The sequence below is a fragment of the Vitis riparia genome, chromosome 8 (assembly GCF_004353265.1).
Source record: "Vitis riparia cultivar Riparia Gloire de Montpellier isolate 1030 chromosome 8, EGFV_Vit.rip_1.0, whole genome shotgun sequence".
NCBI lineage: Eukaryota > Viridiplantae > Streptophyta > Magnoliopsida > Vitales > Vitaceae > Vitis > Vitis riparia.
The window spans coordinates 3514711-3586799 of NC_048438.1; the positions used below are offsets into that span (position 1 = coordinate 3514711).

Here is a 72089-nt window from a genome sequence, read left to right on the forward strand (position 1 = left end):
CAGAATATTTACCTTTCGATAGGCAATTAATTGAAGAAGTTTGAAAAAGGATATTGCAGCACTTTGGTTTTTCCTTTTTATCAGATTCTGTGTACTTTCTTCTGGTGAGATTGTACAATTCTCTAGATTATGTGTGAAAATAATATCTCTTTCTTTTTTTCTTCCATCCTTCATATTCCTTTGATTATCTTTTATCTTGTTCCTAATCTTCATTTTTAATCTGCACTCCATCTAATCATTAACTTGATGCCCTCCTAATTTATATAAGACGTCCCTATTCATTATATTTTGTATATGACCCCAAACCTACTTATACCCTCTTCTTTGAAGTAAAGCAGCTTCATTCCTAATTTGAAGGGGCTGCCCTACATCAATTCCTCTGTCCTATGAACCAGACATATTCAGCTAAAGGGTTCTCTAAGGAATCAACTTGAAGATTGGGAACTGTACCTTAACTTGATCTGGTGTTGCTAAAAAGTGAGACAAATAAGCACATTCTTGCTTTTCCTTCCTTGAAACTTGTTCCTCTGCTAAACAATTCTGTGGCCTGCAACTTTAAGGTTCCTCAACAGGATCCCATCTTTTGCTTGCAATTGTTTCATTTCCTCCAAACCTAGAGGTTTTTCTTTATACTCAATTATTTCTTAAGTGGGGTCCTAATGGTGCCACCATCCAGCTTGAAACCAAATCTTTCTCCACACAAAATCCCATGAAATTTTCCTCTCATTTCTAGGTACCAACTTTGGTACAAAGACTGAGTATATGGAGCAGGCGGGAAGATTGACAAGAGAGATTCTCTTAAGAGTCTGATTTTTAAAGTGTTTTGAGAGATAACCCAAAATTCAAGATGATTCAGAACTCGCTACAACCAATTCTGGAATTGAAGTGACATTGAGTGGTGCAGCTAGGTGGAGGTCTAAGATGTTGAAAAATGAGGGATTTATCACTTGCAAATCTGATGCAACCTGAATACTAGATATCTCCCTGCCCTTTATCTTCAACTTTTTAATGATGCAAATGGGTTTGGTTTAGTGGGTCTTTCTCAGTTTAGGAAACTTTTGCCCCTTGAATTCACTTCATTATATAAGTTGTACCATGTTTCTAAAAGATTCTTTCTATGAGGAAGAGTGAGGAGCCTAAAATGTCCAGGGAAATTGGGCAAGCAGAGGGTCTCTCAAGTGGAAATGCCTTGGAAGAATATTCTTAAAGAAACCAGAACTTTCCACTTCTTTCATTGTAACCTATGGGCTGATTTATAAGGTCTCCTTTCTTTGCAGCCAGTGGCCTTTTTACCAAAGAAAAAAAAAACATGGTGTTTCCTTGCAGAGCACTGGCCCTAGCCACCTCTCAATTCAGCTATGTTAGATTTCCAGTGTCTGGTTTCCTTGCTTGGCTGCTTCTAACTATATCCATCAAACCACAATTCTCGAATCAGCCTATATTTTAGGCTTCCCTAGCTATACTCCTGATTCAAGGAGATGCTAACCATTTGGGTGTTGCATAACCATGAATCTTCAAGGAAAGTGTAGGAGATTAGGTGTATTCTTGGCTCAACGGGGACATCTTCAGGCTACCACCCTCTTGAAGAGGTGTGAAGAGTTCAGCATCAAAAGTATAATTTATGCGGTGAGTAGGTGGCATGATCCTCCTGGGGTGGATGTTGTAGGGACTTCTTGGAGAGTAGAGGTGATCATTGATACCCTTTTGATTGGGTGAGATGGTGTCAAGTGAAGGTGGGGAAGTGATGCCCCTAACTCGGCATGATGGGGAGTGACATCCCGTTGTAGTGTGTTGAGAGTGAATTCTCATTCATTCACTTTACTACTAGAGAGCTTTTTCATCAGATGCATCATGATAGGGGTTATGAGTTGACTTCTTCCATCCTCAAATTAGCAGAAGAATCTCTTAGCATATGCCATGGGGAAGCATTGAGGAGCTCCAACTTTTATCTGAGTGCGGGGCATCTGTATGAAGATGCCATGATGTCTTAGTGCTGAAGAAGATAGAGAGACCATGGTTGTGGGGTAATGAAATAACTAATAATTTGATCTTTGGGAAGACATTTATACGTTTTTAGTCTTGCATGCCAAAATGGACAGCTGGCAACATGTTGGTTCATTTGTTGTTGGTACTCAGGCATCATTAAACCTTAACCTAATATGCCAAAAATTAAGAACACAAGTAAGATTAATGTGTATTTGCATCAAACACGCACAAAGGATTTCTCCTCTAAAAAGATTGGAAAGAGGGAAAGTGTACAACTCTTGATTCCTGCTAGAATCACAACCCTGTGTAGGAGTTCTGGCAGTTAAGAGTGTTACCTGTGACTTATGTTGTGATAGGCCATAAGAAAGCCATAGATGCATATATTTTTATTTTGGTTCTTCTATCTGATCAGTGGTTAACCCTTTACAAACCTATAGTGAATATATTCTCCCGAGGAAGAACAATATCATTGTTTGTTTGTGGTGGTACAATTGTTATTATCGATTATTGTTATTGCCCTGAACTACAAAATAAGCTTTTTTTATGTTTTCATTTCGTCTGTTAATTCAACTCAATTGATTGGACTTTGTAGAAAATAAAAGAGACAGGAGGCAAGAAGAAGAGAAGGGGAGGAGATGAAGGTGAGGAAGAAATTGACAGATACTTAGCTTCAAAGAATGGGAAGTCATCCAAGAAGTTGAAGAAACGCTGACTATTTCACAGACGAAATATTTCACAGAAGTGTTCATAATTCTCCTGCAGATCATTTCCTTCAGCTTCATTCCTCGCCTTCATGTTCAGGTCTGCAGTGGATGAGTTTGAAGAATCAGGCTCAGACGCTTTCCCACAATCACTATAGATCAATGATTGCTGTCCACGACTTGAAGCATTTTTCGGAAACAATACACGCAGTATGCCCTCTTTGTTTTGGTTGACCATATCATCCACAAGAATTGCATCAGGAGAGAAGTGAAAATGATTATTTCCCCAACTCACTATCACAAGCACACTCTCGATCTGCTTTAGAGCTTCTGCAAGTACTTCAACAAAACTGCGTTTCTGTCTACCAAGAAAGGCATCATAGAACTGCTTTGGTAGATGTGAAATAATGCAGTTCCTACCGAGCAAATCAAACAGTAAATCAAAATGCTTTCCCGAGTTCACACAAATTAAACACATTATCACAACTAGTCTTAACACCAGCACTGGATAGTCCTTCAAATCTGTAATAGATTTTTCAAGCCATTCCACTGTTCCCTCCTCATCACAAAGTAGCTCATGAACGATGGAGACCATGAAACTGTAAGTGTCCCCCAATATCTCAGTCTTCTCAGATGCACACACATCCGTCAGTGAACTGGCACTCGGAGTGGTGTTCCACTGCTGGAAAATAAGCCATTCAACCACCAAAGCTTTAGTTGTGAAGACGTATCCCTGGCAATATGACACTCAAAACAATAGGTGTTCCACAAGATACAAGAAACAAACTGGTGACACAAAATCAATTTCTTTTCGCCAGTTGGCATTGTAAGTGTCTTCCAGTGCTTCACGGAGCTTCAAAATCAATGAAAGTTCTTCCTGAGCAGCAGCAGAACTCTTTGAAGACAATTCTGATCTCTTAGTAACACAAAGTCTCTTAATAAAGTCTTTCCATGGTGAATCCTTATTAAAGCTTTCCGCAAATTTGTCAGTTAGCTTACATGACCCAAGCATAATCATCACTGCCCTCCCAATTCGACCATATGTGAGGTTTCCCTTCAAGCTGATGTTTTTAAGAATAACTTCTCTAAGTAAATTCCCAGCAAGCTTATTTTCTCTGAGAGACACCATATCCTCAGTCAAGGGGATATATGTAGCCAAAGAAGCGCTCACTTGATTTTATGAGAAACATTTGGAGTGCCTTGGCATGAGGATGCCAGCAGTGCAGTGACCCTGTCTTCATATAAATAAGAGGAATGCTTTGGCAAAACACAGGAAAGGAATTCCTGGAACAGAACTGATACAAGTTTTCAAGATTTTCCAAAATCTTTATGCCTACAGAAAGTAATTCTGCACACCAATAACTCCTGGCAGCAGAGACAAACTGAGTAGCATCAATGAAGACCAATTTTCCATTTCTATGCAAAAATCTGTCATTGGTTTTTCTTACCCAATCTGCCTCAGGGTAGAGAGGAGTTCGCTTATTGGGCTGCTTCAGCACACCCAAGTAATTCAAACAGAACTCTTTATAATCCACATATTTCTTAATAGCTCCACCGAGATATTCTAATATATTCACAATCTCATCCTTCCAGAAGTTCCAAAACTTCCAAAAGTGAACCAAAGTTTCAATGGAGATATTCTTTCTTCTGAATGTGTTGTCAGATAGGTATATAAATCAAATTTCCCCCTATCCTCCAAGATACTTATTAAATGAAGGTGAGCATCAATGATTTTTCGAGCAGATAAGATTTCACCTCTAACACTTCCATTATTCTGGGAAGATCTAAAATACTCATTCAGCTCAAACAAGGTACTCTGTTCATGTGATAAGATGTCAACCTCTGCACAGATAAATCCATAAAATTGCTTTGAAACCCTCTCAGCATTTACTTTGGCTTTGTTTACAAGCTCCTTCTTTCGTATAAAATGCTTCAAAGGCCATCCTTCGCTTCCAGGTTGCCACAGAGAATTGACTAACACATACTGCAGAATAGCCTTTGACGAATCTTCCAAACATCCAGCCTCCACCAGCATTTCAACCTCTAATGATACATCTCCAATGCTCTTTGCAATATTTGCAGCCTCAACAAAGTTTTCCTTTTCTTTTTCAATCAAAAGAAGCTCATCGAGACAACATAAGTCCCTCAAGAAAGTGCGAATCGACTCAAAGGAATGGAAAGCTCTAACATACTTCATCATGCCTGTGAGATCTTTAAGCTCATGACAGTGACGGGCACATCCTTCTAACAAATTCTGTTCAATTCTGTGTATTTCACCACTTTCTTTAATAGCACCCTTACTGTTTTGTTTCCACTGCTGGATGACCTGCAAACCCATGTAGAAGAGTTTTCCTTTAATGCATACAGCCAAACACTCTGAGAAATAGTTTCCTTTAGCATAGGCCTCAGCTGCACTCTTGTAGCATCTTGCCAGAGAAAAACATTCCCCGGCTTTATCCAGCATAGGTTCCCCACATTTTTCCATATAAATTCTCCCTGCTCAAAAATTATGTTACAATATAGAATGTCAATTCCTCCCCCCCCCCCCCCCCCCCCCCCCCCCCCCCCCCCCCCCCCCCCCCAAAAAAAGGGATAAGAACTAAAAATTCAATTAAATTTGAATTCTGGATGGTATTACAATTGAGCAATAATCCAAGATGATCACTAGCATGGCCGGTGGAAAATCATGCAAGCAGAATAGTAAATACAACTTGATCATAAACTGGACTATTACTTTAAGATAACCTTGAAGTAAGTTCACAACAAGGAGGTTATGAAAAAAGAAAAAAGAACGCATTATCTCAGGACACAGGGTGCCAGGTAAAATCACCATTAACTCCATCTGTGCAATGCTAACGTACTAAAACATTAACTTATGAGACAACAAATCAGGCATGTGTCTTTTTATTACCAACAATAGGAAACATTCTGTTCTTCAGAGTTGCAAAGCTGCATGCCCTTGATAAGATCGATTGTCTACTGTTGTCTATCTTTAGGACTAGAACTTAGCAGTCTTCCCCACCAACCACATGGCTTGATCTATAGATTTTGGGATATTGCTAACTTTCGTAGACTGAAGGCGATGGAACAGATCAAACGGGAGACACCTTCAAGGCAATGGAATTGAGAAATATGGTAGGTGGGGAAGTAAAATTAATCCTTGTTCATACATGGGCTTCTCTGGTACAAAATGAGCCACTTCAAATAGGTTCATATTCAACATTCAGACTAGTAAAAAGCTGTGAACTGACCATTAATTTCAAAGTAAACTAAATAATTTATAGTTACAACTTAATGCTGCAGGATATGCCTGAATTTTCAGATAATAGTTCCTGATATAAAAAATATGTAGTCAATCTGATAAAACCTTGTTAAAAAAGAAAAAAGAAAAAAAAACAAATACCTGCTCTTTCGTAACTCCTCATTTCAAAAAAACACTTGGCAGCATATTCAGCCTTGCCAATGCCTTCAAACATATCAGCAGCCTCACTAAGGTAATTTTTGGCCATTTGAGGACTTGAACTGGATATACTATTAGCCAATGCTTGAAGACTAGCAGCCCTAGCAAACTTTTCATTGTACATGTCCCCTGCTTTTTCAAAGCAGAGCCTTGCCATTTCATAGTTATGTTCATAGAAGAGCTGCAAGGTGGTAAAGAACAGTAATTAGTCAGAATAAGATACTCCTCAAGGAATGCTTCAAGATCAACACAAATTCAACAACAGCAGCAGCAGAACTTGAAATAGCAGTATCAATAACAGCAAGGAGATGACAAATGGAAACTGGTTTTAGTTTTGCAGTAAATTCTTTTAGATTTCTCAGTTTACTAGCTTCAGGTGGTGCTCAAGAAAAAGAGGCAAATAATGTTGGCAATAACAATAAGAACAAAAATATTAAAAATCAAACCTTGAAACCCTGTGACCTCCACTCATCTCGTCTGCTTGCAACTTGCATTCCCTGAGCAAGTAAATCATGCAGACATCTGACCTGAATGAGGGACAACTTTTCCCAGTATTCCAACATTGGTTTGGAAACTTCATCTATAATATCACAGATCCATAACCTTTGCCGTGTACGAGTTATAGCCACAAGACATTGTGTTTTGCCTCATCAAAACTTGGAAAAGATATAAGGGATTTAGAATCAACCAAATTAATCTGATTCATCAACTGATATAAGACTCTCCAATGGTGTTTGAAAGGGCATGACCCAAAGAAGTTACACAACAAGACATCCTACAAAATGAAAACAATAACAAGTCAAAGAACTAGTCATAGGAGTAAAAATATAAAGTATATTAACATGTCATTCGAATGAATGCGAGGATGCCAGTTACTTCATGAAAGGTATGCTTCATGCAAAACAAACGCATATCCTTTAATTGTTGGAAAACATTATACGAAAAGCACAGTATGAAGTGTTACAATATAGTAGGGTCATGCAGGATTTAGAACAGCAACGGGAAATCATAGAAAAGCCTAAGCTGATGAAAGGATAGAAGTTGTTGGTATCATTGATCCTTCAAAAACAATCTCAACCCTTTTTTCTCAAAAGAAATCATAAAAATACATAAACAAAAAAATTTATGGATTATAAATAAAATATCATTTACCCGAAACTCTAGGCCCTTGCACTCCAATATTGTCAGAACAAGAGCTTTCTTTCCAACATATTTAGAAATTTCCTCCTTAGCAGAATCATTCCGCACTAATATAACCTGCTCCGCTCCAAAACCAGCATTCCCTTTGGCGTTTTCGCTATCTCCAAAAATAGTTGACAATGCATCTTTGAAATTCCCACATTCAATCAAAACTGGAGCTTCCCCATTTATAAGGCTTGTCTCAGGGTGCAATACATCAATAGTTAAAGGGAAGAAATGGTAAAGAAGGTCAATTATACTTTGTGCTAAGTTAAGCACACCAGCATGTGTGCGAAAGTTCTGGCTCAAATGAAAATTTTTCGATAATTTTCCTTTCTCTTTCTTTTCATCAGTTGCATCAGTTGCATCAGTTCTAGAGCCCAATACAAATTCCTTGAAGAACAAATGGCGTATATCCTGGAACCTAAAATGAACCCCCTTAGCAATAGTTTGTGCTGTATCACCCGAGAAAACAAATGCCTCATCAATATTTTTACTGACATACTTGAAAAGAGCAATCTGTCTCATGGTCAGGTCCTGCACCTCGTCAATGTACACAAAATCAATGTGATCACCTTCATATCTTTCACTTCTAAGTCGAAAATGAAGATCCATTACAAAGTCAGACAAATCATATTTACCCTTCTTGAACTTTTTCTTTTCATATTCTAGAAAAATATCGTAAACTCTGTCTCTTTGCTCCATGGTAAGAGTAGACACCCGAGCCTCAGATAGTAAAAGATAGTTCTCATGAGAGAGTCTACCATCATGGGCCTTTCCTGCTTCTAACCCACCTTTTATATGAGAAATTATCTCGGTAAAAACTGCAGAAGAGTCAAGATATTTTATTAGATGGGATTTGAAATAGGGCCAGTAAGATGATATGAATCTCTCATAATTAACCTCTCTTGATCTGATAAAGGTTTTCAAGGTAACGGTTCTTGAAGGTTTATGTGCATCAGGAAATCTTGAGAAGTACGAATTACCCACTGTTCCATCAAGCATCATCAAAAACTTATGAAAAGTGATAACAAGAGGGTATGACTTCGATGGGATATTAACAAAAGAATCTGGAATATCCTTGAATTGCACCGTGTCATCGATATAATCCAAATCTAGTGAACTGCTTTCTACCAAAAATTCCCCACCAGAAGCAAAGCTACAAGTCCAAGGAAATACAGTTAGAAACAAAAACAACCTTTTTGTACCTAGAATACAGATTTATTTTCAGATAAAAGATAACCGATTACATGTTAAAGCTACCAAACAAAAAATATAGAGATTACGGAAGATCTATTAGAGCAATCATCTAAATAAGGACTTCTAAACGACAACCAAGACTAGGTGCTTATATACAAATAACAAAGAGTAAAAAGGTTGATGTATTATAATTCTTCCATCACCTTTGGAAGTGAGATAATTGTCGCCTAATGGCATTACACAGTCTCGGACTAACTGTAACAAAAAGTTGGTGCAAGCATGCTCCCTTTGCATCTCCAGTGCATTCACCAATTTCATTTCTCTGGCTAGCATGCGTAGACGAATGGCCCTCAACTTCATATAATCCCTCTGAAGCAATATGAAACAATTGCTCTTTCTGGAATAGCTTCATGCTCAAAACTGTAGTTTTCCCGGTGCCAGACCTTCCAAGTATAAAACTGCTTCTATTGAAGAGAATGGTCTCCCGCTCTTGGTCAGTTAATTCAAAGGGAAGATCCAGTTCTCTACCATCATGGCCAGAAATAAAGTGTTGCACCATATTAAATGTCACGGAGTAAAATTTCATAATTAAAAAGCTCTCTCACTCACAATTGAGTTCTCAAAACCGCCTCTTCTGGCCAGACCACTAACATTTGAAATTCTACCAGTTGTATTATTGCTAAGACTCTTGTATTGAACAATATCATATGAAGTTGTCCAACTCATTGGAATTTCCAATTCCCCGTGCTTAAAAAACAAGGTTAAAATTCAATCAATTTTCAATTGGTGAAAAAAAAGTTTGTGTGTTCAATCTTTCTGAAGTTGGAAATTAATAGCAAACAAAAAAAAATATCTTACCCCTCCCAAGATTTCTTTTTGCAACGACTGAGATAATCATCAGTGTACATTTCAAATACGCTGTCAAGGTGTTTAACCAGCTTCGGAATATCCTTCAATGCTAATATATCCCAAACCTTAAGAATCTGGGTATAGTAGCCACATTCCTTCTCAAGATCATTTGAGCAAACAATGTATAGATATCCCACCTTGAATTTTTTCAAGATCATGGAAGAACTTTCACAAGGCAAATCTATATTCCTCCTTTTAGGTCGCCAGCCAGTTGACAGTATTAGTAATAAGGCAATGACCATATTCTGAGTATGAGATGACTTCAAGTTATAGAACGCTTTTCTAAAATTTTCACTGAAAATAACCTAGGTATGGATGGAGATAAGAAAACAAAGGATAAGCGATGGATACCCATCTTCCCAAATTCATCTTCGTCTCATTTTGGCCTAACCCTAGTATGTCTCTCTTCACGAACTGACCATCCAAACCCGATAGCCATCTTCCGAAAACCTTCAACGAAGCTAAAGTCAAGGCATGTCTTCATATTTCTTCATCAAAGGTGGAATTTTTTTAAGGTTTCTGGAAACCAAAGTGGAACTTCCTCTTGCTTTGGATTAATCAATCATAGGTGAGTTTTCTATTTAAGGATTCATTTGGTTGTTGAGAAAATATTGGGGTTGAAGGTCTTATATTTTGGGGTTTGTTGTATTTTGATTCATTTTCACATGAATGAAATAAAGGGAAAATTTGTTTTGGTTAAAGAAATTTTTAGATCGAGTGAATTTTGGAAACGAGAATGGTTGTTTTGCGTTGTTAATGACCCTGTGATTTAGAATATTTGGGATTTTTTTTTTGTTATATCTTAAATTTTAATGTTTACAAGAACAACTGTTTGTGGGGAATTGTTTAGGAAAAAAAATTGAGAACCACACACATCATTAATTTTTTTTTTTTATGTTCTTTTTTAGTTTTGAAAATGGAAGATATTTTTCAAAATGTGAATAAGAGCCTTAGCTTAATAGCTTGTGTGTAATAGAGGAATGAGACTATGTTTGAATAGTGAAAAAGATGTTTCTGGGTTATGTACTTTCAAGAATCATAAACAATTAACAATGTAACTATGTAGTTTGATGCAAAAATAGCTTGTTGTAGTACTTTATTGTTCTTACTAGACATGAGTGGTGGTAACTAGTAATCTATTTATCATTAGCTCATGGATGTTACATACTGTAGAGGATTTAAACCAAGGGAGTTGTGGATGAGTAGCAAAGTTTGAACTCTTTGATTTTTTTTTTTTTTTATCCCATTGAGAGAAAACCATTTTGGCATTGACATTTTAAATGCAAGTAAGTGGCATAGGCCTGATGGGTGAAAATAGATGGATTAAGTTTATCAATACTACAATCAAATTTTCTATATATATATATATATATATATATATATAAATCTCCTTTTGGTTTTTCACCAATCTTACTAGTTTTGAGACAAGACAATCTATTTTCCTCATATTTGTTTATGTAGCCATAGAAGCCTCAAGTTATATGGTTCAAAGAGCCATCAATAATGGTTTCCTTCAAGGCTTTATGATCAGCGAAATAATGTTGAAGGGTTATAATTTTTTCATTTATTCTTTACTAAGGGTTCTATTCTTTCCTTTGATATGAAATGGTAATGATTAATTGTTAGTTGTGGGGTGAACCTTTTTTTCTTTGTGATGGTTCTTTGAATGAATAGAAAATTTTATTTCTAAAGTAGAATGTCAAAACGTGGAATTACTAGTTTCAATTGTTGGTTAAATGGTAGGGCACTTGACATTTATATACTTAGGCTTACCTTTAGATGTTCCTTTTAGATTGATGTTAATTAGGGATTTAGTAGAAGAAAGGATCATCAGAAATTAACTTCTTAAAGAAGACAATATTTATCGAAGGATAGAGACCAACTTTGATTAAAAGTTACTCTTACTAACTTCTCAATTTATTATATATATATATATATTATCTTGAAGTAGACAATTCTTTGGTGAATAAGGTTTATCTTACAAAGTGTCTACCATTTGTTTAGGGAAACGAGTAGGAGTTTTGAAAGTTAGGAGTCTTTTAATACTAAACAAGTTGTTACTTGGAAAGTAGCTTCTGTGATTGCATGGTTGTAATTTCTAAATTAATTCTCATCCTGAAATTGGCATTGTGTACAAAAATTGTAATTTATCTGATGATGTGGTAAAACATTTAGGCTAATTCAAACATAAGGTAGTTGACTTGATGTCGATCAACTGTTAAAGAGGTTTAATGGTTACATGTTTTGTAGAGTTTTCTTATCTTGATCAAATTAGCATAGCAACGATTACCGACTAGCTTGATGCTTATAAAATATTACCCTATGCTTGTCTGAGCTGGCTTGATTCATTCATGAAAACCCTTCAAAAATCAAGATTTATCGTTGTGTACACATTTACTAACGTTTGGAGGTTTGCTAGGTTCTTTATGATATAAGTGGCTTATTGGAAAAGAACATAGATCATCTTCACTTTGATTTGATCCAACTCCTCTTATCATGCAGTTGCAAGCTTCCTTAGTTGTTTGCCTCCAATTTGCTCGACCACTCCCAGAAGCAAGCTAGTCCTTTATCCTTAGGTGCATTTGATTCGTAGAAGCAAAGTGTTGAGACAAAGTTTAAGGTAAAGATGTTTGTTTCCTAGAGTTGGATATATTGTGCATTTAGCTACGAACTATTTTTCAATTACAAGCCACCTAATATGAAATTTGGAACAATACTACAGTATGTGAAGTAATAATGTGTAAAACCTGCTCTCTTTTGACAATTTAATTGATTTAAAATTGTAAATAGTATTTGCATAAGTACCTGTTAATGTGGTTATTTGGATTCTTGCCTGCATATATGGTAGTTTGGCAATCATAATGTGTTTTTTTGTTGTTTGATGAAGGTCCTTTATGCATTTGTGATAAGATGAATATCAATTGTTCAACCCATAGTGTTTTATGTAATGCCAGGTTTTTAAGTAGTTTGTGTATGAATGTTATTTAATTTATAACAAATTACATGTTTAGAAAACTTGTCATAGAAAACATGTTGATCGGTCATGAAAATTTAAATATTCAAACTATTTTCTTGTTCCTATATATTTTCTCAGAAAATAAACATAGATATGAATATGTAAAAATAAATTTTAGGTCTAGAGAAAAGGTTAAGTATGCAGTTAGAATGAAATATATTTGGTTTTGCTTAAATGTAGTATTGTCAGGAGTAATCTTAATTAGTTGTCACTGTGAATTAGAAGCTTAATATTTTATGTAAAAAATATTTGAGGTTGGTATATGTGGTCATCTCACTCTTGAAGAGCTTTTCCCCTATCCAGTTATGGCATGAATCCAAGGACTTCAAAAACTAGTCCAACACTCCTCTACCCACTTTGATCCATTTATGATAACCTTTGCCTTTTTCCACTATATATACACTCCTCTACCCCTTGAGTCGTCCAGCTCTAAGCTCAAAACACTTGGACTCAGTAAGGACCAACCTTGAGTTTTGTACACCCCTTGGATCCATCTTATTTCTCTCTATATTCCTCATTACTTCTAGACATGCAACAGTAGCTAGCTACCTATGTTTAGTATTCATTGATACAAACACAAACACAAACACTTATTTATTTTGATGAATTTGATACAAACACAAACACATGCAACCACAAGCATATCTAGGTATGTCTTAGGTTAATGATGGTAGTAGATGTTTTGATATGGGTGGAAAAAGGAAAGAAATAAATAGGTTTGAAATGCAAAACAACCCTGTTGTGAGCTCTTCAAGAGTAGAGTGCACATCACAAAACACATTTTTCTTTTGGAAAAAAGGACACAGTTCTTATACATGTCCACATTGGCAGACATATTTAAACAAACTCATTGCCTCATTAAAAGAGAAAAGAAGACTTGCCATAATGTTTTTTAGAACTGAATTTCCAATGAGGTTGGTTGCACAAATGCCCTTACTTGTGTCTAAACTATGTTCAAGCTAATGAGTCTGTTGCATAAAATTTTCAAAGAATTTCTTATTTTCAGAAAATAGAAACCTAAGATGATCTCTTGATGAAGCCTTTCCTAGCCATCACCCAGTAAAGGAGAATTTGAACCTGTGATGCCACCATATGTGCAAAGTGGCAATGTAAAAAACTTGCATATGTTAAAGGTTGATTGTGGAGGAGAGCTGTAGAATATATGATATAGCTAAGGTCGGTTAAAGTAATAGCTAAAGTCGGTTAAAGTAGTACCTAAGGTCGATTAAGATAGTACCTAAGGTAGATTAAGGTGGAATCTAAGGACTATTAAGGTAATACTTAAGGTACAGTTCACAAAAAACCAAATGTGAACCAATTGAACACACAAAATAATCACATAATGACATGCTTTAAGGGTCACAAAGGAAGGTCTGAGGCTTCGCATAGGTAGAACCCAACTTTAACTAAGGTAGTACCTAAGGTCGGTTAAGATAGTACCTAAAGTAGATTAAGGTGGTACCTAAGGGCTATTAAGGTAGTACCTATGATACAATCCCCGAAATAACAATGTGACTTGCAACCAGATATGCTGTAAGTTCCATCTGGATTCAATATGACTTGTGGGTCCTATGGTTATTTGGGAATAATATGGTTCCCACAACCCAACACAAAAGTTCAATTCCACAATTGACTCCAAAATCGTTGATGTGCTCCATTTCAAATAGATGAACTAAAGAACAATAAATGAAAATTATTTACCTTCAGATTTCGATTTGGGGTTAGGGCAAAATGCCACTCAATGACAGGAAGAGATATCTTGTTCACGAATCCAATATTTTAGATTCCACATTTCCATTCCGGTACGCTTTACTGTAGTAAATTCACAATCACAGATGCTCCTCTTGAAGTCGTCTTTTAGCCGGACCTTTTTAGGATGGAATGCTCCATTTCATTGCACTTTTATGTGGACAAGAGAGAAACATGCAAGTTGGAGCTTTGGATTAATGTTTTTTTTTTCTCTTTCAAATAAGACAATTTTTAGGAATTTTTAGATGGGTCTCGGGATCGTGTGGGTGATGAAACCAAGAGAGAGAGAGAGAAATGTTCCCAAATCAAAGAGAAGAAAAGTTTCAGATTAGGGAAATTACAACTGGTTGTTGAGTCGGGTGATTTTTCATAGGTTTCAAATTCAATTTTTTCTATTTTATAAATTTTCAGTATCTCATGTGACATGGAGGGCTTCCTGCTAATATGGAGATAGGGTTGTAGCTAAATGGAGGCATGGAGGGGCAATCTAGGAACATAAAATGGAGTTAACAAAGAGTGCATGAGAAAGATAATATTTTCCCTTTGACGGTCAGATCTCATATTCTAGTTGATTGGAGTTTGATTGTCATATTACTTTCAAATAGCCACTAGCAAACACAACTTTCCCAAAATTCAAAATTTTGATAGTAATATTATCTCACCACACCTTATTTTTCCCCAAGATATCATTATTTAGTACCCATTTGAATGTACTTATTTTTTTTAATTAAAAAATGCTATAGAAAAATAGAAGATTTTTACAAAAAAATAAAATATAGATTTACTTCATATCTTTAAAAATTACTTTAAAATTTAAAATTTAATGAAGTAAAAGTTTTTTGATATCTCCATTTTTTAAATTATTTTTTTTTCTCTCCTATTGTTATTTTTATTTTTTATTTAAAGAAAAAGGATGAACAACATCAGGATGCTTTAAATTTTTTATCCTTATCAAGGAAGCAAGGGCAATTTTATAGCTTCCCGTTTTGCCAGAAAATAAAAATTAATACTTACTATTTAATGAATTAATTTGATAAGTTAAATTATTTTTAGGTTGTTAGCTTAAAACTTATTATTTGTCTTTTACTTCAAGTATTAAAGTTGTTTGATAAAATTAATTTAAAACTTATCGTAAATTATAAAATTGACATATTTATCCCTATTAATTTTAACTAATATTTATCTTATTGATTTTAATTCATATTTATTTTTAATGATTTTAAACAACAAATTTATTTATAAAAACATTCATATTTAAAGTATGGTAGATATATAAAATAACCATAAAATATTTAGTTAAAAAAAAAACAAGTCATGTACGTGGAATCATAATCTAAAACATACTCTTACTCATGAGGGAAAAAAATTGAAATTAAGAAAAAATTAACTATTTTGACCGAATATTTAAAATTAAAAATAACTTTAAATTATAATATTAAATTATTTTATCAAATATATTTAATATAATTAATGAATTAAATTAAGTTATTAAGTCATGTCAACTTAGTTTACCAAACAACCTTCGTCACAAAAATCACTTCATAAAAAATATTCTAATATCATAATCGCACATGGTTGTTAAAAACCCTCGATTACATGACCAAGCTCAAAGACAGGTAAAAAGCTCTTGACATCCTCCTTGTAGCCACACCGTGACACCTCCTTAAAAATCGCCCATATAAGATCAGAGTATGATGGGAACTCCACCACAGCAAAAAATGCTACTGGCAGGCGTGCTACTGCATATGCCGGAAATGCAGCATTTTCACTTCATCTATAAGGACAAAGAAATGCCCCCCCACGTACACAAACTCATCGTGATCAACATGCCTTCTATGGATATGAGGAGAGATGTCAAACCCAGCAAAAGCTTCCAGGGCAAGTCCGTACCAAAATCTTTATCTTGGTACCTAGAGGTGAGAATGGCGAGAAATATTGCGACTAAGGAGGCTAATTACTGAGGAGCCCAGGAACAACATTAACTGAGGAAATTGACCTGCTGGTTGTTTTTCCCATGAGGGTGCTGCAATGGAGCAGGAACGGGACGTGCTAGTTATCCACGCGCCACAACCCATTTTCTATCCTATCTGTGTGCCTCTCCTTAAGGGTGGACATCTTTTGGAGACGGGTTTTCCTTCTTGTGGCCGATGAAGAAATTACTGAGGGGCATCGAATTCATCATGCTACATTGAAGCCAAATACAAAGTCTAAGTTGGAAGTTTTTCAATAAAGAAAACTGAAGATATTTCAAGGCAAAGAGACCATACCAGCTTAGCACCTCCATTCATGCTCCTTTGCTGCAAATTAGCTGATGGTTGCCTATTGAAAGATCACTCCCTGAACCAGGGGGCAACAAAGAAGAGTACTGCAGCAAACCAGCTCTTAAACAGCGGCCAATCAATGCTTTTGTGTATATGAAATTTCATCAGTAGTTGCTCTCTTCTGCTCAGTGACCTCTGCAGTAACATTAGTTTCTCGCCATTCTCACCTTTAGGTACCAAAGGCAAAGCTTTTGGTAGAGACTTGCCTAGAAAGCTTTTGTTGGGTTTAACATCTCTTTTCATATCCATAGCAGCCATGCTGTTCACTTTATGTACGGGGGGTCACTTCTTTCTTCTTATAGATGAAGTGAAATATGCTGCAATCCCAGTATATGCAGTAGCATGCCTGCCTGTAACATTTTTTGCTATGGTGCAGTTCCCATTTTACTTTGATCTTATTTGGGAGATTTATAAGGTGTCACAGTGTAGCTACTAGCTAGTATGAGCAACTTATGACAAAAATATGTAACTTCTGGGTCCAAAAAAAATTTCTACATGTGCATCTCATGATGCACTCTTTGTTCGGATTTCAGAGTTAAGGCTGGCCATATTTGCAAGGTTAGATCTAGGCATAGTCAAGGCTGCAGCCTTGCCACAGAGCAAGTGCTCTCGGCAAGGCATTGTAAAGAGCTTACATGGAAGGGGGGAGAGTCCTTGCTTGCTGACTGACCCAGTTAACAAGGGCTTTATGAAGATGGATTCTCTGAGAAGAAAAATCTGTCCAGCACAACAATAGAAGTTGTCATCAAACTAACACAAGTAATACGTAATTAAGGCTATATTTAACAATTGACTTCTTCGATCTTAATTTAAAACAGATTAATAACATTTCAAGTTCTTGAACAGACTTTTGTTTTATAAAACATAAAAACCATTTTCGAAATCGTTTTTTCAGAATTGTTTTTAAGAACACTTTCAAAGCACAGCCTAAGAAATTTATAGTAAGAAAGCAAAGAATTGCATAAAGTTTTGCAGGGTTCCATGATAGTAGAAGTGCCATTCCCACTGATTTGCCACTTCTATATATTCTATATCATAGCATAAAAGAAAAAGCAGGCCAAGAATGCTCACCAAAGTGTTCGCCAGCCACGGCACAGTGAAGATAGTGTTTCAATTCCCTTCTGCAATAAATCAAACATTTCCATGGTTGATGCTGCTGAATGGACAGCAGCACTGAGTACCTTATTTATCTTTCACATCGAACTTTTCCTCAGCTTCTACATTGCAGTGCCACTCCTCTGAACTAGAGCTCTTGGCCTTGTGAGTTGATCCTGCCCTGATGAAGGGCAACCGATATATAGAGAAACAAACCCCCACTCTGTATATGACAACTTGCATGGACCCCCACAAATCTCTTCTTTTCCTCCCTCAGCATATTGAGATTGATACCTTGCTCCACATCTGAGAAAAGAAAAGAAAAGAAAAGAACCATTATATTTCCCCTTTACTTTCTTTTTCTTTTCCCTATCCCTTTTTCTTTTCGGAGATCAAGAAGCGTTAAAGAAGAAAAAAGAGAACTATGTCGATCGACAACTTGCTCGAGATTGGTAAAAGAATATATTGACCCCAAAGCCTTGCTTCCCACCTTGAAATATCAACTAGAGTATCAAAATAAACTATCAGTTTCTTGAGCGGCAATCTTTTACATCAGGATAAAAAGAGTTTGATTTATCGATTCCGTAGCATGGCCGGTTAGAAGCCTAACCTACGCCCAATTAAGGAGTATGCATATTAAATCCAAATCCTATAAGGTTAAGCTTTTTGAAAAATTGACTATTCAATATGGTATCAAAGCTTAGTTTGGTGGGAGGTCATGGACCTCTTCATAATTTGTATGTTTGTTTCCGTAATTGGTATCTAATTCGTCCAGGCATGGGGTCGCATCTATGTGAAGGAGGATGTTGTGAAGTACGATATGCATAATGAACTCAAATCATTTAAGCTTAAACTTATAGAAAAATTAATTGTGCAACATGCCCAACTCAATAGGTCTACATGCAACTTAGTTCGCAAGAGTTTTTCATTATATCAAATAAATTATAATAGAGTTTCTTAATAAATATAATGTTTATTTCAAAATTATAAAACATAAATTATATTATAGAATAAAATTTTAAAAGCTAAGTATGTATCAAAGCTATTAAAGATATCATTAGTTATTAATTTAATATAAATAATTATTCTAAACTTGAATTTCACTATTTAAAAATATTTTAATAATTAAATAAGAACTATAAAATTATCAATATAGTGTAATCATAAAAATGTTAGATATTTTTCATTCTTTTTATGTTTTTTATATTTTAAATAAAATAATAAATATTATAATTGAAAAAAGTAATAATATATAAATTTGGATTTTGACCCATTGTTTGTGCTTTCAACCCATATCATCTATGATATATATATATATATATATATATATAATAATTGGTTAAAAGAGATAAAATACTTCCCATATTTATGAATTTATCTTTACCTATGTTTTTTGTTTGAAAAATAACTCATTTTTAATACAAAAGAATAATGCATATTTTACACATGCTGCCTTGAGCCTTAGTTGTGCATGGGTTGTACAGATTGAATCCATGCAAGTTATAGTCCTATATTAAGATTGATTCCTGGTTTCAAATTTGATAAAAGAATCATTGTATATTCCCTCTACTTTATTCTTTTTCCTTCTCTTTTGGGACAATGGCTCTTATTTCTTTTTCCTTTTTCTCTTGGGAGAAGAGAGGCGTCAACAAGAAAAAAGAGAACCAAGTCGACAGCTTGGTCCAGATTGGTAAAGGAATAGATATTGACCCCAAAGGTCTCGGCTTGCCTGCCACCTTGAATTATCAACTAAGAGACCAAGATGCACTCTCCCTTTTTGGAGTGACAATGTTTTACATCGGAGGGAGAAAAGACAAGAAGAAAAAAGAGAGACAATTCCTTGAATCTTACTACTAGGAAGAAACTTTCTCTCCTCGGACTATATGCTTGTTTGAGATATATGGGTGCACCACATCTTAACATCATGACCAAAAGATTACCCGGGTGAAACCTGATCTTTATAGTATGAAATTTGAAGGTTATGTTTGGTTCCCGAAAAATATTAAGAAAACAAAAAATGGTAATGTTATATTTGGTTTCCGAGAAATTAAAAGAAAAAGTAGAAAAAAAAATGAAGAAAAAAAAATTTAAGTTAATAAATTATTTTTATATGTTTTTTTAAACTCAGTTCATTTATTTTCTTTTGTTGTATAAAGATTAAATAATATAAAAATATAAACTTCTAACTAATTTTAATTATATTTGATTTTCTTTCGTATTTTCTATAGTAAAACCAAATATAAGAAAACTATTTTTCTTAACATTTTTTCTTTTCTTAATATTTTTCAGAAACCAAACATAGCTAAAGGAAAATGATTTTATCATGTTTGATCGTCTTATAAAAAATACCAAAGAAAATCAAATATAATTAAAATTAATTAAAAATTTATCTACTTTTAAATTATTTAATCTTCATATAATAGAAGGAAATAAGTTAAATGAATTTAAACAAATGTATAAAAATAATTTATTAACTTTAAATCTATTTTTTATTTATTTATTTATTTTTTCTTCTTCTTTTCTTCTTTATTTTCTTTCCTTTGTATTTTTCCTTAAATTTTTTGAAACCAAACACAGGGATACAAATATTATGCTTCCTCTTAAGTGTTACTTATAAATTTATTAGATTGAACTTTTGAAAACATGTCATACAATTAAAATGTTAAAGCATGTTATGAAGTTATGACCAAGCCATTATCCAAAAAATTCAAGTAAATGGTTTCATTGAATTGTTTCTTTAATTTGAGGGAAAGAAAATAAAGAAAAAAAGTAGAAGGAAAGAAAAAGTGAAAGAAAATAAAACATAAAGTTAAAGTCAGATAAATTATTTTTATTTGCTATTTCAAACTCATTTTATTTGTTTTAACTCATTAATATAAAAATTAAATAATTTAAAAATACTTAAATTTCTAACTTATTTTAATTATATTTAATTTTCTTTGAAATTTTTTATAAGACAATTGAATATGAGTGTAGACCCCCTTGGAGGTGAGGATACCGGGCAGCACTTGAGGAGTGGGAGCCCTCTTCTCCCGAAAGGACTGGCAGCATGGACATGGCAGAGGCCATGCTGGAGTTGGAAGAGCCCATACCTGCTGAGAGATGAATAGGGAAGCAGGTAATAGCTTGCCCGGGAAGGTAGGAATAGAGCTGGAGAGAAAGGAAAGAACAGGAGAAAAACAGGCTGGGCTGAAAAAGGAAGAAAGGGCAGAGCAGAGGAGGAGGGGGGGGGGAGACTCATGCATTTTTCTGATTGGTTCCCGCTAGGAGAGAGCTCTTCCAGGTGCGAATATTGTGGACCTTCTGTTTACATTTTCTTGTGGCATTGTTCTTCATGCATTTTCCTTGATGTCTTAGCTTTTATTCACTGTTTGGATGCAACTTTTCTGCTACTCTCTCGTTTTTTTTTTATGATTTTCACTTAAGGATATTTATGCATATGAGAGCATCAGAATCATGCATATATTCTCTGTCCTTCCCTGTAAGTGGAGCTTGGAGCATGCATGGATATCTCTATCTCTCCCTACCCACACCCTAATGCATGTGTTCATCTAAACATACCGCCCAAAACCCATTCTTTCTCTGTATCCTCATGTCCTTTATCCACCCCTACCCACTCATTCCGTATATCTCATGCCATCAACTTCCTACCCATGCACACAAAAATTGCCCATCCACCCTTATCCTTCGTTTCCCTCCCATTTTCTCACCTCCCAAACGCCCTCACATGCATCCTTCACACCCGTCAAGCTTGCTTCTCTCTCGTTCTACTCCACCGTCCGCACCTCCACTTGCAACTCCGGCATCGCTTGCACCGGCCAAGGCTCCCGAGTAAGCGTCTTCAGCCAAGTTCCCAAAGCCAGCGTCTCCGGGTAAGTCTCCAGCGTCACCACCCGCGGCTAGCCCCGTCAAATCTCCATCAGAATCAACGTCATCGTCACCTGCTCCGGCCACGCAGGAACTTGCACCGGCCGCCATGGCGGCAACACCTTCTGGACGCCGCCGAACCGCCGCCACAGCTCCTCTCTTCTTCGTGCCGCCGGCGGTGGAAGCTCCCTATGAGGTTGATACGCAGGTGGAGAGGGAGAGCTAGGAAGAAGATGGATTTGGTTTGGGCTTGGGATAAGGCAAGGCCCAATTTTGGGTTGTTTGGTCTTTGGATTTGGGCTTGGGCTTAAGGAGGGCATGGGCTTAGGCTTGAGGACTTGGGTTCACTATTATTATTATTATTATTATTATTAAGTATTATCCTATTATTATTATTACTATTATTAACTATTATCCTATTATTACTATCACTATTATTAATTATTATTATTGCTATTATTATAATTATTATTATCATGGTCATCATTATTATTAATTCAATTTCTCGAACCTTATTATTGTTATTATTATTGTTATTATTATTGATTATCATTGTTACTATTATTATTATTGTTATTATCATTATTCTTATCATTAATATATTATTATTACTATTATTATTAATTCCACTTTCAAAATCTGATTCTCATTTTTATTATTAATCTAACCCTTTTAAAATCTTATTATTATTATTATTATTAATTCATCTTTCAAAATCTTATTATTATTATTATTATTATTATCGTTATTATTAGTTCAAACCCTCAAAACCTTATTGTTATTATTATTAATTTAAAAATCATATTATTATTATCATTATTAATCCAACTTTTAAAATCTTATTATTATTATTATTATTATTAATTCATCTTTCAAAATCTTATTATTATTATTATTATTATTATCGTTATTATTAGTTCAAACCCTCAAAACCTTATTGTTATTATTATTAATTTAACTTTTAAAATCTTATTATTATTGTCATTATCAATTCATCTTTCAAAATCTTATTATTATTATTATTATCATTATCATTATTATTAGTATTATTATTAAAAATCTATACTCTCTCTCAGTTCAATTTCCTAATATTATTATTATTATATTTATTATTGTTATTATTATTATTATTATTATTATTATTATTATCATTATCATTATTATTAGTATTATTATTAAAAATCTATACTTTCTCTCAGTTCAATTTCCTAATATTATTATTATTATATTTATTGTTGTTATTATTAAAAATCTATATCCTCCTAATTTAATTTCCTAAAGTTCATTATATTATTATTACTATTATTAAAAATCTATACTATAGCCGTTCAATTTCTTAAAGTTCATTTATTATTATTGCTATTATTATTATTATTATTATTATTACTAATATTATTGTTATTACTATTATTATTATTATTATCATTGTCATTATTATTATTTGTTCATTTTCTCGAATCTTATTATTATTATTATTATTATTATTATTATTATTATTATTATTATTATTATTATTATCGTTAATTCAACTTTCAAAATCCTATTATTATTATTATTACCATAGTCATTATTATTATTAATTCAATTTTCCAAATCTTATTATTGTTATTATTATTATTATTATTATTATCATTATTAGTATTTTTATTATTATTATTATTATCATTATTATTATTGTTATTATTGTTATTATTATTACTGTGATTGTCATTATTATCATTATTATTATTATTATCATTAAAAATCCATATTCTCGCTGTTTAATTTCCTAAAGTTCATTTCTTATTGTTATTAAAAATCTATATTCTCGCAGTTCAATTTCCCGAAGTTCATTCCTTGTTATTATTATTATTACAAATTCAATTTTCAAAATCCATACCCTTGTAGTTTAAATCCCTAAAGTTCATTTCTTATTTTCTCTGGCAAATTTCATTTTAATTATCGAAGCTCTAATCTTTTAAATTTAATTCCCAAAAATCCAATTTTCCAATAAGCTCCAAAAATCCAATTTTCACTCGAATAGTTTTAATTCCATTTCGATTCCTAAATAATCTTCTGTTCTTCTTGATTTTACATAGGCAATAGTGAATTCTTCTTAATCCCAAAACACAGAATTTGTGAGACTAGTTCATGAGTAATAAATTGGGCTTTGATGGGGGCCCTATGTTCGACCTCTTTCGATTTGTCAACTGTTGTGCTTAGTATATTTTGCTTGAGCTTCGTTTTGCACTCCGATATGCATGAGCTATATTTTGTATTCATCAATTGTGCACTAATTTTGTTTCTTGATAGCGCATTATGGTTCAAGGCCGAGGTACGCATCTACTCCCATTCTAGTCAATCTCTATCGCGTGTTTTGATTCTCACATTGTGCATGATTTAGGTGGGTATCCATTGACTTTCTCGTTGATTGCCACGTCAGTTTCATTTTATTAGTAGAGACCCAACTTTAGGGACTTAGAGGGGTGCTACGGTCTCTACCGTACCTTCCCGATAAGTAACCTGACCCCCGAACCCGATCCGGTTTTTCACAGACCACCTTTTCCGAAGCAAGGAGTCACACTTAGGGTTTTTCTTTCTTATTTTGTTTACCCTTTTAAAAATAAAACAAAAATAAGTGGCGACTCCAAGTCATTTTTAAACAACAAAATCATTTTTCAAATTAAAATCGAGCTCACCATCGAGAGGGAAACGCATGAGCCGAAATGCGGGGTCCACAATGAGAAAATTATTTTCTTTAATTTTTTTTTCTTAATACTTTTCAAAAATCAAACATAACCTAAATAAAATAAGATATATAAATGTTCAAACTTTTGTCAGAAAATTATGCCAAGTTACGAAATGGGAAATTCAATGCACATAAACTCAAGGCAACTACAACTTCTATGGGTTCTAGTGTTGGTGCACTTGGATAAAAAACAATGGAAAGATGCTAAATGATATTCAATGGATTGGTTTATTAATAAGCTATACATTTTATGATATTAAATTTGTGTATCAAGTTTTTATTTATGTATATCAAATTTTTATTTACACTGCTTTGAGACGGAGTTTCGATAGTTTGATCAAAATACTCTTATTTAAAATAAATATATAAATATATATATTTAATAATGTCCAATCTAATTCATTTCATAGGTGTGGAAGTCCATGTAGATTTAAAAAAAAAAAAAACTTTATTTTTAATAAAGGAAAAAAAAAAGAAAAAAAGGAAGATAAATCCACAACCCTCAGCTGCGTTTTTAAAAACAAAACGATAAGAACGCAACCCATGATTGCGTTTTAACAAAAGAAAAATGTTGTGAACACAAATTTTATTTTTTTCAAAATGTCTATAAAAATGAACACTGCAGTTTATAGCTGCGTTTTTTTAGACAGCCATGGATGGTGCTTTCTTTGAAGGAGTTTGACCACAATCTTTTTTTCCTAAAAAAAAGGAGTTTTATTTTATTTTATTTTATGTTAGTGTAAAATAAAAATAGTATTTTTCATCAACTTCCCTAATTATCTCCAAATATCTCATCCTTTTAATTAAAATAATATCTCCATAAATGCAACTCCCTTTGGCGGTGCTTTTTTTTTGGATATTTTTATGTATTTATTTTCTTTTTAATTTGATCTTTATATTTTATTTTACTTATTTTGTTTGATATTTAACTTATTCTTTTAAACTCATATTAATATTATTAACATAATGGTTAAAATAATAAAAAAACTTAGATAAAAAAAAGTGATATAAAATTTAAAAATATAAATTAATAATTTTTTTCTTAACAATAAAGAAATTTTAAAAGTATTATTTTGATTTTGAGCTTTACAAAATCTTTTTGTTTTTTTTTTTTTTGCTTTTTTTTTTGCATTTTTTATTTTATTAAAAATGTATTCCATGGCTACATTTTTTCCATGACTAAATTTTTCCCATGGACAGTTTGGGGTTCTAGTCTTCCACTTTTTCTTTAGAGATTCTAGAGTAAGAACCTTATCCTCTCCCTTTAGAGAGAAACCACTTCTTTCTTGTGCCAAGATTTCTGAAAAGAGCAACTAGGTAGAAGATTATTGGGTCTATGAGACCTGCAATGCCTATAAAGTTTCTTTATCGAATTGAATTTGATATGAGAACATCTAAATCATAGGTATAATATCTAAACTCTCTAAACTTATGTTTCTAATGGTATTTTATTGTCATGTTTTTCCCCCACATTAGATTTAGAGGGCTCTAAGATTAGTAGTGTGCACCTTGAGAGATCCTAGCCAGGAATGGACAGATCTAGAGATACCTTGTTAGAATAGAGCCCTTTAAATACATAACACGATATAACAAAATTTGGAGTTTATTATTTATTAATAAAGCTCTAATTTCATTTTAATTTATCCTTATTTCATACATTGTACTTTATGAGCATTTTGATTTGTATATTTTGTATTTTATGTAACTTGGGTGCATTAAGAGTTACATAAAAGATCTGAGTGATGAGTTCTTTACAAGTTGATTTTTTCACAGCTAATTTCTAGGCTTAGGTAACCCATCAGAGGTTATAGTGCACTACCTTTTAATTAGAAGGATAACTAGTCTTAACAATTGGGATGAGATTTACATATTGAGTTCATTAGTGTGTATGGTTACACATAGGACAAGACTTACAATTAGTCATGACATAAAACTATTAGGTAGTCATGACTTTACTTGTATTATCTCTCAACCTTAAAAGAATATTCTGATGTCATGTTGGACTATCAATTTTTTTAAAAATTTAAATTTATAAAATTTAAGTTCAATATACATATCATGCTCCTTAAAGCTGTATTTTCTAACCTTAGCTCAACTTTAACCCATGCATATTTTACACATGCTGCCTTGAGCCTTAGTTGTGCATGGGTTGTACAGGTTGAATCCATGCAAGTTATAGTCCTATATTAAGATTGATTCCTGGTTTCAAATTTGATAAAAGAATCATTGTATATTCCCTCTACTTTCTTCTTTTTCCTTCCTCTTTTGGGACAATGGCTCTTATTTCCTTTTCCTTTTTCTCTTGGGAGAAGAGAGGCGTCAACAAGAAAAAAGAGAAGCAAGTCGACAGCTTGGTCCAGATTGGTAAAGGAATAGAAATTGACCCCAAAGGTCTCGGGCTTGCCTGCCACCTTGAATTATCAACTATGAGACCAAGATGCACTCTCCCTTTTTGGAGTGACAATGTTTTACATCGGAGGGAGAAAAGAAAAGAAAAAAAAGAGACAATTCCTTGAATCTTACTACTAGGAAGAAACTTTCTCTCCTCGGACCATATGCTTGTTTGAGATATATGGGCGCACCACATCTTAACATCATGACCAAAAGATTACCCGGGTGAAACTTGATCTTTATAGTATGAAATTTGAAGGTTATGTTTGGTTCCCGAAAAGTATTAAGGAAAGAAAAAATGCTAAGACTATATTTGGTTTCCTAAAAAATGAAGAAAAAAAAAATTTAAGTTAATAAATTATTTACATATATATTTTTAAACCCATTTCATTTATTTTCTTTCCTTGTATAAAGATTAAATAATATAAAAAATAAAAACTTCTAACTAATTTTAATTATATTTGATTTTTCTTTCATGTTTTTTTATAGTGAAGCTAAATATGAAAAAACCATTTTTCCTTAACATTTTTTCTTTCCTTAATATTTTTTAGGAACCAAACACAGCTAAAGAAAATGATTTTATCATGTTATATCATCCTATAAAAAATACCAAAGAAAATAAAATATAATTAAAATTAATTCAAAATTTATCTACTTTTAAATTATTTAATATTTATATAATAGAGAGAAATAAGTTAAATGAGTTTAAACAAACGAATAAAAATAATTTATTAATTTTAAATCTATTTTTTATTTTTCTTCACTTTTTTTTTTTTATGTATTTATTGAAAACAAACAATATTTTTTATGTATTTATTTTCTTTTTAATTTTATCTTTATATTTTATTTTACTTATTTTGTTTGATATTTAACTTATTCTTTTAAACTCATATTAACATTATTAACATAATGGTTAAAATAATAATAATAAAAAACCTAGAGAAATAAAAAAAAGTGATATAAAATTTAAAAATATAAATTAATAATTTTTTTCCTAACAATAAAGAAATTTTAAAAGTATTATTTTGATTTTGAGCTTTACAAAATCTTTTTGTTTTGTTTTTTTGTTTTTTTGTTTTTTTTTTTTGCATTTTTTTATTTTATTAAAAATGTATTCCATGGCCACATTTTTCCCATGGACAATTTGGGGTTTTAGCCTTCCACTTTTTCTTTAGAGATTCTAGAGAGAGAACCTTATCCTCTCCCTTTAGAGAGAGACCACCTCTTTCTTGTGCCAAGACTTATGAAAAGAGAAACTAGGTAGAAGATTGTTGGGTCTATGAGACCTCCAATGCCTATAAAGTTTCTTTATCGAATTGAATTTGATATGAGAACATCTAGATCATAGGTATAATATCTAAACTCTCTAAACTTATGTTTCTAATGGCTTTTTTATTGTCATGTTTTTCCCCCCACATTAGATTTAGAGGGCTTTAAGATTAGTGGCGTGCACCCTGAGAGATCTTGGCCAGGAATGGAGAGATCCAGAGATACCTTGTTAGAATAAAGCCCTTTAAATGCATAACATGATATAACAAAATTTGGAGTTTATTATTTATTAATAAAGTTGTAATTTCATTTTAATCTATCTTTATTTTATACATTGTACTTTATGAGCATTTTGGTTTGTATATTTTGTATTGTATGTAACTTGGGTGCATTAGGAGTTGCATAAAAGATCCAAGTGATGGGTTCTTTACAAGTAGATGATTTTTTCACAACTAGTTTCTAGGCTTAGGTAACCCATCAAAGGTTATAGTGCACTACCTTTTAATTAGAAGGATGACTAGTCTTAACCATTGGGATGAGATTCACACAGTGAGTTCACTAGTATGTATGGTTACACATAGGACATGACTTACAATTAGTTCTGACATAAAACTATTAGGTAGTCATGACTTTACTAAATTGCTACATTGTATTATCTCTCAACCTTAAAAGAGTATTAAGTTTATGCCAAAGTTAGCAATGACTTTGACCTATGGGTAATATTTTAAAGTGATAATATATTCCCCATGGATTGGATCATTATTAATGGAAAATGGTAACAATAGGTATTATTAATAGAGACACCATTACAATGTATCTCTTTGGGTGATCTTAAGAAGTTGTGTTTATGTAAACTATAGTCATAGTAGTTCCTTAAGTGGAACTTGACATAAGCCCTTTATGAGATAAAATATGTTAGATAATCATATAATAAGAGATTGTGTAACTCAAGGATAATAGAGGTAGTTTAGAGAGGCTAACAGTTTCCACCATGTTAAACTATGGATGTTAGTTCATAGGAAAACTATATACAACGGATAGCAGGTCACAAACTCATGCACTTAGTGTCTCATTGTTATTTATATAAGGTATTAAAGTGCAATTGATTTTCTAAAGTGAGATGTTGAATCGACTTCAAAATGAGATTTTGAGGGAGTTAATACCATCCCATGGGTCTCAATGGTCCTCATTCAAGCTCGTAAGCCTTGTTAGCATGATTTATGAGGGTTAGATCGACTCTTCATTCACTTATGTGCATAAGGGTATTTTGGTAATTTCATAAAGTTGCACAAGGATTAGTAAAAAATACCTCTGGATTGGTCTAATTTATTAATTGGACAATGTTGTTGGGCTAATTAATCAATTATGATCCTTTTTAGGTTAGATTTAGTAACACAAATCCTTAATAGGCTTAAGTTACTTAAGCCTAATAGGAAACCTTATAAATATCCTCTTAGGAGTTAAGGTTTGAGACTTTTTGTCTTCTACCACCATCCATAGAGACCTACCCTCCAACCTTCCCAACATCCCATCGTTTGTGTGCTAAAATAAGGAAGAGTCATCAGACAGAAAATGATGAGTATATGTAATTTCCAATGACTATAGAATTGTTCTTCTTTAAATGGATTGATTTAGGAACATCCAAATTGTTTGTAAGTACCTTTAATCAATTATTTAGATCCTTATTATTTAAAAATATACTTTTTACTTATGTTGCTAGGATATAGACGCCCTAAGGAATTTTCATGTACCTAACCTGATTTTAGGATAAGGAATTGAGTGATCTAAGATTCCCTACAGTCCTAACAATCTACAAGGCATACTTCCTCACTCTCTAAGTCATCATGATCTACTAGTTGCTTACCAAGGTTGATGATGTTCATCTTTGTTAGGATAGAACCTTTAAAAGCATGACATGATATAATAGAGTAAGTTTTTATAATATGTTTATCTCTTCCTCCCATTGTGTCCTACAATTCAACTTGGATCTCTTCTATATCTACAACTCTCTTCACTTTTGCCTTACTTTTTTGCTCTAGAAGCTCTGTTATCTCGTGTTTCACTTTGAGAGGCACTCTAGGACACTTTTTGGTATTTGAATAAGGATCTATATGTGATAGGTGAAATTTAAAATGAGTGATCCTGCCAATCGTATCATTAGACCACAGTAGTTGCATGCTGTTCCATTTTTGTTCCCTCCCATAAGTGTACAATATTTCCAAGTAGGATCTCGGCCCACCAGATCACTTCCACCTACACTTACACTTCCACTAGTCATCCTCTAAACATGTATCTTAAATTGAATATGAAACTAATATTAAATTTATAATTATTAAAATTAAACATCTAAATTAATTTACTATCATTCATAAACTTTATAAGAAACATACCAATTGAAATTAAAATTAAAATTGAATCATGCATATATATGATATTGAATAGACAAACACTAAAATTTAATTTCCATATGAAACTAATTTACAATTATTAAAATTAAACATCTAAGTTAATTTACTATTATTCATAAACATTGTAAGAAATACCACTAATTAAAATTAAATTATGCATATATATAACATTGAATTATGCAATATGAAACCAATTTATAATTATTAAAATTAAGCATCTAAGTTAATTTATTATTGTTATTAAACTTTATAATTAACATTACTAATTAAAATTAAAATTCGAAATTGGAATTAAAATTTGTATGCATATATATGATATTATATAGACAAATCACCATAATTAATTTCAATATGACATTAATATTAAAATTAATAAAAATTAATTTCTTTAAAATTATCGAAAACATATTAATTAGCCTTGATTTGGAGTTAATTCAACACTTCAACACCAAATTCCCAAAATTAAAAATTTTGAGAGGGATCACCAAAAAAAAAAAAAAAAAAAAGTAATACAAGATCAAGAAGCTTTCAATTCCTTTACGTATGAAATGGAATGAAATTCGGACATTGACAGAATTTTTTTTAGTTAACCTAGCTGTTGGATGGTTAAATAATCATTGTAAATTAATTCTAGTCATTGAATTAAAATTTGGTTGAAATATGGCCATTGGATTTTGATATAGCCATTGGGAACATTTCCTACCCATTGGATCCAGTCAAGATTCATTTTCCACCATTGGATCACAAATCAAGAGAAAAATTTAACTTACAATAGTTCCTAGTTCAATATACATTTTCAGCAATTAAGTAGTAAATAAGTACATGTGATGAAATTTTTTTTAACTTATTTACATATTTAAAAATAAATAATTTTTTAATTTAGTTTAAATAAATTATTATTAAGTATTATTATTTTTAAAGTACTTTATTCATTTAAAAAAATCAATCATGCCTTTAGGAAGATGTTAATGTTCATATTTTATAATATTTATTAAAATAATATCATTCTTTTCTAATTGAAAAATATAATTTATGTTTTTATTATAATATCAATTATTTATTTATAATTTCAAGACTATCTTTTATTTTTAATAATACTTAAATTGAATTTAATTAATATTAATTGAAACTAAATTTAGAATTTCCTTCTTACAAAATGAAAATAGAAAATTTTATTTATGTAAACAAGTTATTCGTTTTTTATTTTCTAAAAATAATTTGTCAAACACCCTTATTTTGAAAAAATAATAATATTTTAAAAATAAAATTCAGAGAAATATGGTTAGATGGAACCTTGATATCCTTAGTATCCTCAAAAGGGTTTCCATATTTTTCTATACTTGGATGGTGGATGATTGGATCAAAATATATGGTTTCCATCCCATACTTACCCATAAGTAGGTTGAATGCTTTCTGTCCAAGGGGACTAATTTTTCATTTTCAGGTTTGTAATGTGTCAAAATATGGTTATTAGATTAATATCCTCTCCACATCAAATGATTTCAACCAAAGAGACAAATTTGGGATTAGGGAATTGCTAAAAAGCTTCAAGTGACTCAAAACAAGGGGATGATATAAAGCAGTAAAAGAGCATGAAAAAATTGCCAATCTATTGTCATCTACAAAATTCAGCAAGATTCAATTGCACAAAGAGCAGAGCCAGTCCAAGAAAATGGAGAAGAAGCCAGCAATGTTACATGATATAATTATCCAGAAAAAAATCAGGTTATGAGCAAGTAATTCAACTGTAATCACACCGTTTGCGCTAGGATTACAAGGGTTAAAGTTGTTTATCCCACCCACCTAATCTCATTCCAGGATCGTAGTTTGTAAACAACCGAAACTCATTTCCCAGTTTGTTTGAATGCTGAGGCCTGAAACAACATGGATGCATACCCAAGAGCTCAGCAGCCCTTTCCCTCTGCACCTCCCCTACAAATATTATAATCATTTCAAATCAATAGGGTTTGGCTAAAATTGTTCCTTGTTAATCTTTAAGCCGGAGGGATCACTGAATGGTCAGCCATTCTCATGTGTGCTAGGCTAATTATGTAAAGAACACTACTGCTAGGCTAAGGCATTATTGTTAATATGTATAAAGCAAACACATGAGAAGCCACAAAGTTCAGCAGGATAGGAGAATAAATTGGGGACTACCTGTGAGCAGAAGCAAGAAGGATTCTCCTGGTCGTGCTAGAAATGAAATTGTTTGAGCGACTTTCTCCAAGCACTCCTTACTCTGCCATCATAGACTTGGTTGAATAAGATTACATGAAATAAGTGACTCACAATATTGAGGAAGATGAAAAGCAGCAACTCCTAATTACTAATACATGGCACAGCAATCATGAGGCAGGCAAAAGTTCAAGAAATTTGAAAACTAAAACTCCATTCATAACATGAAGCTCACTGAAAAGGGAGAGCGTACTATATATGGTATCTTTTTCTAACAAGACCAGGTGGACAGCCTACATCTCACCCAGTGGTATCTTCATGGACAGCCTACACCTCACCCATTTTATTCTGAAAGAGCATAGAAAATGTCTATAAAATAGATCAGTGGACTATGAATTTCTCAGATAATGGAGCATCTTGGAGAGACCAGTAATAAAGGTAGCACACTCCACATGTGAATGTATCTACCAAACAAAAAGGATCCCCCCCATTGCAATTGTCCGGGTAGTCATGATCCAGTAAAAGTGAGAAAATTCTTCATATACAGGTGGTCCAAGTTGAAGTTCCTGAACACCAATCCAGAAATTTAGTTACTTAAGAAAGTGTGTCAGGTCAATCTGTTAAGTCCTGACAACATTGGCTGGCTCAAATCAATATAGATTTTACATTTAATACAGATGCACATACTAATCTCACTCAAGTCAACCTTTGAGATCATAAAACCCAAAATCAAATAACTGCAGAACATCCAACATGCAACATTATTTGGATGAGTGGAAAAAGGAAAAAAGAGTGAAAAAGAAAAGCTATTACAGCAAGTGCTTTCAACCATGTAACAATTCAGGGCTGCAACTAGGACAGGATGGGTCAAGTTAAAAGCTAGAACCAAATCCAACCTAATCTTAACTCCTGTTGCAGGTCTTCAACCCAAACTTGGTTAGGTTGGAATTGTTTGTGTTGCCCGGAGGCCTCAACCTGATATGGAGATCTTGATGCAAAGCTTGTCATTTTTCAAGTTGGGTCAAGTTAACCTGTCCAAGATGTAGCCTTAAAACAATTCCACAAGATTATCCATCAGTAATTGCATCCATATAGGCAAATAATCTTCATCATAATGGGGAATATGTCTTTGGAGGGAAAGGCCAAATATATAGCCATGAATCAAAGTAGAGATCACTATTTCTTTAACATATAAATTTTAAGGCTTACTGAATTCTCCTGATCTTTTCTCTTGGCGATGAAAATAGGTAACCTACATGGTACATGAACTAGTTCATTCCTATCTGATTGAATTGGACTTGATAGTTCCTGACTGTACTTGTAAATGGGTCAAAACTCAGGTTGAATGGCCCTTTATGCAACCTGAGGCCAACACATTACGAGCTCTAACACCATCTAACATGTTGCCTGTTGTTTTAATAGGCTCTCTACCAACTAAAAATTATTAAATAGATAACATCTATTAACAAATAATGCTTTAAGTTATGTAACGGTATATTACAAAAGAATTTAGCAATAGGCTGTAAATTAATAAATTTTCTAAAAATTTCCTATTATATCATTTGTTATCAAGATATAAACACATTCTAGCATATATCTACACAAAACTAATATAGATGAATGAAGGATTATTAGCCCCCCAAAAAACTCCAACATTTGGTAGTAAAGAGAGACAAAGTGAACTCTGGCAAGAATGAGCGAAGGCTCAACTTTCAGTAGGTCCAAAGGATGCCACTAACTTTATTTTGCTCAAAAAGATCTTGTTTTTTCCCAAGACACCCTAATTGTAAAGGAGCTTTTTGTAAATGAAACTCAAACAGAAGATTTTATTAAGTTAATAATCCAGTTAATAAATTGATCTTCATCATTGTTAGTTATTAAAGAGCTGACTGTATTAATAAGCAATACTCTTAAGAATTACCTTTCCAAATGCTCATGTGAATTCATAACTTACTGGGCCATATGCACATCAAGACAACCTTACAGTGTAGCCCTAAAACAGTCCCATTTTCAATTAATTGTCATGCTACAAAAATACAAATGATAGCACATCACATGGATGTGACCATGAAAATTAGCATTTCTTATGTTATTAAAATAAAACAAACTTTCCAAATCCCATCTTCAAAACCCTACAGATGTCGACCACAAAAAAAAAGAAAAAAAAAGAAGAAAAAAACAAGTCAAACTGAACTAGTTACAATAATTGCTTGACATAAGAAAAAAGCTAATATAATCACACTTTGATGCTCCTAGAGCATCAAGTGCCACACATGAGACACCTATTTAGCACAAACACTTCTATGGAGCAGAAGTATCTGTGTCAAGACACACATAAGATACTAAAGATAGAAAATAGGAATTGAAACTTTATTTTTCTTCTCAAATAGATTTATAGGGCTAAATAAATAGAAAATAGCAGAAAACAACCAGCTTGATTTTCTCCTAGAAACTAGGACTCAATCTCCTCCTAAAATCTAGGTAACAAACTTCAAAATTAAAATTAAAAAAAAAAAAAGAAAAGAAAAGAAAAGAAAATCTCCCTAACTTTCAGGACTTATCACGAAATACCCTGATTTATTGAACAAAAATGAATCAAATATGAAACCAAACTCTATCCTTACCCACACTCCCCCCAAGCTGAGATAAATATGTTTGACATTCCCAGCTTGCCCATGACCTTCTCAAAAACTGATTTGTGCAGTCCTTTTATGAAAACATCAGCCACCTGTTCACTCGTAGGTACATAAGTCATGCACAAGGTACCCTCTTCTTTCTTTTCCTTTATAAAGTGTCAATCCAGCTCAGTGTGTTTTATTTTGTCATGATGAACAGGATTCCGCAAGATATCTATAACTGCCTTATTATCACAGAACAATTTCACTGGTTGACTCATTATCACTTGTAACTCCACTAACATCTTCTTGATCCACAACCCTTCACATATTCCTTGGGCTATAGCTCCAAACTCCGCCGCACTACTTCTAGCTATCACACTTTGTTTTTTACTCCTCCATGTCACTAAGTTCCTGAAAACAAATGTATAGTAGCCTGTAGTTGACCTCCCATCTTTTGGGAATCCAGCCTAATCTGCATCCGTGGTAAATTTCCACTCCTTTGTTCTCACTTTTTCCAAAGAAGCGTCCTTTACCTGGTGTTCCTTTGAGGTATTTCAAATTCAAAATTCACTACACAACCTCCAAGTGAGATTCTGTAGGTGAATGCATATGTTGATTTACTCCACTAACTGTAAAGGTTGTATTTGGGCAAGTGTGTGATAGATAAATCAACCTATCAATCAATCTTCAAAACCTCCCCATTTCTGCCGATGCTTTGTCATCCAAAGAAGTCTTTCATTTTGATCAACAAGAGTTTCACTAAGTTTGCATCCAAGCATCCCTGTTTCTTTAAGTAGATCTAAGGTGTATTTATGTTGACAAATAGAAATTCCAAGTTTGCTTCTAGCAATTTCCATCCCCAAGAAATATCTCAAACTACCAAGATCCTTCACGAATTCATCAGCCAATGTCTCCTTCATTTTCTTCATTCTAGGGTCATTTTTTTATTTTTTATTTTTTGATAGACATCTTCATTCTAGGGTCATCATCACTATAAGAATTATGTCATCTACGTAAATAATCAGAATTGTCACCTTTACTTCTTGAGAGTGCCTATAGAACATAGTATGATTGGAATGTCCTTAAGAGAATCCCATCCTTTTTAAGTTTGGAACACGTGAAGGAACCCAAAATATCACTATGAATAAGTGACAAAGGACAAGAAGCTATATAGGGTTGGGCAAGATAAGGACTACGTTGATGTTTGGCAAGTTGACAAGTTTCACTGTAAAAGAGAAACATTTTTTTATAATTGAACAAAATGGGAAACAAAAATTTCACATAAGAAAAACTAGGATAGCCTAATCTATAGTGCCATAACATTATCTTGTTATCACAAGATAAAGAACCTAATAAACCACTTGCAACTTGACCTTGTCCATTAACAATGATTGAATCCTTAAGATAATAAATGTTGTCACATTCTCCAGCTTTCCCCATCATCTTTCCCGAAGATAGATTCTCTAAAACTCACAATAGGATGGAAAAAATTTAGCTATGCAATTGTGGTCTCTGGTTAATATGCTAATGGAAAGTAGATTACAGGAATGTTTTGGAACGTGTAAAACAGAATGGATTTTTAGAGAATTTGAGAGTGACACGGTTCCCTTCCCTGGGAATAAAGTGAACCATCTACAAATCTAATTTTTTGTCATATGGTATGACGCCACAGAGCCGACAATCCACATTTCTTTATTATTTGCAGCATTGAGAGCAGTAAGGAAGGTACCTTTTTAGGCTGTAGAACAATTACTACCTCCTTGATTTGGACCATATTGGGACAATGATGAATTGAGCAGTTTGTAGAGGTGCTCAATTTGCCCCAGAATTGAGTTCTTTATTTAGACCTACCAATAACACAAAAACTCTTTTCTTCTCAATCATTTTTTTATACTTCACACTACACGCTTTGCAGCCTAATTCTGACTCATAGAATAGATCTAATTCCTGCCAGATGGTTTGTATATAATTATAATATTGTGTTACATCCATAGTTCCCTGTTTCATCTCCGTGACCCTTGACTTCAACTCGAAAATTTGGGCAGCATTGCCTAGATGTGAGCAATTTCTCTTAGTTGTGTCCCATATTGCTTTTGTCATTGATAAGAACAAATAAGTCTGACTGATTTTTGTGTCCATCGAGTTGATTGGCCATGCCATGACAATTGAATTGTCCATGATCCACATGGAATAATTCGGATCATGTGCCTTTGTTTCACCTATCAAATAACCGAGCTTTCCTCTTCCACACACCACCAACTTGACTGACTTAGATCATTGGAGGTAGTTCTTTCCATTTAATTTGTGTGTCAGTGATCAGCATAGGAGGATTATCACCAGCTTGAAATGCAGTTAATGATTGAGACATTACCACTGACAAGGTTGAAGAGACACTCAAAGATTCTTCTCCTCTAGCTTCGCCCGACATTGCTCGTCATGCTCCACCAAGTATGGCAATTTTTGCCATAAAAGTAAATAGCTTTTAGAGTTTCCGCTCTGATACCATAAAGACGAAAAATAGGAATTGAAACTTTATTTTTCTCCTCAGATAGATTTACAGGGCTAAATAAATAGACTACAGCAGAAAACAACCAGCTTGATTTTCTCCTTGAAACTAGGGCCCAATCTCCTCTTAAAATCTAGGTAACAACTGACTTCAAAATTAAAATTAAAAAAAGAAAACAGAAAATTCAAATCTCCCTAACTTTCAGGACTTATCACGAGATACCTTGATTTATTAAACAAAAATAAATCAAATAAGAAACCAAACTCTATCCTTATCCACAAATACCAACACTTTTTTGGTACTTAGTCGAAGTGTCTAACATTCCTGAACTCTGTGCCCACCATATCCCATCCTTGGTCATGTTTAACAAGGAAAAACATGAATCATTTGTCTCACTTTAAGAAGACAATGCAAGAGGTGATAAAATAAAGAGTCACTACCAACTACAGAGAGGACTTAGGATGATCTTATATATGCATGTTATTAAACTATCACATCTAAAATCCTTGGGACTAATAGACCCACTTACCTTAGGAGCCAATGCAAAAGGAAGTACATATATCCTCATCAATACTTCTCTGATGATCTCAAACAAACAAAATGAGTTTGTTGGACACATGGACACCTTAGAATATAGTTTTTTTATTTTATCATAGAAATGAGTTCAATAAGGGCTAATAGATTGCTGTAATATTGGTGAGCTAATATCATGCCCATGCAAGCACTAAAAGCCCAAATGTCGAGTAAATCGTGTTTCCAATATAAATGACAGAATGATGGGTAGCGTAGAAATCAATTTGGAACATAAAGAAAAATTCTTATGATAAGTTCTTGTAACTAATGAATGTTTTTTCATAACAAGTAAAGATGTAAACAATAATAGGAAACTTAACAGTACTGATCCTTTTAAACCTTTTTTTAATTGTGTTACAAATAAAATAAAAAATTAGTTTATTAGCAGTCTCATAGGTTTCTCCATTACATAACAGGTATGATATTTTCTTTTTCTTTTTGGTACAGTAGATCACATGATGAATATGTATCTAATTCATATGCAAATACATGCATACCTATGATATAATGATGTAAGCTAACATTTACAGACACATATTCTTATTAGTACCATAAACATCATTAACATATCATCAGTCAGTAAATGCTAGAATGTACTAGTAATAAACCACATTCCTTGGAACTACTAGGCAGCATTTGTTTATATAATACTAATTATGTGTGGAATCATTGCTTATAAAATAATGGTCAAATGGAGGGTTAAGAGAAAAAACAACAAAAATATAAGCTTAAGAAGATCTTGCTTTCCCACATTACTTTTATGTAAGTGATGGACACTTGACAGGACTTGACAGAGGATAACCCTGTAAGGGAGGAAGGGCTGACTAAAAGCATCCACTAAGACAAATCAAGTTCTCACCAGGTAAGGAGGATCTGCCACTACAACTTGAAAAGCATGCTTCAATTCTGGAGGCAACTCTTCTGGTTGGTTATAATCATAGAATGTGAAATCACTTCCATATTGCTCAAAACGTTTGTCATACTCAAGAAGTTGCAGAGAAACATTAGGATCAATTTTCTGAAATTCAGATGGAGAAAATGGTTAAATTACAAGAAAGCATTAGGTGCCTGATGCAGATGTAATGACCAATAATTAAGACATAAATGGTGAGAAATGATATTCATGGGTGGAAGTGCCACCACATGTCAGTTTCTACATGCTGCAAATGCACTGTGTTGATATAGTATTCATATTTTCATAGATGGAAGGTATGATACACTATGTTCAATGCTAATACACAGGAGATTACGTCAGCATGCCAAGCTTGTTTTGAAAACTCAACTCAAAGCTGCAGGGAAATAAATCCAACAATCTTGTATCATAAGCTCTAATTATTTTCTGAGCAGCAAGGATAGTTTCCAATGAATTCATGAACCGTATTAAAAGAAAAAGATGTAAGCCCCTTTTTCTCTTTTGGTTCCAAGATAAAACATGGACACTATTGGGCTTTGTGGAGCCTAGTTTTGTTTGATCCGATTTGATGACCCGACCCGAATAATATTGCATGACTTTTTAATGGGAGATTTATTGAGGCCTGTTGGGCTCGTTTAGCCCATTGTGGAACCACCTTTTGTAATTAGGGTTTTTTAGTATGGTGGGGTTGCCGTGTTATGTATATAGAGAGAATATTGTAGCCGCTAGGTTGTACTCTGTATTCTTCCCTGATAATAGTGATATCATTGCAACTCTGTGGACGTAGGCAAATTACCGAACCACGTAAATACTGTCTTGTGCGTGTGATTGTTTTTCTTTGGCGTGTGTTTTCTCTAATTTTTTTGTTTCTCACGGGTTGGGAATTCGGTTTAATTCCCTACAACTGGTATCAGAGCCTAGGGTTAGGTTTGAGTGGGAGCAATGGTAGAGGAAGCAGGAAAGGCGTCTAGAATAGAAAAGTTTGATGGCACAGACTTTGCGTATTGGAGGATGCAAATTGAAGATTATCTCTATGGGAGGAAATTGCATTTGCCTCTTTTGGGGACAAAACCTGAGAGTATAAAGGTTGAGGAATGGGTGCTTCTTGACAGACAGGTTCTAGGAGTTATTAGGTTAACTTTATCTAGGTCTGTTGCACATAATGTTGTAAAGGAGAAGACCACAGCAGATTTGATGAAGGCTTTGTCCGGTATGTATGAAAAGCCGTCCGCAAACAATAAGGTGCATCTGATGAAGAAATTGTTCAATTTGAAGATGGCAGAGAATGCATCAGTAGCACAACATCTGAATGAATTTAATATAATCACAAATCAATTGTCGTCTGTAGAAATTGATTTTGATGATGAGATTCGTGCTCTGCTCGTCTTGGCTTCTTTGCCAAACAGTTGGGATGCAATGAGGATGGCAGTAAGCAATTCTACGGGAAAGGAAAAGCTCAAGTACAATGATATACGGGATTTAATTCTGGCTGAGGAGATTCGCCGAAGAGATGCAGGTGAAACCTCAGGATCTGGTTTTGCCCTAAACCTTGAAACAAGAGGCAAATGTAATGACAGAAATTCAAATCGGGGTAGATCAAATTCCATAAATTCTAATCGGAACAGAAGCAAATCTAGATCAGGCCAATAAGTACAATGCTGGAATTGTGGGAAAACAAGTCACTTTAAAAGGTAATGCAAAAGCCCTAAGAAGAAGAATGAAGATGATTCTGCTAATGCTGTAACAGAAGAGGTACAGGATGCATTACTTCTTGCAGTAGATAGTCCACTTGATGATTGAGTTTTTGATTCAGGAGCTTCGTTTCATACCACTCCACACCGAGAAATCATACAAAATTATGTTGCAGGTGATTTTGGTAAGGTGTATTTGGCTGATGGTTCAGCCTTGGATGTTGTGGGTCTGGGAGACGTTCGGATATCGTTGCCCAATTGGTTTGTTTGGTTACTGGAGAAGGTTCGACATATTCCTGACCTGAGGAGGAATCTGATTTCTGTTGGACAACTTGATGATGAAGGACATGCAATACTATTTGTTAGTGGTACTTGGAAGGTTACAAAGGGAGCTAGGGTATTGGCTCGTGGAAAGAAGATTGGTACTCTGTATATGATTTCATGTTCAAGAGATACAATTGCAGTTGCTGATGCAAGTACTGATACAAGCCTATGGCACCGTAGACTTGGTCATATGAGTGAGAAAGGGATGAAGATGTTGCTGTCAAAAGGAAAACTACCAGAATTGAAGTCCATTGATTTTGACATGTGTGAAAGTTGCATCTTAGGAAAGCAAAAAAAGGTGAGCTTCTTGAAAACTGGCAGGACACCGAAGGCTGAAAAATTGGAACTAGTACACACTGATTTGTGGGGGCCTTCTCCGGTTGCATCCCTAGGAGGTTCAAGGTACTACATCACTTTTATTGATGACTCAAGTAGAAAGGTATAAGTTTATTTTCTGAAAAATAAATCTAATGTATTTGAAACTTTTAAGAAGTGGAAGACCATGGTTGAGACAGAAACAGGTTTGAAAGTAAAATGTTTGAGGTCAGATAATGGAGGAGAGTACATAGATGGAGGGTTCAATGAGTATTGTGCTGCACAGGGAATTAGGATGGAGAAGACCATTCCTGGGATACCACAGCAGAATGGTGTGGCTGAGCGCATGAACAGAACTCTCAATAAGCATGCTAGAAGTATGAGGTTGCATGCTGGACTACCAAAAACTTTTTGGGCTGATGCTGTTAGCACTGCAGCTTACCTGATAAACCGAGGACCATCAGTTCCCATGGAGTTCAGACTTCCTAAGGAGGTTTGGAGCGGTAAAGAGGTGAAGTTTTCACATTTAAAAGTTTTTGGTTGTGTATCTTATGTTCATATTGATTCTGATGCTCGTAGTAAACTTGATGCAAAGTCAAAAATATGTTTTTTCATTGGTTATGGCGATGAGAAATTTGGCTATAGGTTTTGGGATGAACAAAACAGGAAAATCATCAGAAGTAGAAATGTGATATTTAATGAACAGGTTATGTACAAGGACAGGTCAATTGTAGTGTCAGATGTTACAGAGATAGATCAAAAGAAATCTGAGTTTGTCAACTTAGATGAATTGACTGAAAGTACTGTCCAAAAAGGGGGTAAAGAAGATAAGGAGAATGTAAATTCACAGGTAGATTTGAGTACACCTATAGTTGAAGTTCGCAGATCTTCCAAGAACATTAGACCTCCGCAGCGTTATTCACCTGTTTTAAATTATCTCCTGTTGACTGATGGTGGTGAGCCAGAGTGTTATGATGAAGCCTTGCAAGATGAAAATTCAAGCAAGTGGGAGTTAGCCATGAAGGCAGAAGAAGGGCATTGACTACACAGAGATATTTTCTCCAGTTGTGAAGATGTCAACAATTAGACTTGTACTTGGAATGGTGGCTGCAGAAAACTTACATCTTGAGCAGTTAGATGTGAAGACAGCATTCCTTCATGGTGACTTGGAGGAAGACCTTTACATGATTCAGCCAGAAGGGTTCATTGTTCAAGGACAAGAGAATCTAGTTTGCAAACTGAGAAAGAACTTGTATGACCTTAAACAAGCTCCTAGACAGTGGTATAAGAAGTTTGACAATTTTATGCATAGAATTGGGTTCAAGAGATGTGAAGCTGATCACTGTTGCTATGTTAAGTCCTTTGACAATTCTTACATCATATTACTGTTGTATGTGGATGATATGCTTATTGCAGGGTCTGACATTGAGAAGATTAATAATCTGAAGAAACAATTGTCCAAACAGTTTGCAATGAAGGATTTGGGAGCTGCAAAGCAAATCCTTGGTATGAGAATCATTAGAGACAAGGCTAATGGTACATTGAAACTTTCACAGTCAGAGTATGTGAAGAAAGTTCTCAGCAGGTTCAACATGAATGAAACTAAACCAGTGAGCACACCCTTGGGTAGTCATTTCAAACTAAACAAAGAACAGTCACCAAAGACAGAAGAAGAAAGGGACCATATGAGCAAGGTGCCCTATGTCTCAGCTATTGGTAGCTTGATGTATGCTATGGTGTGTACAAGGCCAGACATTGCACATGCAGTGGGAGCTGTAAGCAGATTCATGAGTAGGCCTGAAAAGCAGCATTGGGAGGCAATCAAGTGGATTTTAAGATATCTAAAGGGTTCATTAGATACATGTCTTTGCTTCACAGGTGCAAGTTTGAAACTGCAGGGTTATGTAGATGCTGATTTTGCTGGTGATATTGATAGTAGAAAGAGTACTACTGGGTTTGTTTTTACTCTAGGTGGTACAGCTATATCATGGACTTCAAATCTACAGAAGATTGTTACTTTGTCTACTACAAAAGCTGAGTATGTTGCAGCAACTGAAGCTGGAAAGGAGATGATTTGGCTACATGGTTTCTTAGATGAATTGGGTAAGAAGCAGGAGATGGGCATTCTACACAGTGACAGTCAGAGTGCAATTTTTCTTGCCAAAAATTCGGTTTTTCATTCAAAGTCGAAACATATACAAACAAAATACCACTTTATCCGTTATCTTGTTGAGGATAAACTGGTAATACTTGAGAAGATTTGTGGATCTAAGAACCCTGCAGACATGTTGACTAAGGGTGTCACTATTGAGAAGTTGAAGCTGTGCGCAGCTTCAATTGGTCTTCTAGCTTGAGGACAGGAGGATGAGTTGTAGGGATGAGGAATTGTTTCTTGGAGGATAGCGGTTTGATATTGGTGATTGGACTAGTCTCCAAGTGGGAGATTTGTTGGGCTTTGTGGAGCCTAGTTTTGTTTGATCCAGTTTGACGACCTGACCCGAATAATATTGCATGGTTTTTTAATGGGAGATTTATTGAGGCTTGTTGGGCCCGTTTAGCCCATTGTGGAACCACCTTTTGTAATTAAAGTTTTTTAGTATGGTGGGGTTGCCGTGTTATATATATAGAGAGAATATTGTAGCCGCTAGGTTGTACTCTATATTCTTCCCTGATAATAGTGATATCTCTGCAACTCCGTGGACGTAGGCAAATTGCCGAATCACGTAAATATTGTCTTGTGCGTGTGATTGTTTTTCTTTGGCGTGTGTTTTCTCTAATTTTTTTGTTTCTTACGAGTTGGGAATTCGGTTTAATTCCCTACAGACACGGTCCAACTTAGAGCTACAATTTGGCGGGTGGTTGGATTGGGTTCCAGGTCAACCTAATCCCTAAGCAAACTCCAATGATCCAACCACAGTGAGTAAAGTCAGTTTGGCTGGTTGAGAGTGGGAGTGGTTGGTAGGGTTTTGTAAGGGATTTCAAGTAAGACAGAGATGATGAAACTAGTGTCCAGATTTCCACCATTATTGGAGAATTAATGACATGAGTAGCAGTTGTGTTTTCAACATATTATTCATAGAAAAACAGAGCAAAAAAAAAATCTCTTTTTTGGCACAATAACACCAAAAAAAAAAAAAAAAAAAGGGAGAAGATGAGGACAACGACAGAAAGGAGGAAACCAGTAAGTGAAATCTCATAAATGACTTGCAGAGGAATTTATGATTACAGGGATTGATTTGCAGGCTAATTGTGTGTCTTGTGATGTATGGACTTGTCCATGCCTCGTGAGGTAAAACTGTTCTTGACCTAGTTTTTGGATTTTGATGGTGTGGCTGAGTTGATTTCTTTGTTTTGGAGATCTAGACCAACAACCAGAGCTTCAGCTCGTCTCTGTAGGAAGGAAAGAAAGCACCAGGGGGTGCAAATAGTACATGGATAGTATACAGAGCACCCACTACAAAAAGGGGGGGAAAAGAAAAAAAAAAAAAGAAAAAAAGTAACAACAAGAAGAGATGAGAACATGACCAGAACAGGAAAACCACATCCTAGCCTCTGAAAATGCTCATATTGGTACTAATTTCAATGACTAAAAAAATCTCAAAGCAAATTTCATAGGTTATGAGAACCACCATACCACCCACCTCCCCCCAAAGAGTCTTCTTCTCTACTCCAGCAAGGCATGAAGCCAAACAAACAAAAAGAGGATGCCTTCCATTCCTTTTCCTATTTCTACTGACGACCTACTACACCAGCTTTCAAGCACCTTTCACATTAATCACAGAAGCACCCAAGTAGTCACAAAAAGCACAAACAAGAAATCCCAAGCAATCCAGTAATATACAAAATATGACTAGAAGACTCAATTTTCCCATGCAACAACAATTTTTATACTCCGTCCTCTATACATCAAGTGGTCAATTATCACAATCTTCTTCAAGTCTACACTCCAAAAAAGAAGCCCATTTTCGAGGTCCATGGATTCCTAAATTTCAGATGCTGGAAATGCTGCAAGCCTGCATAAGTACCACAGGGAAACACCTCTAAATAACTGAAAACTGCTCCTCTTTAGAAGCTTTTCACCTCAACTCATCCCTACTAACCAAGTAGACTGAACACAAGAGATGACCTCCATAAAAGCCTCCTCCATGTGCAATCTGTTCAAAGATTGCCTAAGACTATACTTTAAGGGCTGGTAGAGGTGATCCACACACCTCTACAGTTTTAATTCCACACGATTGAAATTCAGCTTGACCAGAATAGCTTGTCAGGAAGGGAAAAAAAAATTGTGCTGCTCTGCAGAGTTAATTCCGCCTGCCTGGAGTTTACCCTAATAAAACCACTTTGCAGTGAGCAATCTCACAGCCCCACAATTTCATTCCACCCATGGTTTGAGCACTTTGCCCCTGAAGTATTTTGATTCACCCCTGCAGATTCTTCAAGGCACACATGTGATTCTCACTTCCAGTTGCCATCCTGATTCCAGCTCATTGTTGCACAAATAACTCCTGTGAATAGCAGATTATACCACATTCCCTCTCTAAAATTTCTATATATTGATCTGATATTCTCATAGCAAACCACTGCTTCTTTTATTCGTTTTCTGATATACTATAGGTCAAACTTTCTCTTCATGGCTGGAAGGCTGTTCATATCTTCTCACATTTGGGGGTGCACCCTTGGGGCGGTCAGTTGTTAACTCCTTGTTTTTCTTTTGAAAGGAAAATTAAGATACACAAGCAGCGCACGAATAAAGCATAAAAAAGAAAAGTCTTTAGCTGTAACAAACTAGCCAATCCCCATGCTATCAATAAGGTCCAGGAAAAGCCAAGAAGCTAAGCCCTCATCCCCCTTAAACCATAAGAAAAAGGTTTTCAGAGATATGTCTTTTACTCTCAAACAGGATATCTCCACACCATCAAACATTCTACTATTGCGCTCATTCCAAGTGATCCAAAATAGATACCAAGAGATCAACTTTCAAATAGACGTGTGCTTAGCTCCAATGAAGACACTAGGCCAACTAAGCAACTTGTCTTTAACTGATTTAGGAAAGACCTAAGAAACGCTGAATAAGGAGAACACCAAAGCCCAAAGGCTATAAGTCTAGTTACAATGGATCAGGATATGAGCTAGAGACTCAAAATCATCCTTGCAAAGATAGAACCAATTGATAATACTCTAGCCTCTCTTCATTACTGGTCCAAAGTCAAAATCTTCTTTCCAAACAGCTTCCCACACACACACACAAGCACAAAAAGGAAAGAAAGAAAAAACAAGAAAAAGAAACTAATCTTGGAGGCAATTTTGGGTTCTGGATCAACTTACAAATAAAAGTGTATAGGTCTTCCATAACCAATGACATCTAGTAGGAACTGTGAAGGAGTCCTTCTTAGTTCCTTTCCAAGTAACTTTGTCTTCCAGATCCCTAGACATAGAATGGGAGCTTAACAAATGCAGAAAGGAGTCAACCAAAGTCACCTCTCTGTTCAAAAGGTTCCTCCTAAACCTAGGATTCTAACAATCACCATCCTAGGAATCTAAAACCCACACCTCCTTATGAGATGCAAGATTAAATAACCGCAAGAAATGATCCTTTAGAAGCTCCCCATCACTCCATTAGTCTAACCAAAATTTAACGCCAAAACCATTACCCAGTAGCAAACTTCATCCTTGAGAAAAAAATCAGCTCTGCCCTTCCTTATTGCTTTCCAAAAACATGAAACATAGGTCTCTCTCCCTTCTTGAAAGCACCCAACCTTGCAACTCCTTTTATTTCCCCATAATTACCTTTCTCCAAAAACTATCTTGCTCAACAGAAAATCTGCACAGCCACTTGCTCAATAACACCTTTTTGAGAACACCAACTCCAAAAAGCCAAGCCCCCCACCAATATCTCACAAAAAATAGTAGTCTACCTTATCAATGAATCTTTTTTTCTTTTTCTAGAAGGCATCCTCCCACAAAAATATCCTTCTGAATCCTTTCCAATCTAGTCCTTACTTCCCTTGGGATGACAAAAAGGGCCAATAAAAAATATACTAGTAGACTTGACTATCAAATACACACACAATAGTAGACTGGAAAGAGTTCTCTTCAACATGGTTAGTCTCCTACCTATTAAAAGATACTGAAATTTCCAATTTTAAACCTTTCCTCAACCAAATCCCACACCAAGGCAGATTTCAAAGGATAACCCAAAGGAAGTCCCAAATACTCAGTGGAAGGCTGTCTGCTCTACAATCCCACTGAATAGCCAACTTATTAACATCATCCACCCTCCCCACTGTAATAAGCTTACTCTTTTCCAAGTTGATTTTCAACCCTAACATCACCTCAAAACACAAAAGGAACCTCGAATGCACATTCTTCCCATGAAATTAATCCTCTTATGAATATTGACCATCCTATGAAAGAATCTGGTATTTCTATCCCCATCTTTCAACCAAAGAGCTCGAGATTTCTGCCTCCACGAAGTTTCCTCCAACACAGCCAGCCTACTGCATCCTTGAAATGCTGCACTCCAGGCCCCTGATAAGCAGATGTGAAGCCATTTTCTCTTTCTTTCGTATCTGATTTTCCATCAATTTCAAAGCTTGAGCCTTTCTTGTGGTAATGTTGTCAAACACCCTTTTCCATCTCTTCAGCCGTTCACCTGCTGTATCTGGGCTTAGACTCAGAGGGCAGATATATTCTTCAGGACGGTGTAGAGTGCATCTCAACTGAAACCAATAAGTGTTGATTTTCTTTACAGATTCTGGGTTGTTACCTGCTGCTTTTCTGCTTTCTATTAATTTTCCATCACAATTCCCCAATAAAACTCGAGTTGAAATATCCTCCACCCCTAGCTAACAGGGTACTCCACCACTAGGAAAGGTTTGGAAATCTCACCTTCAATAGGCATATCCCAGACCATTCACCATATCAAAACATCGAAGGAAATAAATCCAGAGAATTCCTATCAGCCCCTCCTGATGCCCTCCTTAGCTCTTTACCATTAGGGTGTGCAAAACCATACTTTCCCTCCTCAACTCTCCTCTATGAAACTTACTTTTAGCTGAAAACAACCATAAACACTTCCCAAGCAGCTCTCCTTAGGTAAGTGCACACTCCCCCATTTTCCCAGGAGGATTTTTCTCTCTTTTCTCCTATCCTAAGACCACCACAAAGAAAATCAACTTGAATGATTTGCAACAGGCTGCAATCAGAACCTCTAAAAATATCAGCCTACAGTCACATAAATATGGGGAGGTGCGGTTCGTTTGTAGCTACCCAACTAGCAAGTCTTTGTCCCACCCCATGGGCTGAAGAAGACCACCTATCCACATGTCGCAAGGAGTTGAAGTTCAACCCTCCCCCTACAAGATTAATCTTCATACCAATTACCAATTGAGCTAGAGCTTGTTACTGGGAAAAAAAAAGAGTCTAGTCACTAATAGTCGGAGGCCTTACTCTGCAGATCAAAGAGGGACACAATTCCCCATTCATCTGAAGCAGTCTTTCAGTATAAAACAGAGTGATTCTGGGCTGACTACTACTACAACTACATGTGCAAAAGGATGGTGCACCAAAAGATAGGGACGAAACAAATGTCACTGGAAAGGTATAAGACCTAGCATCAACTCTTTCACCGACTCAATCTCTTGCATAATATGGATTCCAAGCATTCATGGTCTGGATTTGAACGAGTCGAATTACTTATCAGTTATCCCTCTTTACATTAGTGAACTATCTGTTCAGAGATTGTAAAAGATGTTCCTCAAGAATATATATTCTAAGTATTGCTTCAACACATATTCCTTGTAAGAAAACAGAAAGTGCAGTGTCAATTTTATTCCTATCAGAAGTTCATTAATCTTGTTGATAAACCCTCAGAGTTAGCATTATTTAATAGTCCTTGAAAATTCAATTCTTCTACAAATTTGTCTGTATTCTGTCATTTTTGCGCCTAGTTCGCTGGTTTTTCCATTTGCATTCCTACTGTCCCATTCCCAGATCTCTACTCTAAAGAAACTTCAAAAATTTTCTGGGAAACCAAACAACAGTACCTTGAGATAGGCGTAGAGGGTGGGACAAGCGACGCAAGCGACACGAACAAGAGAATCGGAGGAGTCGCAAAGAGTGAGAACCTCTTTAGACACTGTTTCGGCCGTTTGGGGATCGTACCAGAACTGGCTCAGCCTCCAATCCTCTGAAACCAAAGAAACTGCGTCGGCGTCGACATGGGTCTGAGTCTGCTCGCTCAGGAACTCTCTCAAAGCCGCCATGGCTTCACTGCTCAGCCTCGGAGTGTCATCGTCTGAGTCGCAGTTGCCGTTGTTCAACTCCATTTCCTCTGCCTTGAAGCTCAGTACAATGAAACAACGTTTAAATACCTCCACACCATTGCGTCATCAACTCTCCGTACACCCACCTCTTTTGGTTAAGGGAAAAAAAAAAGACAAAAAAGAAAGAAGAAATATTTGGTTAAAAAGATAAAATAATCCACCCATCGAAAATCTATCCCATTCCATGTTTTTTTTTCTGAAAAAGTAATCCATTTTTTACATAAATACTCTTTTCTATTTCAAGTATTTACTTTAAAAGAAATTATTATTTTTACAAGAATATAATGAGGGTATTTTTGTCCAAATGATGCCAAAAAATGGTGAGAGGTTAAATTTCAAAAATTAGGTTTTGAGAAGTCCTTTTAATCAAATAACCAAAAAAAAAATTATGTTTGGTTAAATTTTATTTTGTCTTTTCTTTTCTTCTCTTGAAAATTCCTTTCATTAAAATCAGTTTTTACTGTTTTATAAAATAAAATAGCATGTTTGTTATACTCATTTTAAATTTTATTTTTCAATAAAATAATTAAAAATAATGGTATGCAATTTTATAATGGTATTAACAATGTATGGAGGCTTAAAAATCAAATAGAGGTGGGGATTCCCGAGGTTCCACAAATACATACTCAAACCCTAATAAGGCCAAGTGGGTCTTGATCGGTTTTAAAGAAATGTATATATTTTTTCTAAGAATGTAAGTATTTTTCTTGAGGATGTACATAGGCTTAAAAATTGACCATGGGTCGGGGAAGGTCTCAAACTCATTCCCAAAGTGCAACAAATAAATAGTTAGACCCTAATAAGATCGATTGGGATCTAAGTCGCCTAAAAAAAAATTTACGTATTTTTTCTTAAAAAATATATAAATTTTTTGTAAGAATATACATGGGCTTAAAAACCAATCATAGAAGTTAGGGGAAGGCCTCAAATTCATTCATGATGTTCCACAAATAATTTCTTAGACCCTAATAATGTTGAGTGGAGAAAAGCCTCAAATCCATTCCTAAGGTTCCACGAATATATACTTAGACCCAATAAAGTCGAGGTCTAAGTATACATTTGTGAAAGTAAAAAACCCCCAACTTTGATTAAAATAAATAAATAAATAAGGCTCAAATGAAACAAAAGTAATTGCTTTCAATATAGAAAAAATATTTTTTTTTAAATATTATAAGATTTAATTAGAGTGTGATTCTGTTTATTAGATTAATAAATATTTTTATATTTCCTAATAAGAGTTCAAAATGTAATTTAAGTGAGAGTAGAAAGATAATTTTTAGTGTATGATTTGATGAAGAATAGGTAGAAAATTTTATATTTAAAACATGTAAACCAATGTATTCACAATTTTAATGTAATATCACTCACAATTTTAAACTTTTCCAAAATTTTAAGGTATTAAATTTTGTGTTTTAACCAAATAGACTCAATTTTTTATATGAAGATTGAATCCTTACTATTTAAGCTTTTTTTATTATTAGGGATTTACCTTGGTAAGCTTCAAATTTTTTACCAAAGTTAGAAAAAAAAATTCTTTTTTTTAACCTTTCTCTTACTCCAAACTTTGTGGCATCAATTATGTATGGAAAATTCTACAGTGCTGGGGGAAGTAACATGCCTCGTTTTTTTTAAAGTCGTCGGATGAAAGAGATTAAATCTCAGCCATCCAAAAGAAAAAGAAAAAATGAAAAAAAAAAAATGGGTACCTGTCCTCTCTCTCTCTCTCTCATCATATTTTCCCGTTTTCCCCCTCTCTTCTCCTCCATAGCCAACCTTCTTCTCCTCCATAGTCGGTTGTGTCCTCGTGCTCTCATCTCCACTCATCATCCTCCATAGTCGGCTAGTGTAGTTGTTGTTCCCCATCTTATTCTCTCACCAATTTCCCGTTCCCCTCCCCTCCCCCCTAATTTGGTATCTTCTCCACTCATCTTTGACAGTCGGGTCGGGTTTCTGTTTTCTTCCTCTTTTGTCGAGTTTCCTGATATTTTCCTCTTTTCTCCATACTCGGCTCTTCTTCAAGTACTTGTGTTTTCCGCTCATCTCCATCGGTTGTTATTTTCAAGTGTTTTCAGCTGTCTTCGTGTATTGTTGGATGTTTTGGTGTTGTTGGGTGTTTTCGGGTGAGATATTGTAGCCGTTTCGGGTGGCATCTTTTCGAGTTCTGTCTTTTCTTCATATCTCCTCTGTTTATGTCCATATTTAATTTTCATATTTGGGGTTTTTTTTCGGGTTTTGAAGTAAAGAATGTGATATTCCCGCTCCTCCCTCTTCTCTCCATAACCCTTGTATTTTCTTCATATTTTATATTTTGTTTAAGATGTGTAAGGGGTGTTTTTGGCGTCTAAATTTTGTGGTTTGAAGACTCGAATTGAAGATATGGCTGGAAGAAGAAGAAGAAGAAGACATGTAGTACTAAGAGAAAAAAAGCTAAAAAGGACACAATTTTTTGTTAATCAAAAGGCGGTTGTATCGTAATTATTTGTCGAGTTCTATATTAAGGAAAAAATGTGAGTATTGATAATGTGTTTTACAATGTTGTATCCATTATATTTCATGTTTTTTGTTAGATTTATGGATTGATCACATTAATGAAAAATAATGTGGTTAGATCCATAATTGGAGATTGAAAATAATTGATATGCTAATTTTGTGACCATTTAAAATGTACAGAGATTTAGGGAGGATTTTGTAGTGGTGGTGAAAGTATGTTTGATTTATTATATTTGAAATCATATTATAAAAATTGACTTAAATGATTTGATTTAATTTTTAGGAGCGAACGCAATGTTGTTCAAGTTGTTAGAAATCCAAAGAGGCCTATCGGAGCTTGGATACATTATTAGTGAGGAAAAATAGAAATATGTAAAAGAATATGTTTTTTAATGTATTTTTTGTGGTTGTTATAGTTAAATTTGTTTGAAATTGTTTTGTAGTAACGATCAATTAGCCATGATCAAAGAGAAGGATAAAGGAGTTAAGACAAATGACGATGTAAGGAGTAATATTGTTGTGTCTAATATAATTACATTTTAAAATTAGAATTTAAAGTATGTGACTAGTTAATGTAGTTGAGAAAAAAATTGGGCAAGAAGTGGAATGAACTTTCAAAAGTAGAAAAAAAAGATTTCATGGCAAAGTCCAAAGAAAGTTCAAAACAATATTCACTTCAAAAGGGTGTGGTTCCAAAGGTAATTTTTTTGTAATGAATATTTAATTTCATTACTTATGTATTTGTTGGAAATTATATTAATGTAAACATGTTTGATGTTTGTGTATCTTTTCAGTTATATCTTCAGACTCGATACTCACCTGAGCGAGTGATTGAGTTATTGAAGAATTAGAACCAAAGCAAAGAGCAGCCATAGAAGAAATAGGATTTGGTAGCCTCTTGCAACTTCAATGTAGGAAAATTGATCATGGGTTATGTCTTTGGTTGATAAATAGTTTCAACCCGAACACTTATATGTTAGAGTTGTATAACACTTGTATCAAATTATCCTACATTGATGTTGAATTTATTATGGGATTGAGGGCAAGAGGGTTGAAGATTGGCATGAACAAAGATGTTAGCCATAAGAATGATTTATGTAAAAAAAATATTGTGATAAAAAGGGGCGATTGCCATTAGTGATGTTAGAAAATCAAATTATGGAGGATAAAGAAGGTGAAAACGATTTCAAAGTTCATTTTGTATTATTTGTGTTGGGTGCATTATTATGCCCAACAATGAAGCTTTCTGTGAAACGTTCTTTCTTACATCTTGTGGAAGACATCGATTCAATAAAGAAGATGAATTGGGCTGAATTTGTGTTGTCTTATCTTGTGCACGGGATTGAAGAGTTTAAGATGAAACAACAAAGTGGGGTTTGCGGTTGCTTATTGTTTTTAATGGTAATGTCCTTGTAATTAATCTACATCATAGTGAATTTCGAATTTGTTATAATAAAATTTGTTAACTAACTATATATCTATGTCAAATATAATCGTAGTTATTCTACCATGAGCATATATCGTTTGAAGAGAAATTTCTACCATTATATACTCGACCTTGTCCTCAGATTACTGCTTGGGGAGATGCTGAAGTACTGGACATGAAACGAAGATTGAAAAAACTCGGTGGATATGCAAATGACAATGTAAGTTATAGTTTCAAAAGTCGTTTAATATTGGTTTAACTTTTTAGTGATTTTTAATCTGATATGTGTTATATTTTGATGAATATATTGTAGGTCAAAATATGGGTGATACAAAATGAGATAAGGGATTGCGTTGATAGAAATGCGATGACAATGGAGAGGGAGAATGAGGAGAATAAGAAATTTGAAATCAATCCAAAGAAAGATGTTATTAAACGAGTAAGTTTTACAATATTCATCGTGAGTATCAATATTAGTAGTGAACCCTTGTATTATGATGTTATTAATGAAGTTCCTATATATCACTAGGTTGACGGTGGGAGCTTAATGGAGATGGATAAAACCTTTCAACAATTAAAGACACATCTAATTGGTTTGTGTCATGGTGCAAAAGTTTTGACTGAATTTGAGGAGAAATATATTACATTGAAAGGTATCTTCCTTGGGTCAAGCGGAAAACCTTTGAGAATGCATGAGGAGGGAACGAAGAATGACATTCTCTCATGCGAGAGAAGTTTGGAAGATAAGAACAATAAGAAAGGAAATGAACATTATGTTCACACTTTGTCAATTGAGAAGTTATGCACTGAGGACTTGAATGGAAAGAATGAAGATGCATGTGCTACATCAATTGAAGTGCATATCATTCCGGACAAAAATATAGATATTTTACCACTTCCAATCAAAAGGAGTAGAAGAGATTATGGAAAGGTATGTATCATATAAAAGAAAAAATTATTTTCATTACAACTACTTAACCGTTACATAGTAAATAGATGTATATTAATGACATTTTCCATATTAGGAACCATTATGAGCACTATGTGGTTATCCCGATCATGTCATGAAAACACGTACATCAAGGGAGAGGAAACCAAGTAAATTCAAGGTCTCCCCGTTTGTACACAATTTAAGGAAGATGGGAAAACGTCAAGCATCAGAGGTATAATACAAATAGTTTAATATCATGTTCTTATTTTTGATACTCAACATATATAGCTAATAATTATGTCTTGCTTTCGATTTAGTAAATCCCCATGTCCATTTGTGAAGACGTGGTGGATGTTCAATCATTCAATGTACTTCAATCTCTTGTTGCTGATTATGTTTTCAATAAAGCATTGTAAAAAAGGATTGTAGTGTCTAGAACATTCATAGATGTGTTGTTACAATTTTAGCCTTCATATGCTTCCAATTTAGTTAAGAATGTTTTAACATATTATTATTTTAGTGAGCTTCTTGTTGACTTTGATCATGAACATGGAGTTCGTGGAGATTTTGAGTGCTTACGTCCTAGACAAAATTTGATGGATGTTGTAAGTACCTTCTTCATTTATATCAAATGTGTGCCAAATTAATTAAATAAATTTATTGAAGTTATTGTTTAACAACAGGTAATAAATCTAGAAGCCTCAAAGCTAAATTATTTTGAGAGGCAATTCATAGGCATTACAAGTATAAGATGCTATCTTCCCACGACATTTTTAGTAAGCTCATATTTCTCTTGTTGTTTACTTACGTATTAAGTACAATATACTAATGTTCATATCATGTTTTATTATTAGCAAATGATTTTGTGCGGGAGTCCTCATCCTTTTTTGATAGAAAAACATCCATCGTGAGTAAGTACATTAGCGAATTGGATGATTGCGAGAAGGTTAGTAATTATTTGTAATGTTTAATTACATATATGAAATTTAGAGTAGATATTGTTTTCACCTATAATATAGTAGATATTTTGTGCCCTAACTCATATATATATTGTTTTTCTAACTTTACAACTATTTATTCCAATGCATGACGATTGCCCCGGTCATTGGTATCTGTGCATCATTGACTTCAAAAACTCTCATATCCAAATTTTGGATTCATTGCCATCGAAGAGTCAGGACAAGTTCTGGTTTAAGAGTGTCAAAACAGTGGTATGCTTTTAGCTTTTTGTTTTCCTTTTAATTTGTTTTTTTTTCTCTTCCATATTTATTAACACTTTCATAATAAATTAGGTTGAATTTTGTCAAACGTTCTTCAAACTGTATGACATAGGGAAAGATGTCTTCCAATTCTCCATTGATTGAGCTCCTTCGATTCTGACCCAAGATAATGGGTTAGTATGAATATATAACTCACATTAATATTGTTTATCTCAGCTATAATTATACAATCATTCAATAAGTTGTTTTTTTTTTTTTCTTAGGTGGGACTGTGGAGTGCATGTCATTAAACATATGCTGACATTCAAAAATGGTGATTCGATGACGGGCTTCGACTTATGTAATTCTGTTAAACTACGTCAGGAAATAGCAAGTGATTTAGTTTTACATGAGGGAAATAGAGAAAAACAAACCATCGTGGCTATTGTTTGTACAAAAACGTCGACACGAGCAATGAAAAAATTATTATTATGATATTTGTTATTTTTTCTAATATTTATCATTTCCATCTCCACATATCGTCATGTTTATTGGGATGTTGTGACCTTGGATGACCATACATTGTTCATTATTAAGTCCGTTTTATTTGAATATGCTATACTCTTCTTTCAATATTATAGGCAAAATGAAATTGTAATATATAGGCATCATTCATGTTCGACATATTTGAATTTCTATGATCTTTTAGGTAATTAGATTTTTTTTGTCCCTATATAGTTTGGGTTGCTTTTCTAATATATATATATATATATATATATATATATATATATATATATATATATATATATATATATATATATATATATATATATATTCATTTATCTATGCTCAAAATTATATAGTTAGTACCTGTAAGAGTATAGGTTAGGCGACTAATATTTTTAGTCGGTGTGAGTTATAGGTACGACTTGTCAAGACAGTGGATACCGGTTGAGGAATGACGTTCAACCAGTTAGAACCGGTCGACCGGTTCAACTTAGTCCAGTGTCTACAAGCAATGGAATTATGGCAACCGGTTGAGAACAATCCTCAACCAGATAATGACCCTATGGATGCAGTGTCAACCGGTTGAGGATTTGTCTCAACTGGATGATGAATTTTAACAACCGGTTCAACAAAAGTTCGATGCAGTATCTACCGGTCGAGGAGTTTGAATGACCAGTTGAAGAATTTTCTCAACCGGTTGAGGATTTTTTTAACCAATGTCAACCGGCTGAGGAATGAAGGCTATCGGTAGAGGAATTTCCTCAACCGATTGAGGCCAAATCTTGATCGGTTGACTTGTTGAATGCTATCGTGCAATTTCTGAGTACGACTACCGTCCGATAAATGCCTATAAGTGGTACCAAAAAACTTTTCACTCAGTAAACATTGAGTGATGGAAACTACCATTCCAAATTACCATTCCAAGGTACCATTAAGTTCAATTAAAAGGTTTGAAAGTGATGGAAACTACCATTCCAAATTACCTAACTACGATTTACCCATTTTTAGTTATATCACAACATTTACCAATTTCATATGAATTACATCATATCGATTACTTTCCTATAGTTAACTCATAACCACCTAATTGTCAAACTTTAACCACATTTGAATTTAATTAAATCTGCACGCGCAATTATTTTTTTGGACATGATATAAATGAATCAGTTTTTTTCCCAATCATTTTATTACTTGTTATCAATTAAATTATAAATGTAAAGGATATTGCATTCTATCAATCAACTTGACTCTAGATTGGAATTTAGACTTTTCATTAAATACTTCAGTTAAAAGTACATATTAGCCAAAGTGATAACGTAAGCTAATATAAATATTGATTTAATACCTGTCATCCCTTACTCCGTTAATGAATAAAAAAAAAAGGTTGCATATCATTTTCATTTGGATATTTGTTTGGATCCCCACCTTGACATGGTGTTGTCATAGTTTGTTCATATTGCTGAAATCCTGCTATCTGCACATGCACATTCCATTGTTAAAATTAAGCTGTCCAATTCCATTCCAATTACTTCAACCGAATCATTAAATAATGCATAGTTCAAATTCATGTCAAAAGTTTTTTTTATTCCCGAGCTTACATTGCCAAGTTCAACATAATCTATATACAAGTCAGATCGATCATTCGACAAATGCTCCCCTCGCATTCCCTGTATTTTTTAATGATTAAGTGTTGTCAATTATTGTTGAATTAGATGTTATCAATGTTTGTGTTGTTATATAACAAGCTTATTATACATACAAGTAAGGTTGCAAACATGTTAACTGATAAATTTGTTGAAGGCATCATTTCCATTTGAATGTCACATTGGGAAGACAAATTACTTTCTTGCTATGTACTCATAATGCCATGAAAACAATTATGTTAGTTATTTATGTAAGTACAAGTACAAAACTTCATCTTAGCGGCAATTTCTTACTCAATCTGACATACCATATCATGTTGATGACCAGTTTGAGGGATTCTAGCTTCTAAACACTTTCGAATTGTGTGACCCACTCTTTTACAAAAATTACACCATCTTCCTTTTTGAAAATTCGTTGCAACTTTTCCTGGATTTCCTTTAGTCTTCACAATATCTAGATCACGAACTTGGTTAGGACTTGTGGCTCCATCTACTACTACTTTCTTCCATTTCAAATCACTGTTATAGAGTTCCTCTATTCTCACCATTAAATTTTCTATTTCATTTTTTGCTTCTAGAAATGAAGATGATGTATCTGACGCATAATAGGAGAGCTTGTTGCATATCGAACTCAATGAACCATATCGTACAAACCGATCCATGTCGTTATCCGTCTTATTCAACGGTGTTGATCTTGTATGCACTTTTGCTAACTTTGTCCACCTCTTCAAAATACATGAAAGATGAATCTCTTCCAAATGCTCCACCTTCATAACAACAACCATGTGGCAACAAGGGATGCCAATTGACTCAAACATCATGCATGAGCATTTTAATGTTACAATATTCGGCCAAAATTGGACTTCCCATTTTAAGTTCGGGTGTCTAAACTTAGATAATGTGTATGCCTGCATTGAATCATCACTTACAAGGCCTACCACAAAAAATAATTAAAATAACATTTAAAAGAAATAATATAATAGTAAATATTGTCAATATTAGCGTTAGAAATCAAGACAGAAAACTCAAACACCCATTTTTTCGGTTTAAAAATGAATAAAATTGTTAAATTATTGGAAACTCATTGATAATTAAGGTATAATAGAAGATAACGAAGATACTCAAGGCTAACTGGCTAAGGTGGTGGAAGATAGGTACTACATAAATGTAGATATGTTCCCAAAGAGACTTGGCTTTTGACTTTGATGTAAAACGGTGTCTTTGTTGCGTGAGCAGAGAGGCTTGGCTCTGCAACCAACCCCTGTTTCCTTCCTTCCCTCCATTTCATCCTTACGATCTCGTTGGATGAAACCAATGCTTTCTGCTATGGAGGATAATCATTGGTTTATCTCATTATTAGGGTGGGTAAGAGTTCCTTTCATTCTATTACTTACTTCGACAGATGTAGACTTTGGTTATCGTTAAAGCTGAACAGGAGGCATGACTTCATTTTTCCCTTCTCCTATAAATAGAGATGAATAATAGCCTCATTGTATCAATTCCACTATTATTCACAAAAGGTAAAACAAAGGAAATAAATATGTCAAAGGTTATGTCTGTTGTATCAGTCGAGATGAGGAATATTGTCTTTCTTCAAACTTGAGCTGGTGGTAATGATATAACCATCAACTACTTCTTCAAGGTGAAAATTTTGAGTATTGTTTTTATTTAACACTGATGTTGTTTTGTATTTTAACTATTTGTTTGTTACATTGAAAGTGGAGTGTGAATAGTGTGGTTGGATTTCCCTGAAGAAAGTTTGTGTTTCTTTGGGACACAAAGAAAAGCCCATTATAGGGAGTAGAAGAATGAATTATAACAATGCATCTCTTAGAGTGGGTTATATTACTTAAGTTTCCATTATTTTCTTTGCTATTGCTATTGGTTTTTTTTTTTCTCATTCATTTGCCCATGATTTTTGTTTTTTTTTTTTTGTTCTGAAGATGGATATGGCAAACGAGGTGTCATCTCTCTGATCCCAGGCCATGGAAATCCACTAAGCGAATATCATTGTAGAGAAATGGGACCGATACTGGTTAATTGTGAAAGACTTATCCTTTTGACCTATTCGTTCAATGGTGGATGGCTAGCGATGACGGTGTACCATTGTCACCATAATTTTATCATTTTTCTTGTTATTAATTTGAGCTCAAGTCACTAATAGTTTTTTTTTTTTTTTCTTTTCAGACATCTGGCCAAGAGATCCATGTTCATCTTCTTGGTCGAGAGTACAAGAACGTGATTGATGGAGATGAGGTCACAATCACGAACCCGGAAGCTCAATTTTTTCCCAGGGGCTCATATTGGTCCTTTTGGATCTATCATTTATGGTTGTTATTTGGATTTTCATTTAGACATTTTGGATGCTTGGGATATTTTGGATGTCTTGTTAGAATGTTAATGTGTGGATGTTATTATGGATATTTGGATGTTTATGTGTGGATGCTATGGATGTTTGGATGTTTATGTGTGGATATTTATGACACTGACAGTGTAAAATATGATTGAAAAAAAAATGTTTGATAACATTTTGCAAATTTTTTTTATGACACTAATAATGTAATTTTTTTATACCTTTTGCTATTAAATTAATAAAAGGTTGTCATTGCAAAGATATCTATAACCATGTGACCAATATGTAGATTTTAAAATTTTAATTTATTTATCAATGGCCATTAAAATAACATTTTAAGGAAATAATATAATAGTAAATATTGTCAATATTAGCATTAGCAATCAAGACAGAAAACTCAAACATCCATTTTTTTCGATTTAAAAATGAATAAAATTGTTAAATTATTTGAAGTTCATATATAATTAAGATATAATAGAAGATAACAAAGATGCTCAAGGCTAACTAGCTAAGGTGTAGAAGATAAGTTTTGCATACATGTAGATATGTCCTAAAAGAGATACTGCTTTTGACTTTAATTGAAATGGGTATTTTTGTTGCATGAGCAGAAATGTCTGGCTCTACAGCCAACCCCTGTTTCATTTCTTCATTCTTTTTCATCCTTGCGATCTCGTTGGACAAAACCAATGTTTTCTGGTTATCATTAAAGCTGATTAGGAGGCATGGATTCATTTTTTTGTTCTCCTACAAATATAGATGAGGAATAGCCTCATAGTAACAATTCCATTGTTATTCATAAAATGTAAAACAAAGAAAATAAATATGCCAAATGTTATATTGGTTGTATCAGCCAAGATGAGGAATATTGCCCTTCTTCAACCTTAGGCTAGTAGTGATGATACAACCATCAACTATTTTCTTTTAGGTAAAAAATTTGAGTATTGTTTTGATTTAACACTGATGTTGTTCTGTATTTTAACTATTTGTTTGTTACATTGAAGGTGAAGTGTGAATAGTGTGGTTGGGTTTCTGTGGAGGAAGTTTGTGTTTCTTTGGGAGTTAAAGAAAAACCCACTACAGCAGGATAAGGAATTATAACAATGCATCTCTTAAAGTGGGTTATATTACTTAAACTTTTGTTGTTTTCTTTGCTACTACCACTGTTTTTTTTTCTCATTCATCTTCCCATGATTTTTTTTTTGGTTGCGTTTGATGAATGTGACAGATAAGATGTCATCTCAATGATCCCAAACCATGGAAATCCACTGAGCGAGCATCACAGTAGAGGTGATGGATTGATGTTGTTTAATTACAATGAGCTTATCCCGGTGACCTATTCATTTAATTGTGGATGGCTTGCGATGACGGTATACAATTGTTACCATAATTTTATCATTTTTCTTGTTATGAATTTACGTTCATATCACTAGTGATTTTTTTTTCCAGACATTTGGCCAAAAGATACATGTTGATCTTTTTGGTTGAGAGTATAGGAATGTGATTGATGGAAAAGAGGTCAAAATCACGAACCTCGAAGCTAAATTTGTGCCCAGAGGCTGAGATTGTTTCTTTTGGATCTGTTCTTTATAGTTGTAATCTTTTAGACATTTTGGATGTTTGGGATATTTTGGATGTCTTGTTAGGATGTTTATGTGTGGATGTTATTGTGAATATTTGGATGTTTATATATGCGTGTTATGTTTGGATGTGCAAAATGTGCAAATGTGCAAATGTGCAAAATGTACAAAATGTGCATAATGTGACTATGTGCAAAACGTGCAAAATATGAAAAATTACACTCACACTAAAAATTACATTTTTAGTGTCATCATAAAATGTGCAAAATGTTTGGATGTTTGTGTGGGTGTTTTATGACACTAACAGTGTAAGATATGATTGAAAAAAAAAAGTTTGATAACATTTTGCATATTTTCTTATGACACTAACAATGTAATTTTTTTTATAACTTTTAATATTAAATTAATAAAAGCTGGTCATACTAAAAGAAAGGAATATCCTTAACATCACATTCAACTTATATGAAACAACATTGTTTCAAAGCTACAAAACGTTCCACCCAGTTCATACTAAAAGCTGTTATTTTTCAAACGTCAGTTACCTCCCACACCCAAATTCTCATCCATGGCCTCTCACTTCAAACCCGCCTTATTTCCTAGCTGATCGACCTCAATTCAATTGATTATGCTTGTTTCATCCTTGATCAAACCCTTTCTTCTTGATCAAAGCCTACACCCTCCAGGACTCTCCACAAAATTCCCTATTTATCTATCTCTAAATGTTCTAGAACAATGCTAAACCAAGTAATTTCACATATCCATTTGTCCTAAAAGCTTGTTCTACCCTTGGTTGGGTGCTTGATGATGAACAAATTCATAGTCTCTCCTACCCCTTCTATGGATAACAGTCTCAGCTTTATAGGGCTTTGAAATGCCCTTTCAAACCTAAACTTTTTAGCTAAATAAAATGGCAAGTGATCAATGCAAGGAGGAACCAAAAAAGAACAGTTTATCAAACCATTAATCCTTGTAATTGAGTTATAAGGAGAATCAGATTAATGGGACATGGCTTTGAGAGTGAAAGAGAGAGTTGTTTTCAACACAAAGCCGTATTGCAAAAGTTTAAGCAAAAGCCCAATTGTCTTTATAATAACTTGTTGCTTCAAACTATAAAAAAAAAAAAGTATAGAAGACTAAGATATCACATAGATTTCATTCAACAGTTTCAGCTCCTTGCCATGAATTTCAGGTTCCATAGGCTGTTCTACCATTTTTACAACTTTGTATATATCGTACATGTTTTTTTCGTCATCGACAGTAGAAAACACTTGTCATGACCCTCCCATTTTGAAATGAATAATAGAACCTTACATCACTAACACAAAACCGTCTTCCATATACAATAAAAATGGCAAAAAAAATGTGGCTACCATCATAAATTACAGTCTAGGTACTAAAAAATCGACCCAAAAGAAGAAATACAATACCGAGAAACCCCACAAACAAATGAAAAAGCCTTTGCTGGAGCAACTTCTTGGACGCCGGGGCATGTTTCTATTTGTTGCTCAGTGTTTTGGCACTAGAACTGCAGTTTCTACTAATCAAATACCCCACACTGTAAAGAACAAAATGGCAATAGGAAATGGGGGAAAAAGAATCAACCCAGACAGAGAAAGCAAATACTAGCCTGGGAAAATGAAACATATATAAATATGAATCAAGCAGATGGAAAATAGAACGTATGCACAGGTTTTGCAGTAGGTAGATCGTGAAGAAGGGCTGTGGGAAGAGAGGAGAATTGGAAGGAAAAGGCAACCATTGGAAATCATTCGACCTTGGTAATAAGAATGAGAAGCCTGAGTTTTCACGAATCAGTGGTGGAGGATCAATATCAGAAACTTCTATTTGTTGCATTGTCTTGGAAATGTCATCCACAGTGAATGGAATACTGCAATAATAAAGAGAAAAAATACGCGAAAGGTTGGTTTACTGCCGTAAAGCAATGAGATCACGAATGCCGGTAAAATCAAGCAGTGGATTGGAAATCATTACCTTGAGTCATCATACAAGAAGAACGAACTGCTGACAGCATTGTTCGAATCTTCAGTCATCATTACTCTCATGCTCGAAATAACCTGCCATTAAAGAAGAGGTTTTAGACAGAATTTTGACAAATGGATCTGAAACAATTGGAAATAAATATAACTCCATAAAAGAGGGGGGGGGGGGGGGGGGGAGTTTGCTTAGCATGACGAGGATTAAAAACGGGTAGTTAGGGATTGTTTGAAAACCAAAAAATCAGGTTGGTAGTGTTTAGTTCAGAAGGAACCATTGAGATAGTGTAGGGTACGGCAAAGGGCCCAAAGCTACTTCATTCAAAAGTTGCCTTTCCAAAAAAAAAAAAAAAAAAGAATTGAAAAGAAAATCAGGAGTGTCCATATGAAGTGATGAAACACAATGTTGAAATATGGCTTTGAATCATCTTTACAGTTATCAAACACCCTACAAATGGAATGGAAAGAAACAAATATTTGTGTATGTTGAAACTATTGAAGACTCACATCTGATGATACACTATGTACCATATTTGTCATATCAGTACATGGTACCGATCCTGTATAATTGTTGCATGCTAAGTATCTGAAAAACCCAAAATTTAACAATTTAGTGAGAGAGAGAGAGGTGTGGTTTTGGATTGAGAGGAAGAGATTGAAGGGTAAAGTTACTTATCGGGCAAAGATCATTTGTTATTTCTTTCAAAGTTTTTTTAGGCTTTTGATGTATAACCTAATTCAGCAAAATAGAGAAAAACAAATAGGAGAAGGAAATAGTCAAGCAAGCAAGGAAAATATGTGAAAACAATGATAGTATTAGGAATGGGGGCCAGATTAATGAGTCAAACCAGGAATCCAACTGCTTGTTTGATATGCCTCAGTTCATCCCAAGCTGAGCCAGCATACTGAATATAAGGCAGATATTAGGCCACATTCTAAAGACAGCAATGTGTAAAGGTTACAGAGGAGTAATTGATCTCACCTCTTCGGTTGCTTCATGGCACCAATTTTCTAACTCAACCAATCCTGTCTTAACAAACTCCCCATTACTAAATGAGCAACATTCACACCTCAAAAGGAGACTGCAAAAATGAATTTAAAAATGCCACTTACGCATATTACATAATCAAGGCAATTGGGATCATAAGAAAAAAGCCATGTTTGAGTGCACTTACCTATTGAATAACTGAACATTGATGAATGAAAATATCTGAGTGAACACCTTGTAGACTAGGAATGGCGGAACCTGTACAGTCACAATATCCAACAAAATGAGGTACTGCTGTAAGAAGAAAAACAATCAGTTTTTGACATCATATTTCAGACTGTGACACTTACATGGTTTGCTTTCATTATCTTCAAGTAAAAATTCAGGCTTTTCACAATGCTTTGCTAATGAGCAATCAATGCTTGTTGTGCAACAACATTAGCTTGAGAACGTCCCTTCATAGGATGTTCTAGGTGCCTGTATAATGAAAAGATACTTGAATGGAGATCAAGAATATATTGGGCAACTTAAAAGTTTCATTGCAAAGGAGAATGAGCTGCCTTACATAGAAATAGTAAATGAGTTACTAAGATGGTGTGTGCCAAGTGGTCAATTTGCCCAATAGAAACATTCTTTCTAGGTGCAACGGAATTGATTGATCCCTAAATTCTAACAACAGGTACTTATTCATGGAAGTTTATTTACATGTAAATGAATAAATAAATTCAAGGGGAGGCATACTTGGTTTTGGGTGAACAATAGAAAATGTGAATTAATAGGTTGACTTACAAGTTTACAGGCAACAACACAATGTAAAAAATATAGGAAATATTTACTTACCATCTACATGTCTTAACTTAATAAGTCATACTTTTCCATTTTCTCCCCTCATAAGTAAAATATCAAACCATATTGTTGAACAAATGTTTTAGAACAGTGCTAAACCAAGTAATTTCACATATCCATTTGTCCTAAAAGCTTTTTTTTTTTTTTTTCTCATTCGTCTGCCCATGATTTTTTTTTTTTTTTTTTTTTTTTTGTGTTGAAGATGGATATGGCAGACGAGCTGTCATCTATCTTATCCCAGACCATGGAAATCCACTGAGTGAACAACATTGTAAAGAAGTGGGACTGATACTGGTTAATTGTGAAAGACTTATCATTTTGACCTATTCGTTCAGAGGTGAATGGCTAGCGATGATGGTATATCATTGTCACCATAATTTTATCATTTTTCTTGTTATGAATTTGCGTTCATATCACTAATGGTTTTTTTTTTCAAACATCTGGCCAAGAGATACATGTTGATCTTTTTGCTCAAGAGTACAGGAATATGATTGATGGAAAAGAGGTCAAAATCACGAACCTCGAAGCTAAATTTGTGCCTAGAGGTTGAGATTGTTTCTTTTGGATATGTTCTTTATGGTTGTTATCTTTTAGACATTTTGGATGTCTTGTTAGGATATTTATGTGTGGATGTTATTGCGAATATTTGGATGTTTATATATGGGGATGTGCAAATGTGCAAAATGTGCAAAATGTGACTATGTGCAAAACGTGCAAAATATGAAAAATTACACTAACACTGAAAATTACATTGTTAGTGTCATCATAAAATGTGCAAAATGTTTGGATGTTTGTGTGAGTGTTTTATGACATTAACAGTGTAAGATATGATTAAAAAAAAAAGTTTGATAACATTTTGCATATTTTCTTATGAAACTAACAATGTAATTTTTTTTTTATAACTTTTACTATTAAATTAATAAAAGGTGGTCATACTAAAAGAAAGGCGTATCCTTAACATCACATTCCACTTCTATGAAACGACACCGTTTCAAAGCTACAAAACGTTCCACCCGGTTCATACTAAAAGTTGTTATTTTTCAAACGTCCGTTACCTCCCACACCCAAATTCTCATCCATGGCCTCTCGTTTCAAACTCACCTTATTTCCTAGCTGATCGGCCTCAATTCAATTGATTATGCTCGTTTCATCCTTGATCAAACCGTTTCTTCTTGATCAGAGCCTACACACTCCAAGACTCTCCACAAAATTTCCTATTTCTTTATCTCTAAATGCCTTAGAACCGTGTTAAACCAAGTAATTTCACATATCCATTTGTCCTAAAAGCTTTTTTTTTTTTTTTTTTTTCTCATTCGTCTACCCATGATTTCTATTTTTTTTTTTTTTTGTTGAAGATGGATATGGCAGACGAGGTGTCATCTATCTTATCCCAGGCCATGGAAATCTACTGAGCGAACAACATTGTAGAGAAGTGGGACTGATACTGGTTAATGGTGAAAGACTTATCATTTTGACATATTCGTTCAGCGGTGAATGGCTAGCGATGATGGTATACCATTGTCACCATAATTTTATCATTTTTCTTGTTATGAATTTGCGTTCATATCACTAGTGGTTTCTTTTTTTTCTTTTTTTTCAAACATCTGGCCAAGAGATACATGTTGATCTTTTTGCTCGAGTATACAGGAATATGATTGATGGAAAAGAGGTCAAAATCACGAACCTCGAAGCTAAATTTGTGCCCAGAGGTTGAGATTGTTTCTTTTGGATATGTTCTTTATGGTTGTTATCTTTTAAACATTTTGGATGTCTTGTTAGGATATTTATGTGTGGATGTTATTGTGAATATTTGGATGTTTATATATGTGGATGTGCAAATGTGCAAAATGTGCAAAATGTGACTATGTGCAAAACGTGCAAAATATGAAAAATTACACTAACACTAAAAATTACATTGTTAGTGTCATCATAAAATGTGCAAAATGTTTGGATGTTTGTGTGAGTGTTTTATGACATTAACAGTGTAAGATATGATTGGAAAAAAAAAGTTTGATAACATTTTGCTTATTTTCTTATGACACTAACAATGTAATTTTTTTTTTTATAACTTTTACTATTAAATTAATAAAAGTTGGTCATACTAAAAGAAAGGCATATCCTTAACATCACATTCCACTTCTATGAAACGACATCGTTTCAAAGCTACAAAACGTTTCTCCCAGTTTATACTAAAAGCTGTTATTTTTCGAACGTCTGTTACTTCCCACACCCAAATTCTCATCCATGGCCTCTCATTTCAAACTCGCCTTATTTCCTATTTGATCGGCCTCAATTCAGTTGATTATGCTCGTTTCATCATTGATCAAACCCTTTCTTCTTGATTAGAGCCTACACCCTCCAAGACTCTCTACAAAATTTCCTATTTCTTTAGGAAAATTCTACAGTACCACTTCGGTACCTACCCAAAAAACAATCTTGACCATTGGATGAAAATGGTTCAATCTGGACCGTGCAATTGGTTTATGTATTTTAAAAAAATTTAAAAATATATAAAAAAAAATAAAAGCAAGTTGCCGGTCACCTGCTTTCCCACTTCTATCTTGCTTAATCTTGTCTAAAGACAAAAATTTATTTGATGGGTATTACACTTAACGCCTATTTTCGGAGAGGTGAGCTATTAGTTTAATGGGCATTACAACTTTCCCGGATTTTAGAGAGTTAAGCTTCAGGAATTTGAGGGTGTGGAGATGGAATTTTCGGGTGAAATGAATATTTACAGAGAGAGTGAGCTGAGTGGGGATTTTGAGGGAGAAATCAGAGAGAGGAGAAATCAGCAAGAAAAGAACTCTTCTGCAGGCAACTCTACCTACTCTCCCAGAATAGGTACTTCACTCATCTTATGTTATATAGTAGTGATTGAAATGTAAAAAATTTCCGGCAATATTTCTGAGAAAGACTATATTTTTACCGAGTTTTTGGAAAATTTCCCGATATTTCCTACCAGTCCAAGCCACGCACAAACATGATATTTTGACCGATTCAAAAATATCAGTAAAATTTTGGTATTTTTACCGATTTTTTTGGGAAATTTCCCTATATTTCCTACCGATCCAAGCCGCGCACAAGAATACAAAATATGTCCAATTTTTTTTTAAAAAAACAAAAGATACTATTTGGTAATCTGGTCATGATTTGTAGGCAAAGGTTGTGTTTTTCAACCTGGCTAAAAAATCGTGGATTTAGGGTTCATGAAATTTAAATCGAATGGCACAAAAGCAAAAAGACCCCTCAAACAGATCCAAAAATGGGGGATGGATTTTGTTGAGAATCAAATGGGTATTGAAAACAAAAAATGATAACATGATTAGATTAGTACCTGCGAGGATTGAGAGTGGCTGGAGCTGGAGCCTTTTTAGGCATTCTTGGTCTGGAGGCTTTTTAGGGATTTTCGGTCTGGAGTGAGAAGAGGCCTTCTTGACGCCCAGCCCCGAGTGCGAGAGACAGTTAAAATAGGGCATTTTAGGAATTTATCTTTGTATATAAATAATTAATAATTATCCATTTATATTTTGATCAAATCATTATAATTATCCATTTATATTTTGTTTAAATCATTACCATTAGTAATTATCCATTTACATTTTGATTAAATCTTTACCATTGAACTTTCGAATTTTATTACTGATATTTTATTTTATGAATTAAAATTAATTTGATAAGATAAATTATTAATAATTTTAATTATTTAAATACATTAATGTTAATAGAAAAATTTGTTATCACATATTTTTAATAAAATTTTAGAAATTAAATATCAAATAAAATATTCTATATAAATTAATTTTATTTTTTATTTAAAATATAATAAAATTCTAGATTTTTGAGTGTTAGAAATAATAATACAACATGGATTTGAACTTAAATCTCAAATAAAATATTTTATATAAATTGAACTTTCGAATTTTATTACCGATATTTTATGAATTAAAATTAATTTGATAAGATAAATTATTAATAATTTTAATTATTTAAATACATTAATGTTAATAAAAAAAATGTTATCACATATTTTTAATAAAATTTTAGAAATTAAATATCAAATAAAATATTTTATATAAATTAATTTTATTTTTCATTTAAAATATAATAAAATTCTAGATTTTTGAGTGTTAGAAATAATAATGCAACATGGATTTGAACCTAAATCTCAAATAAAATATTTTATATAAATTAATTTTATTTCTCATTTAAAATGTAATAAAATTCTAAACTTTTGAACCTTTTAGTGTTAGAAATAATAATGCAACATGGATTTGAACCTAAATCTCAAATAAAATATTTTATATAAATTAATTTTATTTTTCATTTAAAATGTAATAAAATTTTAGACTTTTGAACCTTTTAGTGTTAGAAATAATAATGCAACATGGATTTGAACCTAAATCTCAAATAAAATATTTTATATAAATTAATTTTATTTTTCATTTAAAATGTAATAAAATTTTAGACTTTTGAACCTTTTAGTGTTAGAAATAATAATGTAACATGGATTCGAACATAAATCTCAAATAAAGTACCTTGATATGATATAAAATACCATTTATTAGTGTTATATTGTTTATTTGAAATTATGAATGTTGACTTGTGCATAAAATAATAATAAAAATTTGAGGGACAATAAAAGACATTTTGTTTTTATAGTTGTGTGTTTCTAATTAAAATTTCATTTGTTCAAATATTTAATTAAAGTATGAGTATATGTTACTCATTAAAATTAAATTAAATTCTTTTGGTCAAGTGCAAAATGGTACGATTAAGGAGAACTAGGAAAGTACTAAGGGGTAGTGGACCTTGGCCGCGTTTGGATACAATCTTGAACTACAAGAGGGACCCTAGCCATTCTACAAATGAACATGTGGATCATGTGGCTAATATGTTCAAACGTTTCGAAGAGGAATATATCTTAGAGTCAAACCGTAAAATGCATATTCTACAAATGTCATTAACAGAACCTGAGAAAAAAGTTCTTGAAAATATATGGGAATCCATTCAAGAAGGGCCTTATGGTTTCACAAATAGGTCTTTTGATGACCTAGTAGCTATTTTTAAGGAACACTGGGAAACATACTTCGTGAAGAATGCCATCAGACGAACAACAATGCTTTCTATTTCTCCTAACTTGCGAAATGTAAGATTTTTAAATTCTAGTAGGCATAAAAATCTTAGAGGGTTATGGTTATTGAAAAAAACTTCTAGAGTTATAGAAGACACTGTGTATAATCCTAACATTGTTTCTTTTAGTTTCAAGGGAGAATATTAGTTTTCCTTCTATTTATTACATTTTTTTTTATGTTTTGTACATAACATGTAAATAATTTGATATGCCAGACATGACATGTATATTTATCTTGTTGATGTGGCATCTCTCACAAAAAAATTCTTTAGCTCGCATAACGTTGTTAAGTTGTATGCAAGATGGTCTTATGATTGAGTATGAGGTATATCAAACTTCTCATGAAATGTGGGAAGCGTTAAAAGAAAAGTATGGTGGACTTTCAGCTACGAAGCTTAGAGGACTTGTAATGAAATTTTGAAATTACAAAATGCGACTAAACCATACAATGAAACAAGATCCTAAGGAGATGAAAAGAATAATAAAAGAGCTTAAAACATTTGGACATTATTATATTTAAAAAAATTATAAATTAATTGATATAATTTTAAAAAATGCCTTTTTGCTATGCTATGTAAAAAAGATAAGATTAAAAAAAAAAGATTTAAAGTAAATAAATTATTTTTATTTGATAATTTAAATTTATTTTAATTAGTTTAACTCATCGATCTAATGATTAAATAATGATTAATATTTTAGAAAAAAACTCCATTTTGTTACAAATATTTTCAAACTCATTGTTGTCAAATTCAAAACTTAATTCTTATCGGTATGCTCACTATGTTGCAGGCTACACAGTTGCTTAATATAAGAAGAGTTTATCTTATTTTGAGCAGTCTTACTGCATCTTGACTTAGAAAGCCAAATATGTAAGATTTTATATTTGTCACTTAATTATTTGAATATACTACATAGTTTTAATTAGTTGTAAATTACATTCATAATGTTGTGTTTTAAACAGGAGCAAACAATCATTTAAGGAGAATGATCCCCTTCAAACCCAAAACTTCCTATGGGTTCATGGCTTATTATTTGTAAGAATATATATACATATATAGTTAATTCATTTTGGATATTTATTCATATGTTGAAAATATAATCATTTTTATGTGATGTTTTTTGCAGTCAAGAACAAGTACTCGCAAGAAAAAAAGATAACAAGGAATTGATAATAAATCATGATGTAAGAAAAGAAATGAATATTTGCATAATATGTTTTTTAGTCAACTTTTATACTCTATATGATAACTAACTAATTTAATATTACAGTTGCGAAAAGAGAT

The 72089-nt window shown here is 33.7% G+C and overlaps 3 protein-coding genes and 1 long non-coding RNA gene across 4 annotated transcripts in view; 1 reads left to right on the forward strand and 3 right to left on the reverse strand.

Annotated features, from left to right (window-relative positions):
• The window catches only part of LOC117920399 (DEAD-box ATP-dependent RNA helicase 10-like), a 34561-nt gene extending 31388 nt beyond the window's left edge, over positions 1–3173 (forward strand). The window contains exon 14 of the mRNA XM_034837892.1: positions 2579–3173. Coding sequence (XP_034693783.1) covers positions 2579–2698 — 120 coding nt within the window. The 3' untranslated portion in view covers positions 2699–3173. The remainder of the gene's footprint in view (positions 1–2578) is intronic.
• Positions 3174–4260: 1087 nt separating this feature from the next.
• On the reverse strand, positions 4261–9085 carry LOC117920223 (TPR and ankyrin repeat-containing protein 1-like). The gene is made up of 6 exons (XM_034837631.1): positions 8730–9085; positions 7300–8485; positions 6910–6922; positions 6594–6793; positions 6091–6328; positions 4261–5183 (listed from the first exon to the last, which is right to left on the reverse strand). Exons 1-6 carry the CDS (start codon positions 9083–9085, stop codon positions 4261–4263), a joined length of 2916 nt encoding a protein of 971 aa, XP_034693522.1.
• Positions 9086–15721: 6636 nt separating this feature from the next.
• LOC117919777 lies at positions 15722–17800 on the reverse strand. The gene is made up of 3 exons (XR_004652142.1): positions 17593–17800; positions 16468–17238; positions 15722–16383 (listed from the first exon to the last, which is right to left on the reverse strand). It is a non-coding gene; the product is annotated as an uncharacterized LOC117919777 (long non-coding RNA).
• A 14031-nt stretch (positions 17801–31831) lies between these two features.
• LOC117919744 (EEF1A lysine methyltransferase 1) lies at positions 31832–49750 on the reverse strand. Its single transcript, XM_034836988.1, has 4 exons — positions 49440–49750; positions 39011–39169; positions 32437–32518; positions 31832–32211 (listed from the first exon to the last, which is right to left on the reverse strand). Exons 1-4 carry the CDS (start codon positions 49719–49721, stop codon positions 32060–32062), a joined length of 675 nt encoding a protein of 224 aa, XP_034692879.1. The 5' UTR covers positions 49722–49750; the 3' UTR covers positions 31832–32059.
• Between the last annotated feature and the right edge of the window lie 22339 nt (positions 49751–72089).

Excerpts from the sequence above, each read along its gene's own strand:
- LOC117920223 (XM_034837631.1), bottom strand. The coding sequence starts at position 9,085 with ATGGTGCAACACTTTATTTCTGGCCATGATGGTAGAGAACTGGATCTT. Across the intron at positions 6,329-6,593 it reads GGAGGTCACAGGGTTTCAAG|CTCTTCTATGAACATAACTA; the intron begins GTTTGATTTTTA and ends ACCACCTTGCAG. Across the intron at positions 5,184-6,090 it reads GAGGAGTTACGAAAGAGCAG|GGAGAATTTATATGGAAAAA; the intron begins GTATTTGTTTTT and ends ATTTTTGAGCAG.
- LOC117919744 (XM_034836988.1), bottom strand. The coding sequence starts at position 49,721 with ATGGAGTTGAACAACGGCAACTGCGACTCAGACGATGACACTCCGAGG. Across the intron at positions 32,519-39,010 it reads TGGCAGATCCTCCTTACCTG|AGTAAGGAGTGCTTGGAGAA; the intron begins GTGAGAACTTGA and ends CTATGATGGCAG. Across the intron at positions 32,212-32,436 it reads CTTCTTGCTTCTGCTCACAG|GGGAGGTGCAGAGGGAAAGG; the intron begins GTAGTCCCCAAT and ends TAATATTTGTAG.